This window comes from Panthera pardus, unplaced genomic scaffold, assembly GCF_024362965.1.
Source record: "Panthera pardus isolate Hobbes unplaced genomic scaffold, ASM2436296v1 HiC_scaffold_154, whole genome shotgun sequence".
Taxonomy (NCBI): Eukaryota; Metazoa; Chordata; class Mammalia; order Carnivora; family Felidae; genus Panthera; species Panthera pardus.
This window is the reverse complement of record NW_026526715.1, coordinates 1-55,557: the sequence shown is the minus strand read 5'-3', so window position 1 is coordinate 55,557 and position 55,557 is coordinate 1. Positions and strand designations below refer to the sequence as shown.

Here is a 55,557-nt window from a genome sequence, read left to right as displayed (position 1 = left end):
AAGGGCATTATAGCATAATCAAGGGGCCTATCCACCAAGAAGGCCTAGCAATTCTAAACATTTATGCACCAAATGTGGCAACACACAAATACATAAATTAATTGATTACAAGCATAAAGACACTCATCATAATAATACCAAAACAGGAGGAGACTTCAATACTGCAATCAGAGGAATGGACAAATCATCTAATCAAAAAATCAATGAGGAAACAATGGCTTTGAATGACACACTGGACCAGATGGACTTCAGAACATTTCATCCTAAAGAACAGAATATACATTCTTCTCCAGTGCACTTGGAACGTTCTCCAGGATAGAGCATATACTGGGACAAAAATCAACCCTAAGTAAGTACAAAAAGATCGAGATCATGCCATGCATATTTTCAGACCACAATGCTATGAAACTCTAAATCAGCCACAAGAAAAAAATTTGGAAAGGTAACAAATACTTGGAGACTGAAGAACATCCTACTAAAGAATGAATGGGCTAACCCAGCGGTTAAAGAGGCAATTAAAAAGTATATGGAAGTCAATGAAAATGATAATACCACAACCCAAAACCTCTGGGATGCAGCAAAGGCTGTCATCAGGAGAAAGTATACAGCAATCCAGGCCTCCCTAAAGAAAGAAGAAAGATCTCAGAGACACAACCTAACCTTACGCCTTAAGGAGCTGGAAAAAGAACAGCAAATAAAACCCAAAACCAGCAGAAGACAGGAAATAATAAAGATCAGAGCAGAAATCAATGCTATCGAAACCAAAAAAAAAACAAACAAAAAAAAGAAACAAAACAAAACAGAAAAAAAAAACACCCAGTAGAACAGATCAATGAAACCAGAAGCTATTTCTATGACATAATTAACAAAATTGATAAACAACTAGAGTGATTGATCAAGAAGAAAAAGAAAAGGACCCAAATAAATAAAATCAAGAATGAAAGAAGAGTGATCACAACAAACACAGCAGAAATAAAAACCATAATAAGCGAACATTACGAGCAATTATATGCCAATAAAAGGGGCAATCTGGAAGAAGTGGACATATTCCTAGAAACATATACACTGCCAAAACTGAAACAGGAAGAAATAGAAAATTTGAACACACCCATTACCAGTAAGGAAATTGAGTCAGTAATAAAAAACCTGTCAAAACCAAGAGTCCAGGGCCAGAGGGCTTTCCGGGGGAATTCAACCAAACATTTAACGAAGAGTGAACACCTATTCTCTTGAAGCTGTTCCAAAACACAGAAATGGAAGGAAAACTTCCAAACTCTTCCTATGAAGTCAGCATTACCTTGATTCCAACACCAGAGACCCTACTAAAAAGGAGAACTATAGACCAATTTCCCTGATGAACATGGACGCAAAATTCCTCACCGAGATATTAGCCAACCATACATTAAAAATTCATTAAATACATTAAAAGAATACATTGAAAAGTATGAACATGGATGCAAAAATCCTCAACAAGCTAGTAGGCAACTGGATTCAACAATACATTAAAAAAAAGTATTCACCACAACCAAGTGGGATTTATACCTGGGATGCAGAGCTGGTTCAATATCCACAAAACAAATAATGTGAATCATCACATCAATAAAAGAAAGGACAAGAACCACACGATCCTCTCAAGAGACTAAGAAAAAACATCTGACAAAATACAGCATCCTTTCTTGATAAAAACCCTCAAGAAAGTAGGGATAGAAGGAGCATACCTCGAGATCGAAAAAATCCATGGATAAATGACCCAGCGCTAATATCATCCTCAATGGGGAAAAACTGAGAGCTTTCCCCCTAAGGTCAGGAACAAGACAGGGATGCCCACTCTCACCACTGTTACTCAACATAGTAGTGGAAGTCTTAGCCTCTGCCATCAGACAACACAAAGAAATAAAAGGCTTCCAAATCAGCCAGGAGGAGGTCAAAAATTCACTCTTCACAGACGACATGATACTCTATATGGAAAACCCAAAAGATTCCACCAAAAACCTGCTAGAATTGATTCATAAATTCAGCAAAGTTGCAGGATATAAAGTCAACGTACAGAAATCGGTTCCATTCCTATCCACCAAGCATGAAGCGACAGGAAGAGGCATGACGGAATCGATCCCATTGACAGTTGCGCAAAAACCCATAAAATACCTACGAATAAATCTAACCAAAGAGGTAGAAAATCTATACACTGAAAACAATAGAAAGCTTATGAAAGAAATTGAAAAGACACACACACACACACACACACACACACAAACACACACACACACACACAAATGGAAAAGATTCCATGCTCCATAGGAAGAACAAATATTGTTAAAATGTCAATACTACCCAAAGCAATCTATATAATCAATGCAATCTTTATCAAAATAACACCAGCATTCTTCACAGAGCTAGAACAAACAATCCTAAAATTTGTATGGAACCAGAAAATACCCCAAATGGCCAAAGCAATCTTGAAAAAGAAAACCAAAGCGGGAGGCCTCACAATCCCAGACTTCAGGCTACACTACAAAGCTCTAATCATCAAGACAGTATGGTACTGGCACAAGAACAGACACTCAGATCAATGGCACAGAAAAGAGAACCCAGAAATGGACCCACAAATGAACGGCCAACTAATCTTTGACAAAGCAGCAAAGAATATCCAATGGAATAAAGAGCGTCTCTTCAGCAAGTGGTGCTGGGAAGACGGGACAGCGACACGCAGCAGAATGAACCTGGACCATTTTGTTACCCCATACACAAAAATAAACTCAAAATGGATGAAAGACCTCAATGGAAGAAAGGAAGCCATCAAAATCCTCGAGGAGAAAGCAGGAAAAAACCTCTTTGATCTTGCCCGCAGCAACTTCTAACTCAATGCATCTCCAGAGGCAAGGGAAACAAAAGCAAAAATGAACCACGGGCACCTCATCAAAATAAAAAGCTTCTGCAAAGCGAAGGATACCATCAGCAAAACTAAAAGGCAACCCACAGAATGTGAGAAGATATCTGCAAATGACATATCAGATACAGGGTTAGTATCCAAAATCTACAAAGACCTTATCAAACTCAACACCCAAAAATCAAATAATCCACTGAAGAAATGGGCAAAAGACATGAGTAGACACTTCTCCAAAGAAGACATCCAGACGGCCAACCAACACATGAAAAAATGCTCAACATCACTCATCATCAGGGAAATACAAATCAAAACCACAATGAGATACCACCTTACACCTGTCAGTATAGTCACGTTACCAACTCAGGCAAAAACTGATGTTGGTGAGGTAGCAGAGAAAGAGAATCACTTTTGCATTGTTGGTAGGAATGCAAGCTGGTGCAGCCACTCTGGAAAACAGTATGGAGGTTCCTCAAAAGACTAAAAATAGAACTACTGTATGACCCAGCAATTGCACTGCTAAGCATTTATCCAAGGGATACGGTGTGCTGTTTCGAAGGGACACATGCACCCCCATGTTTATAGCCGCACTGTAAGCAACAGCCAAAGTATGGAAAGAGCCCAAATGCCCATCGATGGATGGATGGATAAAGAAGATGTGGTATATACATACAACGGGGTATGACTCGGCCATCAGAAAGAATGAAATCTTGCCATTTGCAACTATGTGGCTAGAACTGGAGGGTATTATGCTAAGTGAAATTAGTCAGAGAAAGACAAAAATCATATGCCTTCACTCCTATGGGGGCTGTTAAGACATAAAACAGATGAACATAAGGAAAGGGGAACAAAAATAATATAAAAACAAGGAGCGGGAGTAAACATAAGGGATTCATAAATAAGGAGAACAAACTGAGGGTTATGGGGGGGGGCTTGGGGAGGGGGGATGGGCTAAATAGGTAAGGGGAACTAAGGAATCTACTCCTGAAATCATTGTTGCACTATACACTAACGAATTTGGATGAAAATTTAAAAAATGAAAAGGAAAGAGAACCAAAAATACTGTTAACATGTTAAATATAGATATATTTAAAATATGTATACATATATTTACAATATATATTTATTTATATATATTGTAAATATATGTATGTATATATTTGTATATATGTAACATATATGTATGTGTGTGTGTGTGTGTGTGTATACACACATACATACACGTATATATATATATATATATATATATATATATATATATATATATATATATATATAAGTAACCAGGACTTTTCACAGAGCTAGAGCAAATATTCCTAAAATGTGTACAGTACCAAAGAAGACCCCAAACAGTCACAGATCCGGAATAAGAAAAGAAAAGAAAAGAAAAGAAAAGGTGGAGGCATCACAACTAGACTTCAACTTGTATTACAAACCTTTCGTCATCAAAACAGTTAAGGTCCGGGCACAAACACACACACAGATAAATGAAACACAATAGAAAACCGAGAAACAGACCCACAACCATAGTATGGTTAACTAATTTTTGACAAAGCAGGAAAGATACCCAAAGGAAAAAGTCCCTTTATCACATGGTGTTGGCAAATGGGAAAGCAAGATGCAGAAGAATGAGAGTGTACCACTTTCTTACACTGTACACAAATATAATTTCAAATGGGTAAAAGAGCTAAATGTGAAACATGAAACCATAAAAATTCTAGAGGAGAACATAGGCAGCCACCTCTTTGACCTCAGCTGTAGCAACTTGTTTCTAGGCACATTTCTGGAGGCAAGGGAGACAAAAGCAATACGGAACCACCGGGACTTCATCAAGATAGAAAACTGCATAGTGTAGGAAACAATCAACAAAACTAAAACGCAGCCTACAGAATGGGAGGATATTTGCAAATGACACATCAGATAAAGGGTTATCTATAAAGAACTTATCGAGCTCAACATCCAAAAAGAATATAATCTATTAAGAAATGGGTAGAGGACAAGAAGACTAAGTGTCTTCTTTGGAAGAAGATATCTGGTTATCTTTTTTGGATAAAGATGGCTAACCGACACATGAAAAGATGCTCAATGGCACTCATCACAAGGGAAATACAAATCAAACCCCAAAATGAGACACCTTCTAACACCTGTCAGAATGGCTAAGATGAACAATTCGGGAAACGGATACTGTTGATGATGTGGACAAAGGGGAACCCTCTTGCACTGAAGGTGGATATGCAACCTGGTGCAGCCACTCTGGAAGCAATATGGAAGCTCTTCAAAAAATTAAAATTAGGGACACCTGTGTAGCTCAGCTGGTACATCTGGCTTCAGCTCAGGCCATGATCTCACTGCTCATGGGTTCAATCCCCACACTGGGTTCTGTGATGACAGCTCAGAGCTTGGAGCCTGCCTGGGATTCTGTGTCTCCCTCTTTCCCTGCCCCTCCCCCACTCACTTTCTGTCTTTCTCTCAAAAATAAACAAACACTAAAAAAATTAAAAATAGAACTATACCACCATCTAACAATGCAAAGGATACAAAAATTCTGATTCAAAGGGGTACATGCACCACAATTTTATAGCAGTAGCATCACCAGTACCCAAACAATGGAAATAGCTCTTGAGCTATGTCCATGAATGAAGAATATAGAAGATGTGGGATATATATACAATGAAATACTACTCCGTGATAAAAAATAATTAAGTCTTGTCATTTGCAAGTGACATGGATGGAGGTAGATCATACTATGTTAAATGAAAGACAGAAATATTAAAACCACATAATTGCATTCATATATGAAATTTAAGAAAGAAAACAGATGACCCTACCGAAGTGGAAGAAAGAAAACAAAAGGAGGGGAAAAACAATGAAAGACTCTTAAAAATAGTACAGACTGCAATTTGATGGAGGGAGGTGGTGGGGGGAATGGGTTAGATGGGTGATGGGTATTGAGAAGGACACTTGTGTGATGAGCACCGTGTTGATGAGCTCATGGTGTGATGAGCACCATGTTGTGGTGAATCACTGAATTCTATTCCTGAAACCAATAATGCACTGTATGTTAACTACCTGGAATTTAAATAATAATTTGGGAAAAAAAGAAGTAATAATCTGAAAAAAAAAAAAGAATAACTAAAAAAAGAGCAATCCCCCAAAACAAAACTGAAAGGAATAAAACCTACTTAGCAAAGAATTTAAAATAAGTGCGATGAGCATTGTCAATGAGTTAAAAATGTAAAAACTAAACAAAAACAAAAAAAAAGGAATGCATGAAGAAAAGAAGACCATCACCGCAGAGATAGAAAAGCTAAAAATGAACTAAGAATAAACTCCCATTTCAAACATTCAGTAACTGAATTGAAAAATTCCTGGGTGGCTCATTGGTTAAGCATCTGACTGTGCTCACGTCAGGATCTCGCAGTCTGTTAAGTTCAAGCCCTGCATCAGTCTCTGTGCTGACAGCTCACAGCCTGGACCTTACAAATTGAACAGCATTAAGAGAAACAATCTGCTCATCAATGCAATGGAGTTCCAGAAGAAGAAGAGACGCAGAGAGGGTGCAAAGCATAAAGAAGCAATGGCCGAGGACTTCCCAAACTTTCGGAGACATCTGAATATCCAGTTAATGAAGCTGATATGCAACCCCATAATTTTAATCCAAAATGATGTCAACCAATTAATTATATAGTATACTAATATAAATAACATCAACAGTTTTATGTATGTGATAATGGAATCTAAAGTCAAAGAAAGGAAATAATTTTAAATAAAAGAAAAATATAAAAATATACATCTACATGTATACTTACATATATATAATAAATAACTGTAAGTAAAATAAAAATATAAAAATATAAAAATATGTATTTACATGTATACCAACATGTATATAATAATTAAAGTTTAAGCCAATTTCCATATATTGCAAAATTTGTCAACAAAATCCTGGCAAATTGAATTCACCAACACATTTAAGGGATCAGTCACCATGACCAGTGAGATTTATCCTTGGAATGTGAAGACAGTTCCAAATAAGGAAACAATAAATGTGACAGACAAATGGAATGACAAATTAAAATCATGTGTGATCGTTTCAGCAGATGCGGAGAAAGCATCTGACGTATTAAGTACAGTTTATCGTGGTAAGAACCCTCAACAAATTGAGTGTAGAAAGAATATGCCTCAATCTCATTAAGGCCATCTAGAAGAAATCAGAGCTCACATTCAACTTTAAAATTCCTCCAAGTTTCTTTCTCTGTGTTCAGGAGCAAGAAAATGGTGCCCACACTCAGCACTCTTTCAATACAGTACTGGAAGACCTAGCCAGAGCAATTACTTAAGAGACATTTTAGAAAGGCATCAAAATAGGAAGAAGGAAGCAAAACTGTCATTTTAAGTATATGATGTGATCTTACATACAGAAAATCCCAAACACTTCAGCAAAAAACTGTTCTAGGGAGGAGCATTAAAGATGGCAGAGTAGGAGGACCCTATAGGAGGACTCATAACTCACTTCATCCCACATTTACAACTAGATGCCATCCACATCCAAGTCGATAAAGCAGACAGTGACCTGAAGACTGGACAACAAACTCCACAGCTAACTACAGACACAAAACTGCATCTGAAAGCACAGGAAGGTCAGAAAGATGGAAGGAGGCTGCCTGCAGGTAAGATGGTGCTGCATGTGCAGAGGGTAGAGAAATAGGCCTTCACACCAGGGAGCTGACATGGGGAGGACTTACCCCATAACATTTGGCTTTAAACACCAGACAGGCTGAATTCTGTCAACTTATACAAGTGGGACTTAGAGCCTGGACCTATAGAGGTCAGATGACTCAGCAGCACTGGGTGAACTGAGAGGATGAGTGATAGCTGGTCAATGCCCTTAAGGACAATGCCCTTGGAGAGATAACATAAAATGGCAGTTTATACAATACTAGGGAAGCAGAAAGATCTGTTGATAGTGATTTTGGAACATGCTGGGGAATACTGAAGACAAAGGACCTGGTAGGTCCCATTTTTCTTCCATGCTCTCCAGCACAGGCACAGAGACAGGAGGCAGGGATCCACAGATACTTGTCACCTAATCCGCTAGCATTGTCATTCCAGGAGTTTACTAAAGCCAAGTTGCGAGAACCCAAATGTTAAAAAATAATAACATAACTGAATACACTGATAACAAGACAACAATAGTAAGAGACTTTAGCAGCCCACATCAATGGACAGATCATCTAAGCAGATAATTAACAAAGAAACAATGGCTTTGAATGACACGCTGGACCAGATGGACTTAACATGTATATTTTTAGAACATTTCAATCTAAAACAGCACAATGCACATTCTTTTCAAGTGCCCGTGAAACACTCCCCAGAATAAATTGCATATTAGGACACAAATCAAGTCTCAATAAACACAAAAAGGTTAAATGATTCTATGCAACTTTTCATGAAACTTAAAGTCAACCACAAAACAAAAATCCAGGAAGACCACAAATACATGGAGATTAAAGGGCCCTCTACTAAACAATGAATTAGTCAGCCATGAAATCAAAGGAGACATTTTAAAAAATACATGGGAACAAATGAAAATGAAAACATGACAGTTCAAAACCTCTGGGATGTAGAAAAGGCAGTCCCAAGAGGGAATTATATTATACAACAGATCTACCTCAAGAAGAAATAAAAAGCTCAAATACACAAATTAACCTTACAACTAAAGGGACGAGGGGGGGAAATGTAAAGCCTGAAGCCAGCTAAAATAATAAACATGAGACAATTAAAGTATTCAGAAATGAAAAAAAAACGTACATCAGATCAATTAAATGAGTTGTTGGTTCTCTGAAAAAACTAGCAAGTCTTTAGCCAGACTTTACCAAAGAGAGAAAGCAAGAACTCCCACAAAGAAAATAAAAAAAATTACAAACGAGAAACAAGAAACACCACCACAGAAATCACACGCAATTATGAAAGAACTATTATGAAAAACTAAAGGCCAACAAATTGTACAACCTAGATAATATGGATAAATTCCTACAGACATAAACTACCCACACTTCTATAGTAAGAAAAGTTGAACAGTAAGACATAGAAAACTTGCAAGGAAACTGAATCAGCAATAAAAGATCTCCCAACAAATAAAAGTGCAGGACCAAATGGCTTCACTGGCAAATTCTAGCAAAAACTGAGTGAAGAGTACAAACCTATTCCCAAACTATGCCAAAAAACATAGAAGAAAGGAAAACTTCCAAATCCATTCTATGAAGCCAGTATTTTCCTGAAAACATAACCAGATAAAGACGCCACTGAAAAAGAGAACTATAGACCAATATCCCTTACGGACACAGATGCAAAAATCTTCATTAAAATACTAGGTAACCAAATACAACAACACATTTAAAAAAATCATTTACCACAGTCAAGGGGGATTTATTCCTGGCACTGCAAGGGTGATTCAATATTTGCAAAACAATGTGCTACATCACATCAATAAGAGAATGGATAAGAACCATATGACTGACTCCTTTCAAAAACTACAGCATTCACTAGTGATAAAAACCCTCAACAAAGTAGATTTAGAGGAGACATACCCCAACATAATAAAGACCAATATGAAAAACCCACAGCTGCTATCTATCTCAACTGGGAAAATATCACAGCTTTTCCCATAACTTCAGGAACAGGACAAGGATATCTACTCTATCCATTTTTATTCAGCATAGTACTGAAAGTTCTAGTGAGACCAATCAAATAAAAAAAAAAGAAATAAAGTTATTCCATAAGTAAGTAATAAGTAAAACTTTCACCATTTACAGATAACGTGATACACTATATGAAAAAAAAAAAAAACACCCCAAAATGCTCCAGACCTGATTTACAAATACAGTAACGCTGCAGGATACAAAATCAACACACAGAAATCAGTTGCTTTTCAAAACACCAATAATGAAAGCAACACAGAGGGAAATTAAGAAATAACTCCCATTACAATTACATCCAAAGTCGTAAGATACCCAGGAATAAACCGAACCAAGGGGGTGAAAGACCTGTACCCTGAAAAAACTGTAAAACACTGTTGAAAGAAACTAAAACTGACACAAAGAAATGACACATTACATGCCCACGGACTGGAAAACTAATACTGTTAAAATGTCTATACCACCACAGTAATCTATACTTAATGCAATTCTTATCAAAATACCAACAGCATTATTCACAGGGCTACACTAAACAATCCCAAAATATGTATGGAACCACATAAGACCACAAACAGTAAAAGCAGTCTTGAAAAAGAAAAGCAAAGCTGGAAGAACTGAAATTCCTGATTTACAGTCATATTACCAAGGTGTGGCAATAAAGACTGTACGGTGATGGCACAAAAACATACACTAAGATCAAGGGAACAGAAAACTCATAGATGAAGCCACAACTATAAGGTCAACTAATCTTTGACAAGGCAGGAAATACTACCCAATGGGGAAAAAATACCTGTCTCTTCAATAACTAGTGTTGTCAAAAATGAAATTAGACCACTTTCTTACACCATCCATAAAAATAAATTCAAAATGGATGAAAGGTCTGAACATGAGACTGGAAGCCATGGAAATCCAAGAAGATAACACAGACTGTAGCCTCTCTGACCTTCGCCATAGCAACTTCTAACTAAATATATCTCTGAGACAAGAGAAACAAAAGGAAAAAGAAACTATCTGGACTTCATGAAGACAAAAGGCTCTGCACAGCAAAGGGAATAATCAACAAAATGAAAAGGCAATTTATGGATTAGAAGAAGATACTTGCAAATGACATATCTGCTCAAGGGTTAATTTTCAAAATCTGTGAAGAATTTATAAAACGCAAAACCAAAATTAACAAACCAATTAAAAAATCAGAAAACATGAAAAGACATTTTCCCAAAGCAGACATATAAATGGCCAACAGACAGAAGTAAAGATGCTCAACATCACTCATCATCAGAGCAATAAAAATCAAAACCACAATGAGATACCACCTCACATCTGTCACAATGGCTAAAATCAACAATACAAGATACAGCAGGTATTGGCAAGGATGTGGAGAAAGGGAAACCCTCTCCCATTGTTGGTGGTAATACAAACTTGGGCAGCCACTACAGAGACCAAAATAGAGGTTCCCCGAAAAAATTAAAAACAGAACTACCCTATGATCCAACAATCGCAGTACTGGGTATTGACCCAAAGGAAGCAAAAGTACTGATAGAAGGGATACATGCACTCCTATCTTTGCAGCAGCACTGTCAACAGTAGTCAAGTTATACAGAGAGCCCAAATGTCCATTCACTGATGAATCAATAAAGGCACAATGGTATATAAATACAATGGTATAATACTCGCTCATGAAAAAGAATCACTCATTTCAGACATAAAGACACCTGCAGACTGAAAATGAAGGAATGGAGGAAAGTTTCTCATGGAAATGGATATCAAAAGAAAGTTGGAGCAGCAATACTTATGTCAGAAAAACTAGGTATTTTTTTAAATGTTTTCATGTTTATTTGTTTTTGAGAGAGAGACAGAGAGAGAGAGAGAGAGAGAGAGAGAGAGAGAGAGAACAAGCAAGGGAGGGGCAGAGAGAGGGAGACAGAAGATCCAAAACAGGTTCTGCATGAGATCATGACCTGAGCTGAAATCAAGAGTCGGACGCACAACCAACTGAGCCACCCAGGTGCCCCTGAAAAACTAGATTTTAAACCACAGATTGTTAACAAGCAATGAAAACACAGTATCATATAGACGGGCCTATTCAACAATACGATCTAACAACTGTCAATGTTTATGCCCTAAACTGGCTCCCCCAAATATATACTCCACCTAACAGCAAACATACAGGAACTCACTGACAAAAATACAATAGTACCAAGGGACTTTAACATCCCACTTTTACAGCAATGGAAAGATCATCTATCCAGAAAATCAACAAGGAAACAATGGTTTTAAATGACACACTGAACCAGAGGAACTTAACAGATATATTCACAACATTTCATCCTAAAACAGCAGAACACACGTTCCTTTTGAGTGCATATGGAACATTCTCCAGAAAAGATTCCATACTGGGTCACAAGTCAGGTCTCAACACATACAAAAAGAATGACATCATATAATGCATATTTTCTGACCATAATGCTATGACACATGAAGCCAAACATAAGAAAATATTTGGAGAGACAACAAATACATGGAGGCTAAAGAACATCCTACTAAAGAATGAATGGATTAAATAGGCAAAGTAAGGAATAAAAAAATACATGGAAGCAAATGAAAATGAAACTAGGGCAGTTTAGAACGTTAAAAGGAGCAAAAGCAGTCCTAACAGAACAATACTGCAATGCAGGCCTATGTCAAACAGCAAAAAAAGTCTCAAATATAAAACCTAAGTTTACACCTAAAGGAGCAAGAAAAGGAACAGCAAATAAAGGTTGAAGAATGAAGGAAATAACAAAGATTAAAGCAGAAATAACTTATATGCAAATGAAAAAAAAAAACCAATAAAAACAGTAGAACAAACCGATCAATGAAACCAGGATCTGGTTCTTCTAAAAAACAATATTGATAAACCCCTAGCCAGACTTATCAAAAAGAAAAGAGAGGGGCGCCTGGGTGGCTCAGTCGGTTAAGTGTCCGACTTCAGCTCAGGTCACGATCTCGCGGTCCGTGAGTTCGAGCCCCGCGTCGGGCTCTGGGCTGATGGCTCGGAGCCTGGAGCCTGCTTCCGATTCTGTGTCTCCCTCTCTCTCTGCCCCTTCCCCGTTCATGCTCTGTCTCTCTCTGTCTCAAAAATAAATAAACGTTAAAAAAAAAAAAGTTAAAAAAAAAAAAAAGAAAAGAGAAAGGACACAAATAAATGAAATAATCAGTGAGAGAGGAGAGATCACAAATAACACGGAAATGAAATTATAAAAAAGAGTATTATGAAAAATTAAATTCCAACCAGTTGGACAATCTGGAAGAAATGGATACAGTCCTAGAAACATAAAAACTATCAAAACTGAAACATAAATGAAAAAAAAAACAAAAACTGAAGAGACCAATAGCCAGTGAAGAAACTGAGTAATAAAAAATCTTCCAAAACATAAAAGTCCAGAGGCACATGGCTTTGTAAGGGAATTTTACCAAACACAGAAAGAGGAGTTAGTAACTATTTTGCTCAAACTATTAAAAAAAATAGAAATGGAAGAAAACTCCTAAACTCATTGTATGAAGCCAGTGTTACCTTACTCAAAAACCAGATAAAAACTCCACTAAAAAGAGACCTATAGGCCAGTGTCCTGATGAATATAATGCAAAAAACCTCAATAACATACTAGCAAATGGAGTATCACAATATATTTAAAAAACCATTCAACTTGATCAAGGAGGATTTATTCGTGGGCTGCAACGGTAAGCTCATTATTCACAAATCAATCAATGTGATACACCACATTAATAAAAGAAAGTAAGAGAAGTATATGAGCTTCCCAGAAATGCATAAAAAGCATTTGACAAAATACAATACCCATTCATGTTAAAAACCCTCAACAAAGTAGGGATACATGGAACATGCCTCAATATAATAAAGGTCATACCAGAAAGACCCACAGCTAGTATCATCTCAATGGGGAAAAACTGAGAGCTTTTCCTCTATAATCAGGAACGAGGCATGTCCACTGTCACCATATTTATTTAACATAGTACTGGAAGCCCTAGCGTCAGCAGTCAGACAATTCACAGAAACAAAATGAATCCAAATTGGCAAGGAAGAAGTCAAACACTCACTATTTGCACATGACATGATTCCCTACGTAGGAAAACGCAAAGACTCTATCTACCAAAACAATTGTTAGAACTGATAAATGAATTCAGCAGTGTCATAGGACACAAAATCAAAGTACAGAAATCTGTTGCGTTTCTATACACGAATAACGAAGCTGCAAAAAGAGAGACAAAGGAATTGATCCCATTTATAACTGCACCACATACCTAGGAGTAAAGGTAACCAAAAACATAAAAGATCTGTACTCTGAAAACTATACAGCTCTGATATAAGAAATTGAAAAAGACACAAACGTACGGAAAGGCATACCATGCTCATGGATTAGAAGAACAAACATTGTTATAATGTGTATACTACCCAAAGCAATATACATATTTAATGCAATCCCAATCAAAATACCACCAGCATTTTTCAGAGCCTAAACAAACAATACCAAAATTTATATGTAATCACAAAGATCCCTAAAGCCAAAGAAATCCTGACAAAGAAAAGCAAAGCTGTAGGCATCACAATTCTGGCTTCAAACTGTATTGCAAAGCCTGTAGTAATCAAGACAGCATGGTGCTGGCAACAAAACAAAACAAAACAAAACAACAACAACAAAAAAACCCCGACACATGTATTAATGAAACACCACAGAAAACCCAGAAATATACCCCACAAGTACATGGTCAACTGTCTTTGACACAGCAGGAAATACTATCCAATGGGGAAAAAACAATCTCTTCCACAAATAGTGTTGTTAAAACTGGACAGCATCAAGTAAATGAATGAGACTGGACTACTTTATTACACCATGCACAAAAATAAGTTCAAAATGGATGAAAGATCTACATGAGACATGAAACCATCAAAATCCTAGAGAAAAAAAAACACAAGCAGCAAACCCTTTGACCTCAGCCATAGCAACTTCTTACTAGATATGTCTCCAGAAATAAAGGAAACAAAAGCAAAATAAATTATTGGACCTTCATACAGAAAAAAAAACATTCTGAACAGTGAAGGGAATAATCAGCATTTCCAATGGGAAATCAGAATTTCCCATTTCCATTCTATGGAACGGGAAAAATGTTAGCAAAAATACATGCATGCTAAACAGTGAGTATTCAAAATACATAAAGAACTTATACAACCCAACACCAGAAAAACAGCTCAGTTAAAAAACAGGTAAAAGACAGGAATCTACATTTTTCCAAAGATGACATCCTTATGTCTAACATACACAGGAAAAGATGCTCAACATCACTCATCATCAGGTAAATACAAAGCAAGACCACAATGAGATACCACCTCACACCAGTCATAATAGCTAAAACTAACAACTAAAAAAAAAAACAAAACCCAGCAGGTATCGGTGAGGATGCAGAGAAAAGGGAACCCTCTCGCACTGCTCATGGGAATGCAAACTTGTGCAGTCTATCTGGAGACTAGTGTGGAAGTTCTCAAAAACTTCAAAACTGAACTGCCTTGATCCAGCAAGTGTACTAATAGGTTTTACCCAAAGGATACAAAACTACTGATTTGAATGGATACCTGAACCCTTATATTTATAGCATCACTATCAACAATAGCCAAATTATGGAAAGCATCCAAATGTCCACTGACAGATAAATGGATAAAGATCTCTCTCTCTCTCTCTCTCTCTCTCTCTCTCTCTCTCTCTCTCTCTCCACCCCCCTCACGTGTGTGTGTGGGGGGGGGGTGGTCTGCAATCAAAATGAATGAAATTTTGCCATTTCCAGCAACATGTATGGAGCTAGAGTGGATTATGAAGTCAGAGAATGACAAATACTGTATAATTTCACTAGTGTGTGGAATTTAAGAAACACAACAGATAAACATAGAAGACGAAAAAAAAGACGGATGGCAAATCAGACTCTTCACTATAGAGAACACAATGATGGTTACCGGAAGGGGAGGTGGGTGCGAGATGGCTTAAATGGGTAATGGGGATTAAAAAGGACACTTATTTTGATGAGCCGTGGGTGTTGTATGGAAATTATGACTCACTAAATTGTACACCTGAAACTATTATTACACTGTATTTGAACTAACTGAAATTTAAATAAAAACCTGAAAAAAATACAAAGAAAAAAACAAAGAAATTAGTACTTCTACAACTTATTTCAAATTGTTTAAATAATCCTGCTTCCAGGGTACAAAACAGTTATCACAGACAAGGTCTCCAAGGTCACGCAAAATCTTACACCTATTAACTTTTCAGTGTAGCCTTTATGACAGCTCTTGTGTGTTCTTCTCTGATTATTCTGATTCCCCAGCGTTTCAAATTGCTAAACTCTTTCTAGCACGGACTAACTTCTGCTATCATCGTCAACATTTCTGTATCTCCACATTGTATTTCAATCATGCTTCCTTAAAGAAACTGTCCTCAATTTTCTGACTAGGTTAAATTGCCTTTTTATACATCTTCATGCTTCTCTTACTTTTTACTTATGTTTGTGAGATGATCCCACCTTATCCAGAGTTTAGCCAATATCCTAAATTTATAAATACAAATCTTAAAATAACCTGCCTGTGGGAACACATAAGGATGATGACAGAGCTGCCAAATGAGTGCATACACTTTTGGATAACCACATTAAATTAGTAGTTTGTAAAATGATGTGTAGAACAAGCTCTTACCAAATGAGAGGTAAACACTGAAATGAAATCATAGTTCTCCACCCAGATTCATGAAGCACAAAAGCCCCCCCCCTCAAAAAATATGACTGAAACAAACAATATACCTGTCAAGACACACACCTTGTTTAAGTTTGCACAGCATTGACTTTTCTGCATCAACTGAAGCACTCTTATCAAGTAAGAGACGTTTTGCTAAATCTTTTTTGTAGAAGGCTTCAAAAACATCTTTCTCTGTGACATTTAAGGAAAAACACCTTAATGCCAAAGATGGAAAATGCAAAATGGCAGAAAATTAAATGAGACACTATATTCAATACATCTGAAAATAGCAAGTGAAACAGATGGTTACGTATTATCTGAATGCACTTATATAAAGTATCTCGGAACACTTAAGTTCATATAGAGAGCAGTCAAATTTTTGGTTTCCAGAAGCTGAAGGCAAGAAGGAAATGACAAATGACTGCTTAATGTGTATGGAGTTTATACTGAAATTTTTGAGATTAAGTAATTGTGATGGCTGCACAATCATGTGAACGTACTTATTGCCACTGAATTGTTAGCTTTTTAAAGTTATCAGTTTTACCACCAGAAAACATTATTTGAATTCAATTTAGGTTGGGATTTGCACTTAGTGCTTTATACTTCCCCAATGTTACCATTTTTTAAAACTTTTAAATAGACATTTAAACCAAATTACTCACCATGAATAAACCTAAATAAAATTACCACTTTAGCTAATAATTCTTCAAGTTCTTCATCCGTAGCTTCTTTGTTACCTGTACGGAGCTTTGAATCCACATACTTTGCTAAAATGTAAAAAAATAATTTTCTAAGTAATGCTATATTTTCAAATATGTATATGAACAAAAACCATTTGTTCAAGCAAATACTTTCCCCCAGAGTGAGGTGCATTAATTTTCATGAAACAAAAAATGAATAAATGAGTTAACGGACAGATGAGTGGCAGAAAAAGATAAATTACTTCCTGTAAGTTCTACACTGATATTTTTATATTTCTATAACCTCAATGATCAAATATTACAATATAGTCATTTCCTCACTACCATGCCCCTAATCTATTTTTAAAAACAAAATATTGCGAGATATTGCATGAAACTGAGATTATATTAATCCCAAAGTCTTAAGGACTTATTAAATGTTGATTGTACTCATCTAAATAATTTATTGTTCTTGAAAAATCAAATTGATAATGTGTTTCAGGTTTCTTGAACAATCAAATTGATACTGTGTTTCAAGTTTTTATGTCAGCAAAAAGATATCCCTTATAATATAAAATCATTAGGTGTCATGAGAGTAAGGAAAGCTTTCATTTATTTTAAAATGAGTCTTATCTACTGATAAGAGAAACTGATAATTTTATAGGACGCTAAAGACACATGAGCTTCCAAAGGGCTGGGTTACTATTAAACAAAGGAACAAAGTCTTGTGAACGCTAAAGTTGAGAGAAATAGTTTATTACAAACATTGGTAGTCAATCTGGCAACATTATGACAAATCAGGAGGTCAAACTGAACTCTTGTTACATAATTTAAAACAACAAAATAAAAAATAAAATACATATTGCGTAAAATTGAAAACCATACCTAGAAGCTCAGCTGGTTTGTTAGGTCTTTTATTAATAAACGTTTCAAAAGCATCTTTCATAGCAACAATAATTTTCTCATTTTTCAGAAAAGACGCTTCAATAATAAAATCTATCTTATCTTTAAAATCCAGAAGCTCTTGCACCATTGTCTTATCTTTCGTAGGGTTAATAACTATGCTGCTACCAAATTTCTGGAAAATAAAAGTAAGTCAGGTTATTGTATTTACACAGCAAGTAAAACACCTTTAATAGAAAATTTTACATCATTTACAAGGAAATCTCAGAAATGCAAATATTCAGTAAATTTCAAAAGAAAAATTCATTTCTAGATAAAGACAAGATAATCTGGAAACGAAGCCAACATAAATACATGTAAATCAAAAGTTCATCTGAGTGGAGAATTATTTAGAAACATATCAGAAATGCAAGTCTATGGTGCCTAATAAATCAAAAAGGAGGGTGAGTGTATAGAGTAACAGGGACATATAGCAGAAGAAAAGTATCTGAAAATACACAAAACAAAAACCAAAAAAAAAAAAAAAAAGAGGTAGAAAGGGAAGTGAAAGGGATCACCAAAAATGGATTGCATTAAAAGAATCATAAAGCTATCAAAACTTGTCAGTATCAAATTTTCCAAATTCTGGAATAAAATCAGGAACTTAAAACTAGGGAAAACACTTAATGAAGAAAGAAACTATGAAATAACACAACTTCTTGACATCTCACCTTCAACATCTAAATGTTCTTAGAGGCAGTTAAGAGAAGCAATTCAATGGATCCTCAATAGTAATAAACCCCATTATACGTGTGAAAGTCAAGAGGCAACAGGATAACCTCTTTAAAGTGCTGGGCGGAAAAACTGTCACCAAAAATTCTATATCTAGAAAAAACATTCTTTAATAGTGAAGAAAAATTAGGAAATAAGAAGATAAACAAATGCTGAGATAGTTCTTTGCTAGTAGACCTGCCCTCTAAGAAAAACTAACGGGATTTCTTAGTGTTGAAATAAAAGAACAACAGGTAATAGTTTGAAGACATATTAAAAATGAACAAAAACATTTGTAAATGTATTAGCACACATAAATATAAAGGCCAGTTTCTTCTAAGTATAGATTATAATTCCTTGTTACTATATATGATTTAGGAGACAAATGTATTAAGCAACGAACGTAAACCTATTTTCATAAACATGGATGTGTAGAGATTCAATGTGAGACAAAAGCATAAACATGAAGGAATGGAACTGTATACAGCAGAGTTTTTGCATACTACTGAACCTAAGTCATTATTATTTCAAACTATATATTTTTTTAGAGATTTTGATTATTTTTAATTTTTTTAACGTTTATTTATTTTTGAGACAGAGAGAGACAGAGCATGAACAGGGGAGGGGCAGAGAGAGAGGGAGACACAGAATCTGAAACAGGCTCCAGGCTCTGAGCTGTCAGCACAGAGCCCGATGCGGGGCTCGAACTCACGGACCGCGAGATCGTGACCTGAGCCGAAGTCGGCCGCTTAACCGACTGAGCCACCCAGGCGCCCCAATTTCAAACTATATTTAATAAAAAAGATTCTCCTTACAATCCCCAAATCAATCAATAACAAAAGAATTTTAAAACACACAGACAATTAAATCAGAGATGAATCTAAGGAGTGCACTAGAAAAAGTCAGCAGTAAAATCAGGCTGTAATGAAAGAACTTTTATATACACATAAGACACATAAAAAGCAAACATTATAATGGCAGAAGGCCTTTCTTGTCAATAATTAAGTGTACATGGAATAAACTCCCCAGTTGAAAGGTAGATACTGGCGAAACAAATTTTGAAAACCTAATCTACTACTTGGACTCCCTTTTGATCCAAAGACACAAATAATATTCAAAGAAAAAGGAAGGAACAAGTCGTAATATCACACAAGTCGTAATAAAAGAGAGCTGCAGTGGCTATACCCCTATTAGACAAACTTGCCTTTGTTACAGTAGAAAAAGAAAAATATTATATTTTAAAAAGGGTCAGTTTAGAGGTGCTTGGCTGGCTTAGTCTGTAGAATACCTGACTCTTGACCTCAGGCTTTTAGTTCAAGCCCCACAATGAGTATAGAGATTACTTTTAAAAAAGAGTCAATTTGTCAAGAAATAGAACAATTTCTAAGATAGAGCTTTAAACCTTCTGAAGCAAAAATTCACACAAACGGGGGAGGAAGTTGTACAATAGTGGGATACTTTACTGGCCCGCTTTAATAAACTGATATAACAAGTGGACAAACATAAAGAAAAAATAGACAACAAAACAACATTTAAACTAGACCTAACAGATATATTAATAATCCACAGAACATCAGAATGTACATTTTTCTTAAATTCACCCAGAACACTCTCAGGATTTTAGGCCACACAACTATCTGCAATAAAATGTAAAAGATTAAAATCACACAAAATATATTATCTCACCACAATGGGACAAAACCAGAAATGATTTTCAGAAAGAAAAAGTGGAAAACTGCAATTATGTGCAAATTAAACACATTCTTTAACAGCCAAACAAGTCACGTAGGAAATTAGAAAACAGACACAAATGAAAATTACAACACCATATACCAAAATTTATAAAACGATGCAAGAGAGAGAAATTTACATCCATATATGCTTACATGAGAAAGACCTCAAATCAAATAGCTAGCTTTACGGTTCAAGGAACCAGAAAAAGGAGAGAAAACTAAACAAAACTAGCATGGGAAGTAGAGAAGAAACAAATCAAAAGATAAAATCAAGAAAATGAAAGGAAATGAAAACTGAAATGAAAAGTCAGGATCATAAAACCGAATGCTTCACAGCAAATATAAACAAAACTGATAAATGATAATGAAATCAGCAACACTCTGGAATAGGTGGTCCTGGACCCCGGTCTCTCCACATAAAAACATGGATTAACAAGCAACAGTCTAGTCTATTCTATAGAAAATTTTGAGAAGAAAACTTGGCAACACAAGAACACACTTTTGAAAACCCTAGAACCTCCTGGGTGAGTCTGAAGTGCTCCTTTCTAGAAGCACAAAAACTGGGAAAAGCTGCATCAAACAGTAATGTCAGCAATTTCACACTGACTATACATACATACTGTCCTCCCCCAGGCCGGAATAGTACCACACTGAGAGATGTACTCTGGACCTAGTTTTTCCAGTGGTAAAAAGATAGTTTAAGGCTGACACTTAGCTTTGCCAGTATTCATGGGTGGCCCCAGGAAGAAAACTACTGTGTATCATTCCCTAGGGAACACTGACAGACCACCTATGGTAAAGGCTGGACCATGTGTAAGCTAGTCACAAAGAAGGACACAGAGCTCACAATAATCAAAGGTCAGATTATGGCAGAGGCATTGCATCCCAGACAGCACCCACACAAGCAAATGCAACTGAGTAAGGAGTACAGCTGAGGTCACCAACCAGTGATTTGGTTTGGCTTGGAGCTGGGTCTGTGACCCTTCTGGGCAGAAAACCAGGCAAGCTGCCCACTGAACCACAGACTATAACTTGAAGCCCCAGTCATCCCGGAAACTTGACCATGTGGCACAGACTTTGACTCCGCCCAATCACAAAGCTAGCCACCAACCTAAATCTAACTATCTTATCTGGGAGACTGGTCAGCCACTCTGCTGAAAAACAACACACAGTGGCTCTGGTCTAATACTCCTCTCACCTAATGCAGTGCACAGTCTGAAACACCACTTCAGCCAGGTAAAAGAGCTGGTGGTCCCACTCAACCAGTGGCAAAGGTAGAGAGCCCAGCGAATGGTCTTGCCTGACAATGGATTCCCACTTGGTGGCCTCTCCTGATCATGAAGCCCAGCATACAACGCTACGTAGCCGCACAGTAAATCCAATCCTGGCAAAGGAGCACATCCTGTCTTTCGCCTAACCACAGAGGCATCTCAGCAGCCCTCGGAATAGTCAATGGATGTGCCCTGATGCAAGTCCAGCCTGTCCTCAGTGTTGGTGGTAACCCTGCCTGAGCAGAGACACCAGAAGTAGCCCTAATCACCCATCGATGTTCTACGCTGGCCTGTTCAGAAACCTCATATAGATGGACTGGTAAAAATCTTCCCACCAAAGTACACTTGTTAACCTTGTATGAGCTCATCACTTTCAAATACGCAGGTCTCACACACGACAATAAAAGAACAAGGAACAAGGGGCATGTGACAACACCACAGGAAGTTTTTAATGAAGTTGAATGAAAACAGGAAAAATTACATAAATGGGAGAATCAACACAAATAGAGAAATGATTTTAAAACCAAACTAGAACACCTAGAGCTAAGGAATGCAATTACTGCTTTGAAAAATTCAGCAGAGAGTTTAAACAACACATTCAATCAAGCATAAGAAACAATCTGTGAGAGTCCTGGGAAGATGGTGGAGTAGGAGGATCCCCAGCTCACCTCATCCCAAAGACACACCAAGAAAACAGCCACATCAGTGGAACTAATCTGAAAATTACACAAAGACTGGCATAAATATTTTCCAGTTTATCACAGATGAGGCCAAAGCAGAAAACATAGGAGAATGAAGACTTTATTAGGACCAAACCTCTGGTGAGACTAACCAAAAAATGGAAGAACACCATAAGCATGGAGAAGGAAGAAGAGCAGGCACATACTAGGCACCCACAGCACAGGAGACCTGCACTAGAAGATAACTCACTATAACTTGTAGCTTTGAAAGCCACTGGATCTCAACTTTTAGCTACTATGTACATGGGCTTAACTCCAGGTATTTTTAAAAATCAGTCGTCTCAGTTACAGGAGAACCAGAAAGTAGCAATAAATTGAGTCTGCTGTGCCTTTGTGACTCAGCTGGTTGGGCATCTGACTCTTGATTTTGGCTTAGGTCATGATCTCTGAGGTCATGAGACTGAGTCCTGTGTCAGGCTCAGCACTAACTGTGGAGCCTGCTTAAATTCTCTCTCTTCCTCTGCTTCTCACCTCACTCATGCTCTCTTTTTCTCTAAGAAAGAAAGAAACTGAGTCTCTATCTTGAAGAGCAAGTATAAACAATAACCTGGATAAGATATAGCACAGAAGCAGGACTTCTGAAAGAGCCTGAGGTATATGTGAAGGAGATTTAGTTACTAACCTCAGAATACGTCCTGGGAGTGGAGCAGAAATTTTAGGATGCTATGCCAGGAACGTAAGTGTTAACAGATGCCATTTCTTTCCCATTCCCCGGTCGAGATACACAGACATTTATAGGAACTAGTGTGAACACTCTGCACCTATCTTTCTATCAGAAAGAGTTCCCCTGCCTCCGAGGGAAAGAGTTCCCCTGCCATCTGGTTCCCCTGCTTCCAAGTTCCACTGTAGATCCACTCCATCCAACCTTCCTCACGTAGCAGGCATTCCTCCAAAGCAGCTCCTACACCAACACACCCTGTCTCATCCATGCAATGCAGCTAGATGAGCATCAAAGATGAGCATCAAACCATTTTGAACACCTACGACATTGATCTGAGGATTAATGCAATAGTCTGCATAATTTGAGACAGAGGACTTAGCAGGTACATTGTATGGAGAGATTAACCAGCGGAGAGATGCCACAGAGTCTCCTATGTGGAAGGAAGGGAGAAAAGAGAAAAGGGGACAGCGTAGCATATCAGGATCATGCAAGAAAACCACCCCCCCCCCCCGCCCGAAAGTAGCTGAAGAGAAAAAAATGAGTGAAAAAACTCAGAGAGGACTGGACCAATATTCTGTTTCCCAAAACCACTGATGGAGAGAAATGAGAGGGTTTCAATACCACAGGATTCTATAAACAGTGGAGCACAGTGTCTGAGGTTTGAAGCTTAATACCTGGCAGTGCTCTGGTGAGAAAGTACCTGGCAGTGCTCTGGTGAGAACGTCCACGAGTAGACAGAGGGGTCTGATGGGTCCACGTGCCACACGGGGAAAAGTGGCACCCCTGCTTGGAGGACATTTGGTAGAAGCCATACAGCCTCCCCATAAGCAAAAGTCCCAGCAGACCCTGGAGAGCAGCCACATTTGCTGGTATTGGAACAAAGATACCAGAGTGCGGTGAAAACGGGCACCAGCTGTATGTTGTGAATATGCCATTAACTCTAAATATCCACTGCTGCACAATCACATGAGTGTCTTGTCATTGAGCCAGGGTACTGGCCATTGCTCAAAGGGAACTGCCCCAGAGAATCAGTACAAACAGACCCCAGAGCCACCAGGGTCTCTGAACTGTGGGGTTTTCAACACAGCCCCATCTGAGATAGAAGTCTGGAAGGAGACACCACCTGGCAGGCAGGTATCTTGGACCCAGAGTAGAGGTGGGGAGTGGACAAAAGCACCAGACAGAGGAAGGATGCTTGACTGTGGGATGTGAGAGCGTGAAGTTTGCCGTCCAGAGACTAGGCAACTGAATAAAGCCATTTTTCTCCTCTAGAGCATGTGAAAACTCACACACAGATCAAGCCCAGTAGGCTAAGCAGTGCCATCAAGTGGAGAACAGAGCTGTTATACCAAGCCCTGCTAACTGCTCTCCATATACATCCTCAAGAAGACCAGCACAAATTCCTTCTACCTTCTTACTAGACTACGGACTATAGTGTTCTGCACCAGGGAAACTAGATGTAACTTCATTCAGGTTTCTTGCTGTTTGCTGTTTCATTTATTTGTTGATTTTCTTTCCTTCTGTTTTTGTTTGTGTTATTTTTCTATTTCTATATCAGAAACAAGTTATTTTTTATTTTTAAAATTTTTATTCTACTCTATTATTTAATTTTTTTTTTAGTTTTTAATTTTTTAACTTTTTCCCTTTCTTTTTTTACTCTATCCTATTAAGCTTTTCTCAACAAGAAGACCAAAACACACCTAGGATCTAGATTCCTTTATTTATTTCGTGTTTAAATTTTTAATTTAAATTTTTTATTTTATTAAATTTTTTCTTCCTCTAAAATGACAAGACGCAGGAATTCACCCCCAAAAAAGAACAGGAAAAAAATGGTGGCAGGGATTTAATCAATACACGTATAAGTAAAATGTCTGAACTAGATTTTAAAATCATGATAATATGAATACGAGCTGAGTCGAAAAAAAAAAAAAAACAAAAACAAACGCATAGAACACAGGACAATCCCTTAATGCAGAAATAAAAGAACTAAAACCTAGGCAGCCCAAAACTAAAAATTCGCTAACCAAGATGCAATCTCAAATGAATGCCGTGACAGCCGAGAATGGATGAAGCAAAACAGCATACAGAAGATAAAATTATGGAAAATAATTAAGCAGGGAAAAAAGGTAAACAAAACCAAAAGATCGCTACAAAGACTTGGAGAAACCAATAACTTATTAAGAAAGGAATGACATCTGAATCATAGGAGTCCCAGAAGATGAAGAGACAGGAAAATGGGCAGAAGGTTTATAGGAGCAAATTGTATCTGAACACTTCCCTAATCTGGAGGACAGACATAAAAATCCAAGAAGCACCAAGAACTCCCATTACATTCAAGGAAAACTGACCATTACAAATGCATATCATAGTCAAAATCACAAAATATAAGACAACAATTTGAAAGCAGCAAGGGGAAAAGTGTTTAACCTACATGGGAAGACATATCAGGTTCCCAGCAGGTATGTCACAGAAACATGGAAGACGAGAAACAAGTAAAAGGATACATTAAATGTGCTGAATACCAGATATTCTTTATACAGCAAAACTGTCATTCAGAATAGGAGAGATACAGAGTTTCCCATAAAAACAAAAACTTAAATGAGTTTGTGAACCACTAAATCAGCCCTGCAAGAAATTTTAAGGGGGACTCTGAATGGAGAAAAAACAAATCAAAACAAAATAAAAAGACCAAATCAACAAAGACTACAAAGGAACAGAGATCATCACAAAAATAACACTTCTATGAGTAACACAATGACACTAAATTGATACCTTTCAATAATTATTCTAGATGTAAATGGACCAAAATGCTCCAATAAAAACACGTATGCTATCAGAATGGATAAAAAAACAAGACCCATCTGTATACTGCCTACAAGAGACTCATTTTGCTCCTGAAGACACCTACACACTGAAAGAAGGGGACTGGAGAACCACGTATCAAGCTAATGGTCATTAAAAGAAAGCTGGAGTAGGCGTACTTACGTCAAACTAGATCTTAAAACAAAAACTATAAAAAGAGATGAAGTGAATTATAATTAAGGTACCATTCATCAAGAAGACCTAACAATTGTAAATATTTATGCCACCAGTGTGACAGCACCCAAATATGTAAATTTTAATTACAAATATAAGAAACTCGTTGAGAAAAGCACCGTAATTGGAGGGGATTTTAACACTCAACCTACATCAATGGACAGATGATCCAAGCAGAAAATGAAGGAAACAATGGCTTTGAATAACACACTGGGCTAGATGGACTTAACAGATACATTCAGAATATTTCATCCTAAAGGAGCAAAGTACACATTCTTTTCAAGTGCACATGGAACATTCTGTAGAACAGATTACATAATGGGTTACAAATCAGCCTTCATGAGATACAAAAAAAAAAAAATACCGAGTTAAGACCATGCATATTTTTCAGATCCCAACAGTATGAAACACAAAATCCACCACAAGGAAAATTTGGTGCAACCACAAAACTTGGAGATTAAAGAACATCCTAAAGAATCAATGGCTTAGGGGAGGAGGGGACAACATGGTGGAGAAGTAGGCAGATCCATACTTCCTGCGACTCTCAAACAAAGAAGTGCACAAGCCGAGGGACTTTGAACACCAAAGCCTGGAGGAAAAGAGGCTGAATCTACCAGGAAGAAAATTTGAAAGTTGGAGAAAAACATGTGGGTGACTGTGAACTGAGGGAGATAAAAAAAAAAAGCCCACGTGGGCATGGAGGGGAGGGACCCCCTTCTGCGGAGAGACAAAGGGAAAGGAAAGAGCAGCTAGGGAAGTGTAGGACCATATCCAGACAGGAGAAAGACCTCAGACTGAGATGGAGAGGGATCTGATCTCTAAATGTGGGGTTTTCTTCGGACTGGGTCTGGCTCCCTGTTCCCGGACAGGGGGAGGAGGGCAGCCAAGGCCTGGGTGTGGTGGTTAATCAGGGGCTCAGTCCCCAGCTGGGACCAAGTGGTTCCCTCCCTGGAGGGCTGAGCGATAGTACAAAGCCTGCCTGCAGCTGCCACCCCCAGGCTCAGTGGCTAGGCTGAGGACACAGTCTGCAGTAGGAAAAGGCGGCTGTCTCCCTGGAGTGCTGTGGTAAAGACAAAGCCTGCCTGTGTCTGCCTGAGTCTGCAAGGGCGGTGGCTCAGTCCGCAGTAGGAAAAAGCAGTCCTCCCTGAAGCGTGGCGGCACAAACCCAGCTGGAGCCACATATTGGAGCACACTGAGAGGCGCTTCCCCAGTGCCAGAGCGCAGGGAAGCAGGACTTTGAATCCTAGCCAAGCACAGGGTCGGGGGAATTAGTGGAGCAAGAAGGACCGCCCCATCTATGCCAGCGGCACAGTAAGGAGGACTCAAACAAAGTCCACTGAGTCTGGTCCCTGGAGAAGAGACTGGGGGATTGCCATTCCCCCCCCCCCCGCCCTGCCACCACCACCATCAAGGCAGGGCCTCAAGGATCACCCCTGGGGCCCACAGTGGAGGGAGCTGGGTCCCGATTATACCAAACCACACTCCTCAGCACTGGGTAACCACCAGAGCGGCACAGACCCTGTGGAAAACTCCCCCCGACAAGCACTTCAACACTGCCTGGATTAACTCTAGATCAATTCTGGGTATTTAAGATATATTCTCCCCCCACCTCCATTTCTCCTCCTTATCTCTTCCCTCCCCTAGGCTGGTTACTCTGTTTATTGGTTTGTCTAAACAGACATATTTAATCCATTGTCTTGATACATGTTCTACACCTCCTTCTTTACATTCCTTTCTCTCTCTCTGGAATAATCAAGCCATATAGTTTCTCTGTCTGGGTAACTATCTTCGTTTCGTTTCCCTGCCTCCTCCTTTATTTTCCTTTCTCTCTATGGATTAAGCGTTTTAGTCTCTCTGCCTAGTCAACGTTTAGTTTTTCTTCTTCCCACACTCCTATCATTTCTCTTCTTGTATGTGCTCTTCCATCATCAACGCCTCCACCCTCTAATTTAATTCTAGTGGGTCATTTTCAGTTTGTTTTTTCAGTCTTTAGTTTTTTGTTCTTATTTGTTTCTTTGTGCTGTTTGTTTGTTTCTTCTGTGCTTGAGTGGTTTTGTCTGCTGTTTGTCTGTTTTCCTTTATAGGTTACTCCAAGGAACAAATCAAAGCACGCCTGGTGTAGGGTTTAAAATATCACTATCAGTAGGGTAATAAAATAACCAAAGTCACAACAACACAGAGCGAGTAACAATCTCCAGAAAACACCTCCTGAAGGGCCAGACCCTGGACAGTGTATGACCCTCCTTTAACATAGCAGTGCTCGCAGGTGCAGAGCACACAACAAGCTTTTAAAATGCATAAGGGACAGTAAAATACCCAAAATGAGGAAACAGAAGAACTCTCCTAAAAAGATATTCCTGGAGGTAGAGACGGCTAATGAATTGATCAAAACCGACTTAAGCAACATAACTGAACAAGAATTTAGAATAACAGTCATAAATATTGCTAGCTTGAAAAGAGCAGAGAAGACAGCAGAGAATCTATTGTTACAGAGATCAAGGGACTAAAATATAGTCATGAGGAATTAAAAATGCTCTAAATGAAGTGTAAAACACAAGGGAGGCAGCCACAGAGCAGACTGAAGACAGAGGGGAGAAAAGGGGAAGTAGAAGATAAAATTATGGAAAAGGAGAAAGTTGAGAAAAAGAGAGAGAGAAAAAATCCAGGATTATGAGGGGAGAATTAGAGAACTAAGTGATGCAATCAAATGGAACAATATCCATATCATAGGAATTCCAGAAGAAGAAGAAGAGAGAGAAAGGGGCTGAAGGTGTCCCTTGAACAAATCATAGCTGAGGCTTCCTTGATCGGGGGAAGGAAACAGGCATTGAAATCCAAGAGGCACAGAGAACCCACTTCAGACATAACTTAAATTGATCTTCTGCGCAACATATCACAGTAAAACTGGCAAAATACAAGGATAAAGAGAAAATTCTGAAAGCAGCTAGGAATGAACATGCTCTAACATATAAAGAGAGACCGATAAAACTCGTGACTGATCTGCCTACTGAAACTTGGCAGGCCAGAAAGGAATGGCAGGAAATCTTCAATGTGATGAACAGAAAAAAATATGCAGCCAAGAATCTTTATCCAGAAAGTCTGTCACTCAGAATAGAAGGAGATATAAAGGTTTTCCCAAACAAACAAACAAAAAATGAAGGAATGCATCACCACTGAACCAGCCCTACAAGAGATCCTAAGGGGGAGTCGGTAAGTGAAATGTGGCAAGGACCACAAAGGACCAGAGACACCACCACAAGCATGAAACCTACCAGTAACACAATGACTCTAAACCCGTATCTTTCAAAAATAACACTGAATGTATGGAAAAACACAGGGTATCAGAATGGATAAAAAAAAAACAAAAACCAACAAGACCCATCTATTTGCTATCTACAAGAGACTCATTTTAGGCCTGAGGACACCTTCAGATTGAAGTGACATTGAAAGATGGAGAACTATCATGCTACTGGAAGTCAAAAGAAAGCATGAGTAGCCATACTTATATCAGAAAAACTAGACATTAAATTGAAACCTGCAAGAAGAGATGAAGAAGGGCATTATATAATAATTACAGGGGCTATACATAAGGAAGACCTAACAATTGTAAATGTCTATGCACCAAATTCTGGAGCCCCCAAGTACCTAAAACAATGAATCACAAACATAAGCAAGCTTATTGATAAGAATGTGATAATGGCAGGGGGATTTTAATACCCCACATACAACAATGGATTGATCATCTACACAGGATCAGAAAGAAAAAAGGGCCCTGAATGATACATTGAATCAGATGGACTTGACAGATATATTTAGAACTCTGCATTCCAAAGCAACAGAATATACTTTTTTCTCGAGTGCACATGGAACTTTCTCCAAGATACATCACATACTGGGTCACAACACAGTCCTTAGTAAGTATAAAGATCATACCATGCACACTTTCAGATCATAATGCTAGGAAACTTGAAATCAACCATAAGAAAAAGTCTGGAAAACCTGCAAAAGCATGGAGGTTAAAGAACACCCTACTAAAGAATGAATGGGTCAACCAGGCAATTAGAGAAGGAACTGAAAAATATACGGAAACAAATGAAAATGAAAATACAACAATCAAAATGCTTTGGGGGGCGCCTGGGTGGCGCAGTCGGTTAAGCGTCCGACTTCAGCCAGGTCACGATCTCGCGGTCTGTGAGTTCGAGCCCCGCGTCAGGCTCTGGGCTGATGGCTCAGAACCTGGAGCCTGTTTCCGATTCTGTGTCTCCCTCTCTCTCTGCCCCTCCCCCGTTCATGCTCTGTCTCTCTCTGTCCCAAAAATAAATAAAAGATGTTGAAAAAAAAAAAATTAAAATGCTTTGGGATGCAGTGAAGGCAGTCCTGAGAGGAAAATACATTGCAATCCAGGCCTCTCGCAAGAAACAGGAAAAATCCCAAATACAAAATCTAACAGCATACCTCAAGAAACAAGAAGCAGAACAGCAAAGGCACTCCAAACCCCGCAGAAGAGGAGACATAATAAATATCAGAGCAGAAATAAACAATACAGAATCTAAAAAAACTGTAGAGCAGATCAGTGCAAACAAGAGTTGGTTTTTTTTGGAAAAATAAACAAAATTGATAAACCTCTAGCCAGGCTTCTCAAAAAGAAAAGGGAGACGACCCAAATAGATAAAAATTTCATTCATTCCATGAAAGAAAATGGAATTATTACAAGCAGTCCCTCAGAAACACATGAAGTTATCAGGGAATACTATGAAAAATGTTATGCCAACAAACTGGATACCCTGGAAGAAATGGACATATTCCTAAGCACCCACACACTTCCAAAACTGAAACAGGAAGAAATAGAAAACTTGAACAGACCCGTAACCAGCAAAGAAATTGAATCAGTTATCAAAAATCTCCCAACAAATAAGAGTCCAGGACCAGATGGCCTCCCAGGGGAATTCTACAAGACATTTAAAGAGAGATAATACATACCCTTCTCAAGCTGTTCAAAAAAATAGAAAGGGAAGGAAAACTTCCAGACTCATTCCATGAAGCCAGCATTACTTTGATTCCCAAATGAGACAGAGATCCAGCAAAAACAAAACAAAACAAAACAAAACAAAACAAAACAAAACAAAACTACAGGCTAATACCCCTGATGAATACGGATGCACAAATTCTCAACGAGATACTAGCAAATCAAATTCTACCGTATATAAAAATAATTATTCACCATGATCAAGTGGAATTCATTTCTGGGCTGCAGGGCTGGTTGACATTCGCATATCAATCAATGGGATACATCACATTAACAAAAGAAAAGAAAAGAACCATATGATCCTGCCAATCGATGCAGAAAAAGCATTTGACAAAATTCAGCATCCTTTCTAAATAAAAACCCTCGGAAATGTCAGGATAGAAGGAACATACTTAAACATCATAAAAGCCATTTATGAAAAGCCAACAGCTAATATCATCCTCAATGGGGAAACACTGAGAGGTTTCCCCCTGAGATCAGTAACAGGACAGGGATGTTCACTCTCACCGCTGTTATTTAACGTAGTGTTGGAAGTTGTAGCATCAGCAATCACACAACAAAAGGAAGCCAAAGGCAACAAAAGTGGCAAAGTTAAAGTCAAGCTTTCACTTTTGCAGATGACATAATACTCTACAAGGAAAACCCAAGAGACTCCACCAAAGGCTGCTAGAATGGATACATGAATTCAGCAAAGTCGCAGGATACAAAATCGATGTACAGACATCACGTGCATTTTTATACACCAATAATTAACCAACATAAAGAGAAATAAAGAAACTGAACCCATTCACAATTGCACCCAGAATCATAAAATACCTAGGAATAAACCTAACCAAAGATGTAAAAGACGTGTATGCTGAAAACTATTGAAAGCTGATGAAGGAAACTGAAGAAGATACAAAGAAATGGAAACCATTCCGAGCTCATGGATTCGCAGAATAAATACTGTTGGAATGTCGATACTACCCAAAGCAATACTACCCAAAGCAATCTACGCATTCAATGCAATCCCAATCCCAATCTAAATTCTTCTCAAAGCTAGAATAAGGAATCCTAAAATCTGTATGGAACCATAAAAGACCCCGAACAGCCAAAGTAATATTGAAGAAGAAGACTGAAGTGGGAGGCATCACAATCCCAGACTTTAGCCTCTACAAAGCTGTCATCAACAAGACAGTATGGTATTGGCACAAAAACAGACACATAGACCAAGGAAATAGAATAGAAATCCCAGAACTGGACCTACAAATGCATGCTCAACTAATCTTTGACAAAGCAGGAAAGAATATCCAATGAAAAACAGACGGTCTCTTTAACAAATCGTGCTGGGAGAACTGGACAGAAACATGCAGAAGAATTAAACTAGACCATTTTCTTACACCATTCACAAAAATAAACTCAAAATGGGTGGAGGACCTGACTGTGAGACAGAAAACCATCAAAACCTTAGAGGAGAAAGCAGGAAAAAAACCTCTCTGACCTCAGCTGCAACAATTTCTTACTCAATGCATCTCAAAAGGAAGGGAATTAAAAGCAAAAATGAACTATTGGGACCTCGTGTAGACAAAGAGCTTCTGCACTTCAAAGGAAACAATCAACAAAAATAGAAGGCAACCAACGGAATGGGAAAAGATATTTATAATGACGTATGGGACAAAGGGCTAGTACCCAAAATCTATAATGAACTCACCAGACTCCATACCTGGAAAACAAATAATCCAGTGAAGAAATGAGCAGAAGACATGAATAGACACTTTTCTAAAGAAGACATCCATATGGCCAACAGGCACATGAAAAGATGCTCTATGTCACTCCTCATCAGGGAAATACAAATCAAAACCAGGCTCAGATACCACCTCTCTCCAGTCAGAGTGGCTAAAATGAGCAAATCAGGAGACTACAGATGCTGGAGAGGATGTGGAGAAATGGGACTCTCTTGCACTGTCGGTGGGAATGCAAACTGGTGTAGCTGCTGTGGAAAACAGTGTGGAGGTTCCTCAAAAAATGAAAACTAGAACTACCCTATGACCCAACAAAAGCACTGCTAGGAATTTACCCAAGCGTTACAGGAGTAATGATGCATAAGGGCACTTGGACCCCAATGTTTACAGCAGCACCTTCAACAACAGCTGCATTATGGAAAGAGCCTAAGTGTCCGTCAACTGACAAATGGATAAAGAAGATGTGGTTTACATATACAATGGGATACTACTTGGCAATGAGAAAGAATGAAATCTGGCCATTTGTGGCAAGGTGGATGGAGCTGGAGAGTATTATGCTAAGTGAAATAAAGTCAGGCAGAGAAAGACAAATACCATTATGTTTCACTCATATGTGGATCCTGAGAAACTTAACAGAAGACCATGGGTGATGAGAAGGGGCAAAAAAAGTTACAGGGAGGGAAGTAGGTAAACCATGAGACTCTTAAATACTGAGAACAATCTGAGGGTTGATTGGGGGTGGGGGAGAGGGGAAAGTGGGTCATGGGCATTGATGAGGGCACCTGTTGGGATGAGCACTGGTATTGTACAGATATCAATTTAAAAATACATTGTATACATATGTATAAATAATGTACATACATACATATGTATGTATATGTATATAAATACAATTATATACGTATGTATAAATAAATATAAATGTGTAAAAATATATATTTATTTTTTATATAAACATATAAATACAAATACATAAGATATAAAGAGAATTCATAAATTATATTTTTATAAAAAGAATTCAAGTTATATATATAACTTGAGAGAGAGGCAGAGAATCAAAGGGTTAACCTAGAAATTAACGACCAAATTAAAAAGCAAATTAAAAAGTATATGGAAGCCTAAGTATATGAAAACACAACAGTTCAAAATTCTGGGATGCAGGAAGCACATAGCAATTCAAACATTCCTAAAGAAGGAAGAAACATCTCAAAAACACCTTATACCTAAAGGAGTTGGGTAAAAGAAATAATGCTCAAAATCCAGCAGAGGAAGAGACATAATAAAGATTAGAGCAGAAATCCATGGTACTGAAATAACAAAAAAAGTACAACAGATCAACAAAACCAGGATCTGGTTCTTTGAAAGAATTAACACAATTGATAAAGCCCAGAAAGAAAACAGAAAGGACCCAAATACATAAAGTCACAAATAAAAGAGGAGAGATCAAAATCACAAATGAAAGAGGAGGTATCACAACCAACACCACAGACACACAAATAATAATTAGTGACTATTATAAGAAATTATATGCCAACAAACTGGGCAATGTGGAAAAAAATGGACAAATTCCAATAAAGACACAAACTAACAACACTGAAAGAGCAATAGAAAATTTGAACAAAATCACAGCCAGTAAAGACACTGAGTAAGTAATAAAATATTTCCCAAAAAACCAAAAGTCCAAAGACACATGGCTTCTCAAGGGCATTCTACCAACATTTCAAGAAGAGTTAATAAGGAAAACGTCCATATTCATTCTATGAATCCAGCATCACCTAGATTTTAAAACCCTAAAAAACAAAAAAACACTAAAAAGGAAAACTACAGACCAATTTCCCTGACGAACACGGATGCAAAAACTCTCAACGAGACACTAGAAAAACAAATGCAATAATATATTAAAAGAATCATTCACCATGATCAAGTGGAATTTATTCCTGGACTGCAAGACTGGCTCACTATCTGCAATTATCTCAATGTGATACACTCCATCAAAAAGAGAAAGGATAAGAACTATATGATCCTCTCAACAGATGCAGAAAAAGCGTTTGACAAAATACAACATCTTTTCTTAATGAAAACTCAAAAGTAGAGATAGAATTAACATTCCTCAACAATATAAAGGCCATAAACAAAATATCCACACCTATTATCATCCTCAATGGGGAAGAACTTAGGGTATTCCCCCTATAGTCAGGAACATGACAGGGATGTCCGCTCTCACCACTGTTGTTCAATATAGTGTTGGAAGTGCATGCCTCAGCAATCAGACAACAAAAAAGAATAGACGGCATACAAACTGGCAAGAACGAAGTCAAAATTCACTTTCACAGATTACATGATACCCTATGTGGAACTCTTGAAAATCTCCACCAAAAACTGTTAAAACTGACTGGAATAAGCATAGATGCCAGATATAAGTCAATGCAAAGAAACTGGCTGTATTTCTATACACCAATAATAAAGCAGAAGAGAAATCAAGGAATCAGTCCCGTGTACAATTGCTCCAAAAACCATAAAATACCTAGGAATAAACCAAACCAAATAGGTAAAATATCCAATATGATGAAACGTATAGGAAGTTTATGAAAAGAAATACAAAACACAAAGAAATGGAAAAATATTCCATGCTCCTGAACTGAGAAAACAAATATTGTTAAAATGTCGATTCTACCCAAAGCAATCCACACAGTCAATTCAATCCCTATCAAACTAACCCCAGAAACATTCAGAGAGCTAGAACAGACAATTCTAAAATGTTTACAGGACCAGAAAAGACCCCAAATAATCAAAGTAATGTTAAAATAAAAAAGAAAACCAAAACTAGAGGTATCACAACTCTGGACTTCCAGGTATACTGCCAAGCTGTAATCATCAATACAGTATGGTACTGCACAAACACAGACACATGGATCAATGGATTAGGAAAGAAAACCCATAAGCGGACCCATAAATGTATGGCTAACTAGTCTTTTACAAACATGAAATTGTATCCAGTGGAAAAAAGACAGTCTTTTCAGCAAATGGTGTTGGGAAAACTGGACAGCAGCAACATTCAGAAGAATGAACCTGGACCTCTCTCTTACAACATACATGAAAATGAACTCAAGTGGATGAAAGACCCAAATGTAAGACAGGAAGCCATCAAATCCTAGAAGGAAACACAGGCAACAACCATTTTGACCTTGGCTGCACCAACTTCTTAGATATTGTTGCAGAGGCAAGGGAAACAAAAACAAAACTGAACTACTGGACCTCACGAAGATAAAAATCTTCTCCACAGCAAAGGAAACAATCAACAAAACTGTAAGGAACACAGTGGAATGGAAGAAGGTATTTGCAAAGGACATAAAGGGTAATATCTAAAATGTATAAACAACATCAAACTCAACACCAAAAAAACAAATAATCCAGTGAAGAAATGGGCAAAAGACATGACAAAAGACACTTTCCCAAAGAGGCCATCCAGATGGCCCCTCTGTTTCGGAGGGGTTTGTTCTGGGAGTTTTCTGGTCAATGTCTGGGATATTTAGGATTATTTGATAATTATTTAGTTGTGTTCCTGTGTTGATGGGAGCCTGAAATAAGTAAGTAAGTAAGTAAGTAAGTAAGTAAGTAAATAAATAAATAAATATTTAAATATATATAAATATAAATATAAATAATAAATTAAATAAATAACTTAAAAATGAATAAGTAACTTAAAAGAAGAAAATCCTGCCATTTGCAAAAAACGGATGAACCTGGAAGATATATGCTAAGTTAAATAAGCCAGAGACATAAAGAAAAATACTTTACGGTATCATGTATATGTGGAACCTAACTAAAAAATAGAGCTCAAAGAAATATAGAGTAGAACGGTGATTTCCAGAAGTTGGAGTTGGAGGAAATGTAGAGATGTTGGTCAAAGAGTAAACAATTTCACAACAACAAATTAGATAACCTAGATGGACAGGGACCCATCTTGAGAAGCACAAAATCTACCAATGTGGAAAAAAGAAATAAGCTAAATAGACCTAAAGTAAGAGATTAGTCAAGTTAAAAAAAAAAAAACTGTAATCAAAGGAAAGCACAGGATGCAGATGCCTTTTTCCTCCAAATACAACAAAGACATAAAAAAAAAATGAATTCCAGTACATCTTCAACCTTTTCAACAAATGGAAGAAAATGGAAAACAGCACCATGCCAATAAAATATGTTACACCTCCGTGGAAAACAGTCTAATGATTATTCAATTACAATGTAACATAGCAATTCCACTTTTTAGAATATGACAGAACAATTCCATTTCCAGGTATGCACTGAAAACACCATTTATTCAAACAATATCAAGGGATATTTGTATATCTCATGTAAATACAAAAGTTCCTAAGAACCTATTCCCAATCTTGGAGGGAGACAGAAGCAGAGCAGGAGGACCTCAGGCTCCCATCAACACAGGAACACAACTAGATAGTTATCAAGTAATCCTAAATATCCCAGACATTGACCTGAAAACTCACAGAACAAACTCCACAACTAGAGGGAGAGAAGAGGCCACACTGAGTAAGGAGGAAAGTGCAGAGATGTGGTTTAGGGTAGAAATGGAAAGAGGGTGCTACAGAGGTCCTGGTCCCAGAGAAGAATGAGAGAATGGAGCTACAGAGGAAGACTCCCAAAACCACTGTGTGGGAAAATGAGGGTCTGAATTTTCTGAGTTCTTGCAACCAATGGGGCTCAAATATTAAAGGTGGGAGCAGCTGGCTGAGATGGGGCCCAGGGGTACTGCACTGCTCCTGGAGAAAATACAGGCAAACAACTTGCAGGTAGATGGCATGGAAACAATGATTAGAAGGTCACCTGAGGCATGGGGAGGGAGGGGCGCGGGCATTATTCAGTCACTCTTATTGGAGTTTATCCCTGAGGGGCAGCATTCAGCATTCACACAGATACCTCTCTAGGAACAAAGGATCTGGCTAGCCTCATTTCCTTTCCCCAGTCCTCACCATAAACCCAGAACCAACTGGAACCTACCATGACTGCCTAACTTGCTACACCAAGTTGCACACCCCTACACTATGACAAGACCACCTTTCTCAGTCAAGCATGCCTCAGTCCCAGTGTGGCATGCCAGGTCCTCCCACAGAAAATCAGCATAAACCCCTGCCCACACCACATCTCCCAACCAGAGAGTCCTGCAAGGCTTCAGTTCTGGTAAAAGTGGCGTCGGCCCTCATGTCACAAGCATACCAGAGCACACACCACATTCTTTCCAAAGACCAAAAGCAGCCTCTGGAGATATGTCAGAAAGACAGAGGAGTACTACACAATGGCAAAGTACTCACAGCACAGTGGAGTACCTCCCTCCCTAAAGTGGCAGGCCCTGGGTACCACATGACCTCTTCTTCATAAAGCCACGACTCTCAGGATAGGGAGCCATAAGTGTGTTTTATAACACAGAGAAGGAGGCAGAAATGAAGACAAAATGTGAACATGGAAGAATTTATTCCAAATGAAAGAACAAGATAAGGCAAGTAGAGCTCTAAGTGAAACAGATATAAATGACATACTTGATGGAGAATTTAGAACATCTGTAAGGAAACAAGCTGGGATTCAAAACAACAGAAGACCTCAGGGACATCCTTACCACAGAGATAAAAGTGTTAAAAATGAATCCATCAAAAATGAAAGATGCAACAGATGAGATTAAAAACCCACTTCATATAATGAACAGTGCACTGGAATGAGGAAACAAACACAAAAAAGTGAAAACCTGAGCAGGTCAATAACCAAAAAGAAACTGAATCCGTCATCAAAAACTTTCCAAATAAACTAAGTCTAGGGACAGACGGTTTCACAGATGAATTATACTAAACATTTAAAACAGTTAATACCAAGGGATACAGGAGTGCTGGATGCATAGGGGCACTTTTACCCCAATGTTTATACTAGCACTTTCAACAATAGCCAAATTATGGAAAGAGCACAAATGTCTATCAACTGACGAATGGATAAAGAAGTTGTGTTTGTATACACAATGGAATACTACGTGGCAATGAGAAAGAAAGAAATGTGGCCTTTTGTAGCATTGTGGATGGAAGTGGAGAGTGTTATGCTAAGTGAAATAAGTCATACAGAGAAAGACAGATACCATATGTTTTCACTCTTATGTGGATCCTGAGAAAGTTAACAAAAGACCACGGGGGAGGGGACGAAATAAAAAAGAGGTTAGAGAGGGAGGGAGCCAAAACATGAGAGGCTCTTAAAAACTGCGAACACACTGAGGGTTGATGGGGGATGGGAGGGAGGGGTGGTGGGAGGGAGGGAAGGGTGGGTGATGGGTATTGAGTATGAGTCCTGGGTGTTGTATGGAAACCAATTTGACAACAAATTTCATATTAAAAACATAAAAAAATAAAAGAGTTAATACCCATTCTTCTCAAACTATTCCAAAACAAAGAAAAGGAAGGATATCTTCCAAACTCATACTATGAGACCAGCTTTATCTTGATTCCAAATAAGAGGAAGACTACACTGAGAAAGAGAACTACAGGCCACATCCCTGATGGACATGGATGCAAAACTTCGCAATAAAATACTAGCAAATATAATCCAACAATTTATTAAAATAATCATTCACCAGATTATTCCTGGGTTTCAAGGTTGGCTCAATATTCACAAATCTACATGACACTCCACATTAATAAAGAAAAGGATAAGAACCATATAATCATCTCAACAGATACAGAAAAGCATTTGCCAAAACAAAAAACAAAAAAAAAAACCATCCACTCATGATAAAAATCCTTAATAAAGAATATTTACAGGGAATATACTTCAACATAAAAAAAGGACAATTATGAAAACACATAGCTAGAATCATCCTCAATGAAGAAAAACTGATAGTTTTCCCTTTACAAGAAAGGGATGTCCACTCTCCACTAATGTCATTCAGCACGGTAGTAAAAGTCATACCCTCAGCAATCAAAACGAAAGAAAAAGCAGAAAAGAAAGAGAAAGAAAAAGAAGGAAAGAAATAAAGAAAAGGAAGGAAGGGAGGGAGGGAGGGAGGGAGGGAAAGAAAGAGAGAGAGAGAGAGACAGAGAGAAAGAGAGAGAAAAAGAGAGAAAGAAAGAGAGAAAGAGAAAAAACTGGTGAAGGCACTCTAGGAAACAGTATGCAGATTCTCAAAAAGGTAAAAATAGACTATATAATCCGGCAACTGCACTGCTGGGTACTTACCCAAACAATACAAAAACACTAATTCAAAGTGATGCATGCACCCCAATGTTTACAGCATTTATTATTACTATTATTATTATTATTATTATTATTATTATTTATAACAGGCAAAATATGGAAACTGTCCATATGTTCACCAACTTTGAGTAAAAAAGTAGTTATATATGTAGGGAAGCATGGGTAGCTCAGTCGGTTACACATCTGACTTTGTCTCAGGTCATGATTTCGCAATTTGTGAGTTCAAGCCCTGCATCAGGCTCTGTGCTGACAGCTCAGAGGCTGGAGCCTGCTTCAGATTCTGTCTCCCCCTCTCTCTGCCCCTCCCCAACTTGTGTTCTCTCTCTCAAAAATAAACATTAAAAAATTAAAAGAATTTAATTTAATTTAATTTTTTAAAAAATTTAAATTTTAATTTTAAATTTTAAATTTAAAAAGAACTTAAAAAATTAAAAGAATGTAGTGATCTACATACAAAACGGAATATAAGCCATAAAAAAGAATAAAATCTTGCCATTTGTAATGACATGTTTGGAGCTAGAAGCAACATAAGTTAGTCAGAGAAAGGGAAATACCATATGATTTCAACCACGTGTAGAACTTAACAAACTAAACAAATGAGCAAAGGCAGAAATGAAAGAGAAACAGACTGGAAATAGATTTCTAACTCTAGAGAATAGAAGAGAGGTGGTAAGGGAGGTAGTTATGGCTTAAATAGGTGATGGGCATTAGATAGGTACTTGTGATGAGCACATGTATTGTACAGAAGGACTGAATCTCTATACTGTACACCTGACACTAATATTATAGTGTATGCTAACTAACTGGAAGTTATATAAAACTTTAAATTAAGAACAATTCCCAATACCTGTCCCCCCCCCCATAGTAAAGGTGGGAATCAAAAGGTGGAAACAATCCAAGTGTGCATCCAGTTACAAACTGATGAACGAAATGCAGTACAGATATACAGTGGAATATTATTTTGACACCAAAAATGATAAAGACTCCTATAACATTGATGACAGATCATCCTGTGTAAAGGAATGCAGAAACAAAAACCCACGTATCATACGATTTAATTGCTAGGCAATAACCAAAACAGAAAAATCAGTATTCACAGAAAGTTGATTAGTAATTGCCAAAGCCTCCAGGGAGAAGGTAAGTAAAGTGACTGCTCAATGTGTACTAGGATTCTGTAAAAAGTCATGAACATATTCCAGAGCTAAATAGGGAGGATGCTTGTGGAAACCAGCAACACTTACGCAGCTGCTCCTTTCATTTCCCCTCTTGGCCTCTGCCATCTATTAAGCTACTTTCTGTCCGTCTCTACGTCTATTGTTTGTATCTAAGAATTAACTAAATTTCACCCAATTTCCTATCTCTAAATGGTTAAAATAATAAATTTCATGTTAGTCTACCACTTACAAAACATTAGTTAATTACTCACTGAAAAACATTGAACTTACGAGGACACTCGGCTGGCGAGGACTCTCTCCCCGCTGTTTCTCTGAGACAATTTATGCTTACAGACTTTTTCAATAACAAATTCTTGTTATTAAACAGAAGAGTAGAAATTTAAGGTGGTAAAAGAAATGTGAGGCACTAAAAGAAAATGTTACACCAGTAAATAATGTCCCCACTCTTCCCCTTCAAAATGCAAGTATTATTTGGGGGAGCAAGACTTTACATATACAGAGAAATAAGAGTTTCAAGAAGGCTTAGAGCATAGATTCTTCATCAATTTCAAGTTAAACATTTCTTAAAGATAGAAAGTTCTAAATTAAAAACAATACATTATTAAAGGGGGAAAAATTAGCCGTAAATAATCTAAATTACTTAATGCAGCATCTTCTTTAAATAAATACCTTGATATACTCAATCCAATGCTGGAGAAGAACTTGAAAGCCACATTCTATCTTACTGAATACTTGGTAGACTAAAGACAAATCCTCAATTCTATTTTCATCAAGAAGAAAGCTTAAGCCTGAATATTAGAAACATGAAAGCAAAATTAGCAATACAAATACCCACCTCAGATATACGTTAAATGATACATTAATTTGAGATTGTTACATTCAAGACATTTACTCTGGATTAAAAATGCTACAGTCCTAAACTTTGCAAGTAAGTGTCGTATCAGTAAGTGTTTATTAAGAAATAATTAGATGGATGGCAGAAAAAAGAGTGTAATTTATTCCTCTGGACTATTTGTTTTTCCACTGTCATAAATGCTGTCTTGTAAACCACTGTGTATTTCGTATTATTGCCGCAAAACATACATCACATAAATTTATAGTAAATAAGTTTGTAATATAGATATTACTGTGCATGAATTAGAAAATTACAGATTTTAAATAGAACTTTAATTAGACACATTAAATATCTGATTAAGTGCCAGATACTGATTTTTACATAAGAACAGGAAGGTATACAATATACCCAAATACATGGACAAATATAATCATTCTATAAATAAATAAACAAGCATAAAAACCCCAGAATGCAAAAGACATATAGCAATATATTTGCTTCTAAAAAGCCACGTGTTCAGCATCAGAATACATCACTATCGACACGTTGCTTTTCTCTATTCGACATTACCTGAAGAACCCTCACCGTCCAAAGAAACTTTCTGCCAACTCTATCCTAGAAATATATATACCATACTGAACATATAAAATAAAGAAACTAAGGTTAATAAAATATCATAATTTGCTAGTATCTGCCAATTTATAAATTAATAACTTTTCAGCATTCCTCAACTTTGGAGATCTAAAAACTATGCTATTTTAGTTCACCTCTCACTTCCCAGTAACTGTGTTGATAAATTCCTACCTTTTTAATCAATCCATACTACCAGTTTACCATTTATTATTATGGTTTATGTGAAGTATAAATCGTTTTCTGTTCAAATTTAAATTCGTTATAAAAACAGAAAATGAAAAAAGCTATAACAGATGACATATTCGGTTGTAGATTTTTTACTGGCATTTCTAAGCATTAAAACTGTCACGGTAAACTGAAAACTGTCAATCATTAAAAAGTTGTTCTAAACTGCACAGGGGCAATGACTGCACATTGTCATTAATATACTAAAAACCAATCAAATATGTGTGTTAAAACAGACTGATTTTATGACATGTAAATTATATATCAATGTTTTAAAGACAAGTAGGACTTTGGTAGTGAAATATTTCTTAAATCCAAAGATAGGACTTGAATAGAAAAATATCTTAGTTTTCCACATTTGGGGCCTCATTATTTACAAATCTCTATTTTCAATTTACATTATAAAATATTATTGTTGAGATGAACACTGAACCATCCTACACACCTACAAAACTGATTGGAGGATTAACACAACACTCTGCACAACCTGAACCACAGAATTCATCAGGAATTCACCCCAAAAGAAAGAGCACAAAGAAACGACAGCCAGGGATTTAACCAACACAGATACAAGCAAGACGTCTGAACCAGAATTTAGAATCACGATAATATGAATACTGGCTGGAGTCCAAAATAGACTACAGTCCCTTTGTGCAGAGATAAAAGAAGTAAAAAAATACCCAGAGTTAAATTAAAAATGCTATAACTGAGCTGTGATCACGGATGGATGCACGGGCAGCAAGCATGGATGAGGCAGAAAAGAGAATCAGCGATATAGACGACAAATTTACAGAGAATAAAAAAGCAGAGAAAAAGAGGGAGATTAAGGCAAAAAAGCACGATTTAAGAATTCGAGAAATCAGTGACTCATTAAAAAGTAACGACATCAGAATCATAGGGGTCCCAGAGGAGGAACAGAGAGAAATAGGGGTAGAAGGGTTAAGTGAGCAAATCACAGCAGAAAACTTTGCTAACCTGGGGAAAGACCCAGACATCAAAATCCAGGAAGCACAGAGGACCCTCATTAGATTCAATAAAAACTGACCCTCAACAAGGCATATCATAGTCAAATTCACAAAACAGTCAGGCAAGGAGAGACTCATCAAAGCAGCAAGGGAAAAAAGTCCCTAAACTGTAAGGGAAGACAGAACAGGTTTGCAGCAGACCTATCCACAGAAACTTGGCAGGCCAGAAAGGAGCGGCAGCAGGATATTTTAATGTGCTGAATCAGAAAAATAGACAGCCAAGAATTCTTTATCCAGCAAGATGGTCATTCAAAATAAAAGGAAAGATAAAGATTCCCAGACAAACAAAAATTAAAGGAGTTTGTGTCCACTAAACCAGCCCTGCAAAAAATTTTAAGGGGGACTCTCCGAGGGGAGAAAAGATGAAAAAAAAATGTATGTATACACACACACATACATATATACATACACACACACGTATATGTATACATATATACAAATATATATACACACGCACACACACATATATATGCACACACACACACATGCATACATACATACGTACGTACATACATACATACCAAAATCAAGAAAGAAAGAACCAGAGAAGATCACCAGAAACTCCAATTCTACAAGCTTTATAATGGCAATAAATTAGTATCTGTCAGTACTCACTCTAAATGTCAATGTACTCAATGCTCCCATCAAAAGACATACGGTAACAGAATGGGTAAGAAAACAATTACCATCTATATGCTGTTTACAAGAGACACACTTGAGACCTAAAGACACCTTTAGATTGAAAAGGGGATGGGGAACCATCTATCGTGCTAATGGTCAAGAAAAGAAAGCCAGAATAGCCACACTTCTATCAGGCAATCTAGACTTTAAAATAAATAATGTATCGAGAGATGCAGAAAAGGCATTATGTCATAACCAAGGGGTCTACCCACCAGGAAGACCTAACAATTGTAAACATTGATGCGCCAAATGAGGCAGCACCCAAATATTTAATTCAATTAATCACAAACATAAAGAAACTCATTGATAGTAATACCGTTATAGTAGGAGACTTCAACACCCCAATCACAGCAATGGACAGATCGTCTAATCAAAATATCAAGGAGGACACAATGGCTTTGAATGACACACTGGACCAGATGGACTTCACAGATATATTCAGAACATTTCATCCTACAGCAATAGAATATACATTCTTCACAGGTGCACATGGAACGTTCTCCAGAATTGACCATATACTGGGACACAAATCAGCCCTAAGTAAGTACAAAAGTATAGAGATCACACCGTGCATATTTTCAGACCACAACACTATGAAACTCAAAATCAACCACAAGAAAAAAAACATTGGAAAGGTAACAAATACTTGGAGACTGAAGAACATCCTACTAAAGAATGAATGCGCTAACCCAGCAGTTAAGAAGGAAATTAAAAAGCATATCGAAGTCAATGAAAATGATAATACCACATCCCAAAACCTCTGAGATGCAACAAAGGAGGTCATAAGAGGAAAGTACACAGCAATCCAGGCCTTCCTAAAGAAGGAAGAAAGATCGCAGAGACACAACCTAACCTTACGCCTTATGGAGCTGGAAAAAGAACAGCAAATAAAACCTAAAACCAGCAGAAGACAGGAAATAATAAAGATTAGAGCAGAAATTAATGTTATCGAAAACAACCAACCAACCAACCAACCAACCAACCAAACAGTAGAACAGAACAATGAAACCAGAAGCTTCTTCTTTGAAAGAATTAACAAAATTGATAAACTAGAGTGATTGATCAAGAAGAAAAAGAAAAGGACCCAAATAAATAAAATCAAGAATGAAAGAAGAGTGATCACAACAAACACAGCAGAAATAAAAACCATAATAAGCGAACATTACGAGCAATTATATGCCAATAAAAGGGGCAATCTGGAAGAAGTGGACATATTCCTAGAAACATGTACACTACCAAAACTGAAACAGGAAGAAATAGAAAATTTGAACACACCCATTACCAGTAAGGAAATCGAATTAGTAATCAAAAATCTGCCAAAACACAAGAGTCCAGAGCCAGATGGCTTTCCAGGGGAATTCTACCCAACATTTAAGGAAGACTGAACACCTATTCTCTTGAAGCTGTTCCAAAACATAGAAATGGAAGGAAAACTTCCAAACTCTTTCTATGAAGTCAGCATTACCTTGATTCCAAAACCAGAGACCCTACTAAAAAGGAGAACTATAGACCAATTTCCCTGATGAACATGGATGTCAAAATCCTCAACAAGGTATTAACCAACAATACATGAAAAAATACATTAAATACACTAAAACAATACATTAAAAAAATTATGAACATGGATGCAAAATCCTCAACAAGATAGTAGGCAACTGGATTCAACAATACATTAAGAAAGTTATTTACCATGACCAAGTGGGATTTATACCAGGGATTACAGGGCTGGTTCAATATCCACAACACAACATGATTCACCATATCAATAAAAGAAAGGATAAGAATAATACGATCCTCTCAATAAATGCAGAGAAAGCATTTGACAAAATACAGCATCCTTTCTTGATAAAAACCCTCAAGAAAGTAGGGATAGAAGGAGCATACCTCGAAATCATAAAAGCCATATATGAACGACCCAATGCTAATATCATCCTCAATGGGGAAAAATTGAGAGAATGGGGAAAAAATTCCTGACCCTAAGGTCAGGAACAAGACAGGGATGTCCTTTCTCACCACTGTTACTCGACATAGTATTGGAAGTCTTAGCCTCTGCCATCAGACAACACAAAGAAATAAAAGGCTTCCAAATCAGCCAGGAGGAGGTCAAACATTCACTCTTCACAGATGACATGATACTCTACATGGAACACCCAAAAGATTCCACCAAAAACTACAAGAATTAATTCATGAATTCAACAAAGTTGCAGGATATAAACTCAACGCACAGAAATCAACTGCATTCCTATACACCAACAGTGAAGCGACAGAAATACAAATCAAGGAATTGATCCCCTCTTCAGTTGCACCAAAAACCCATAAAATACCTAGAAATACATCTAACCAAAGAGGTAGAAAATCTATACACTGAAAACAATAGAAAGCTTATGAGACAAATTGCAGAAGACACAAAAAAAAAAAATGGAAAAAGATTCCATGCTCCATAGGAAGAACAAATATTGTTAAAATGTCAATACTACCTAAAGCAATCTACATATTCAATGCAATCTCTATCAAAATAACACCAGCGTTCTTCACGGAGCTAGAACAAACAATCCTAAAATTTGTATGGAACCAGAAAATACCCTGAATGGCCAAAGCAATCTTGAAAAAGAAAACCAAAGCAGGAGGCCTCACAATCCCAGACTTCAGGCTATACTAAAAGCTCTAATCATCAAGACAGTATGGCACTGGCACAAGAACAGACACTCAGATCAACAGAACAGAAGAGAGAACCCAGACATGGACCCACAGACGTATCACCAACTCCAGGATATTAGTTCCAGTCTTTTGAACTCATTATCTAGGGCAGCTTTGTCCTGTGGCTGTGTGGAGTGTGAAATGAAAGGCTGCTCTAGTAATGGCAAATACTTTAGGTATGGTATCTATCAAACTTAATTCTCACAGAAACATTGCTAAACTTTCAACTTTGCAGTTTGCAGACTGCTGGTGGACAAGTTATGGTGGAGAACTGATTTACTGTTGGTGCAAGTAGGTATATTTCTTCTAACTTTGAGGCTAACAGCATAGAAGTGTGCCCAGAAGGTGAAGATTTCCTGCACAAAGACACTGATGAAAGAAATCTATCAATGTAGTTCACAGCCAAATGCAGGGTCTCATTCTGTGCTTTGTACTATTCTCCTATTTAAACCAGTCCACAAGCACAGAAAACTGTTTATTAGGTCTTACAGATTTCTCCATGTAACCCACTTGAGGCCTGCATTTAAAAAAAAATGTTAACACTGAATTCATTTTTGAGATACAGAGAGACAGAGCACAGGTGCAGGAGGGGCAGAGAGACAGGGAGACACAGAATCCGAAGTAGGCTCCAGGCTCTGCTCTGTCAGGACAGAGACCTAAGCGGGTCTCGAACTAATGAACTGCAAGATTATGACCTGAGCCCAAAGTGGACACTTAACGCTTCACTGACAGAGCCACCCAGGTGCCCCTTTAGGTTTACATTTAATCTCCATTTCCCTAAGGTATGTGTCAATATCCTCATGATAATCCAGGACTTCTTTAACATTCATTGGGTTTCCATCTTCTAGTACAATTGATATGTCCGTAATGCGTGGTGACTCAAAACTACTATCCATTGGATAATCAAGAGATACCAGTGGTTCTCTTGGTCTAGGTAAAGTAAAAGCTAAATTGAAAGCCAGCACATTTTCATGATTTTTTTTTTTTTTTTTTTTTAGATTCATCTGGCCTTTTTCAGTCTAGTCTTGTGTTTTATCCGCCTGGTAAATGGAGGATGCTTACTGTTTGCTTCCCAGGGAGGTACAGCAGCATGTTCATCATGCATAGGAAGATCCTTAAGAGGCGCAATCTGTTGTGTCTTGGGCCTTTGCTGTGACACCGCAAAGCATGGTTCCTGGCCTTCAGTACAGCCACGCCTTCCCAAGTTTATTGAGCAGGCACCACCTTCTCTTGGTTGATGTTCTTCTGGCCCTCTTGGATTGCCATGTGCTACAGTTATCAGCAGCCCCTCTGGTTCTAGGCCTGGGCATGGAGCTGCCCAACATCACAGCTTCTGGGATCTTGGTGGGATAAGTCCGTGGCGCAAAGCAGTGTGTACTCTTTCCCAGGCCAAGAAACACTCCAGCCACATCCAGCTGCCCCATCTCTAGGCAGCTTGCCCGCTAAGGATAACGCAGTACCAAGGAGGTTGCAAAAGGCATATGCAAGCAGTGTGCAGGGATAAAGATGCTTCCAAGACGCAGCAAGCAGCCCACTGGAGTGGCAGCTGGCTGTTCCTGCAGTTCAGGTAGTTAATACACCAAATAACTCAATAAGGCATTTTCAGAGACACTTGCCATATCTTCTGCACTGTAACTACATCTATACTGAAAATAGTTAACAAGTTAAAATGCAAGCATCAAAATATTTAGAGTGCACTGTTTAGCTCATACAGGATTCCTATTCCTAAAAGGTTCCGCAGGTGGATGGTACTGATGGCTCCAAATATTGTGAATGAAATTACTGCCACTGAAATGTATGCTTAAAAGTAGTTAAAACGGTGAAGTTTAAGTTATGTATATTTATCAAAAGAGGAAACTTACAATCGGAAGTAATGGTATTTCACTGTTGGCTTATAAATGTATACTTCCTATATCTCTCAGACATAATTTTAGATTAATAAAACAAGGCTGCATCTTGTAGACTTTCTGGTTTGGAAAACAATTTTCTTCAGAATGTTGAAAGATTGTGCTCATTTCAGCAGCACATATCCTAGAATCTTGAAAGACTTTTATCTTTTAATTTTTGCCATTATTGTGGCCTCTGTGTAGATGAACTCATGGGATGGGTGTTTTGTTTTGTTTTGTTGTTTTGTTTTGTTTTGTTTTGTTTTCTCTGGATCCAACCATTTCTCTGAACCTTCACTTTGCAGTAAATTGTACCCTAAATATCTTCAGTCAGTATTTAGTGAATACTGAAGGTAGGGGAAGATATGGGACTTCATTTTAGCTAGAAAAAGTTACTAAAAATGCATTTATTTAATATAAATGTGAGGATCTACATAAGACTGCACATAATTACAAATGCTTCAACTGAAAGCCTGAGATACAATGGACCTATAACATTTCTAAGGAGAAATTTAATTTTAAATAAGGAAATCCTATAAATAAGCCAAGATTTGTAAGAATATTTGTATTAAGATGATCCAGAAATCACCCCTAGTTCATAACTTCTCGGGGATACCTAATGTTCTAATGGGTGATTTGTCTTCTGAAATGTCTGCCTAACATCCATGTTAGAATCAGTCTTCGTTCCCTGACCATCAGCTTAATTATTGCGAGGACTGCAAGCCCAGAAGAGATGTAGGTATGAAAGGATACAGATAATGTACACGATGGTTAACCCATAAATAGGCATCCGTGAAGTTTACTACTATCTGGAATCCTAATAAACAAGAATTTTTCTTTCCACTAATAAGCAAGAGTTCACAAATTTTCTCCAATCCAATATATGTCCATCTGTCCATTCAGCAGTGAAAAAACTAAAACATTTCCTCATTCTTACTGAGAATCCTCTCCTTAATTCAGGTGTTTCACAAACTATGTGGAAAGCCTTGTAGATATGCACATTTTTCTGTTACCACAGAAACAATAATCTATTTAGTAAGTCAAACAAACAAACAAACAAAACCCACTGGTTTTCAAGGACAAACACCTGTTACACCTGTAGAAACCCATCCCAAAGATGTTTCCTAGAAGAGTGAAAATGTCCGTAAGTCATATGGGGGGCTTACAGTATCACTCTATTCTAAGACCAAGATTAGAAACACAATTATTTTAATTTTATCTAATTCCATTCTATTATTGTGCAGTAAAGGATATCTCTTGCTTAAAGAAAAGTCTGGCCTTTATACAGCTTCTGGAAGGTAATCAGTAAACTCTCTGAATACCACGCAGGATAAAATTTTATTTACTGGGGGGCAATGGGCCATGCTACACAGTTCATGGTAAAATGTGACTCATGGTGGGGGGTTTGGGCCAGGAAATACCAGCCTGATCTCTGAAGGGACTGGACACTAAGATCAGTCATGCTGAAAGTCAACCATGTGATGTGAGTTTCCCTACTTGGCAACACTATATGCATGCTTTCAATCACAATTTCTAGGAGAGTTAAGCTCTGTCCGTACAACCCTAGTGGGAGAAGACCACTGAAAGTTCATGCCTGGACTTTGTTCTATGATCCTCTTCTCTTTGATGATTTCAACTTACATGTTTCATCATTATCTTTTCTGAATTCTTGGGAGTACTTTTTAGCAAATTGCTGAACTTGAGGGTGGTCCTGGACACCTCACCCAGCTGCATTCATATTCCAAAAATAAAAAAAAAATAAGATGATAGAGAAATTTTAAATTATGAGTTCTTCTGACTCTATTTCATTTTAATTTCAAATATCTGAAATACCTTTCTGATGATATGAATTTCCTTCTAATAGAAAAATTCACAGTACTGGTGCTCTCCCCACTCTATATTTCTGTTGTCAAATAAATAGTTAGGGGTGCCTGGTTGGGTCAGTCAGCTGAACATCCAACTCTGGGTTTCAGTGGCTCAGGTCATGATCCCAGGTTCATGAGACTGAGCCTGTGTCAGGTTCAACAACAAGTGTAGAGCCTTCTTAGGATTCTCTCTCTCTCCCTTTGGCCCTCTCATCAGGGTCACTCTCTCTTCAAGTGAAATGAAATGAGATTAAATGATATGGAATGAAATGAGATGGAAAGAGATGAAATAAGATAAATTAAAATATAGTTAAATTTTATGTATTTAATTTATTTACAAGGCACTTCAAGTGATAAGGAAAAATAATAACCAAATGTATACTGTGGACAGGAATAAAACTTAAAATTATAGAATACTCTGGATTAACATACGAAAAAGTCCTTTCCCAAGAATAAAATTACCTTAATTAATATGACATTCTCCCTTCTTCAACCATAAAATCAAGGCTCCATCTGTCTAAAAAGTTACTACAATATTCTCCTACATGCTCTTTGTGCTCAAGAAGATTTTAATCATATCTAGAATATAATCCAATTTTTCAAAAGGCCAATGTGATCAACTACACTTACTCTCTCCAGTTTAAACTAACATTCACTATTCCCTAAAGCCTTGTTAAGTATACTTCAGCAACACCAGGATTCCCTGTTTATGATCATGCCTAAATCTTTTCCTCGTGGGAGGTCACTAGACACAGACTCTCCTTTCAATAATGTACTTCTTTTCAACGTTAGGTTTTAGTTTACATGCACTCATTTAATAAGGTTTTCTAAAAAATTATGTCCTGTATTGAATCCATTTATTTTGCACCAAGAAGCAAAAGCTCATCACAAATTTGTTGAACAAATGTTGCCTTTACGTGAAGAAAAGGGAAAATACCAGAAGCAAAACATGTGCTCAACAGCCCTAACCTACAATCTAAAATTTTAAAACACCAGAAAAAAAGGTAACAATACAGACTATTTTTAAAACATCAGCCAAAAATAAAGCTTGAGCACATTACTATCTCAAGGTATATGTGTAACTCTCATTTAGTATTCTTATAAAAAAACCCTGAATATACTACATGACACAAACTGCTTTGGCAAATGAGAGAATGAGAAAACAATTGTATCTGGTTTTATCAATCATTTTAAAGGAAGACTTACACACAGAATGCATTAATAATTAAAATCATTTAAAAATGTAAAAAAATAAAATTATTTTCTTTAATAATGCCTTCTCAAAACATACATATTCTCATTTACCTTTCTGAAGAACTGCTGATAAGTGTTCACCTAGAAGCTGCTTTTCTAGCATAGTGATCAGTTGTTCCCTGTTTAAAAAAACGAGTTTAGAATCACTGCAAGATTCTCCTAATGGAGAGTTAAAACGGTTTTCCAAAACCCTGCTGCATATATTATTGTCATCTGTCCTGATTTCTGTTTTACATTGTTATGCATGTATGAGTGCCATAAGATTTGTAGTCTGGTCTTCAGGAGACTGAATTTCATTGCATGAACTTCTGATTTCAGAGTTATAATTATCATTACATAACTACAGAAAATTATGTGATAATAATAAACATCTAGTTTACATAAAAATTACTATTTTACCTCTAATTAAACAAGACCAACAACAAATTTTCTAAAGTTTCCCACTCATCCAAAAAACTAAAAAATAAACTTACGAAGAAATTTTTATTTGTCAGGCTTTCCCATCTTTTTGATACAAATGAAGAAAGGAGAAAGGCAGGAACTAAGCAAAAAAGGTGAAGAACTATATTATTTAATCCTATCATACGACAACTTAAAAGTTTTTTAACATTTATTTTTGAGATACAGTGAGAGAGAGAAAGCATGCACACGATCAGGGTAGGGGCAGAGAAAGAGGGAGACACAGAATCCAAAGCAGGCTCCATGCTCTGAGTTATCAGCACAGACATGAACTGAGGCAAGGTGAAGTCAGATGCTTAACTGACTAAGCCACCCAGGTGTCCCTGATAATTTCTGATCTAAGTAAAGCAAAATCAAAGTGTATATAAATATGGTATATAGAAATTACATATACAAATACAAAATATGTAATTCTTACTGTGTGTTAAGGCATAGGTAGGTTCTAACTCTGTCTACTTCTCCTTCTAGGAGCTTCTTGATGTGGTAAAGACACCCAGGAATCTGAAAATAAAATTTTTACCTTCCTATTTTAAGAATCATGGGACTTAAAGAACGAAAGTTACAAAGTTTTTGTAGCAAGCAAACAAAAACATTCTTCTTTTAAATCAATTTAGTGTCATAACCTTGAAAGGCACAGCTATATGGTCATTTTGTTTCTATCAAGTCAGAATGTCAAGAATTATTAAACTGGTTACAGCTTGTAACTGGAATCCATGCTTTGAAAATTTAATATAACCAAACAAAAATATAAAATACATGAAGCAAAGGGCTGTTATAAATGAAGAGAAACACTGAAAATTCAACAAAAGCTGATGACTTGACTACATACAGATCTATGATGCACAGTACATACAGAATGTACATGATATATAAAAGGACATATATTATATCCAAAATAATGGATAGAGTACTCAGACAGAAACCAGCAAGTTAACATAATACTTTAACAACACTAAACACGAAAAAGTATTTATAGAACACTCCACTCAACAACAGAATACACTTCTGCTCAAAGTGCACACAGAATATTCTGCAAGACAGACCTCATCAAGTCACACACAAAACAAGCAAATAAATTTTAAATGAATGAAATTATAAAAACTGTGCTCATTCATCAAAATGGAGTGAAACATGGGAAAATAAGAAAATTTGAGAAAGTCACAAATATGTGGAAATTAGACAACACATTTCTCAATAATCAAGGTGTCAATGAAGAAATCAAAGAGAAACTACAAAGTACCTTAAAATAGGTGAAAACGGGGCTAGAACATACCTAAACTTAATATGGCAGCTAACACATTATTTAGAAGAAAATTTATGGTTATAAATAATTACATCAGAAAAACAAAGACCTCAAAACAAAATAAACTTTAAAAAAAAAACCTACTTTCTATCTAAAGACACTGGAAAAAGACAAAGTAAAATGAAAGCAAATGAAGAAACAATATTTAGCATAGAATTTAATGAGAGAGAAATGAAAAAAAAAAAAAAAAACAATAGAAAAAAAATTAACCATACCAAGAGTTGCTTCTTTGAAAAGATCAACAAAGTAGACAAATCTTTAGCATAACTGACCAAAAAAGAAAAAAAAGAATAAAAAATTGTCAGGAAGAAAGGTTTGTCAAAATTTATAGGAATTATAAAGAAACATGGTTCTTTACATATTAATAATCTTTTCTATGGATATTGAAAGAATTTATAATTATCATCTTGATCTCAAATACCTCTTTTTTTTGCACTAGCTTCCTTCCCTCTGCTGCATAGAACCTGCTTGTTTCTTCTAAGAATTTACTCTCAAAAGATTCTTGGTAAATCTAATAATGGAATATATAAAAGAAACTTAGTTAAAAGTTATCTTTAAGATATCACATTAGAAATCAGTTTCAATTTAATGAAAGTTAAGGAATTACTTACCCGCAAATCAGAAAGCATAGTTACAAGCCTTTGAATAAGACATCGATCAACCATTTCGCCATTTCTTTCTTTCGCAATCAACACAAGAATTCCATCTATGGTCCTGCTACGAACATTCTGATCACAAATTATATATGATTTAAATAATTCAAGGCCCATATCCCTAAAACAAACAAAAAATCTGCCTAAATTTTGGCTTATATTTTCCCCATCAGTTACACTTCTGTGTATATAATGCATTTCCCAGTCAAAACAAAATATAACTTGATGTTAAATTCACTGTATCTACAGTTGGATAAATATTTCTATTTTGTTTTTTGATGGTCTGAAATCACTAAATAAGATTTCAGTGTAAATAAGGCACAGTGGATGACATGTATAATTCAGTAATTTCTTAAAAATTAAGCAAAATTTAGGACGCTAAAGCTTCTAAACTGGCCTTAGATTTTTAGCCTTCATAATAAGCACAATGGTATGAATAATATCGACATTAATATCAACGTAGTGACCTTCTAGTGTTTTATAACGAAGTATTTCAAATGGGATTCAGTGTCCTAGATTAGATTCTAGAACTAGTATGTTTCCTAATTAAGACATGTTTTTAAATTGAGGTAAATTATAAAGTAACACTTAAAACTGTGTTACCATGTACTCAAATATCATTTTAAAAAAGTCAAAGTTTTAGGATACAAAGAAATACACATTTTGAAAATGATTTTTCTCTTATTGTGTTTTCTCTCAGAAGATAAAGGAGATGATTATAAATCACATGTAACAGTGTTTTAAGTAAT

The 55,557-nt window shown here is 37.1% G+C and overlaps 1 protein-coding gene and 1 pseudogene across 1 annotated transcript; both read right to left on the bottom strand.

The window, feature by feature from the left end:
- Positions 1-16,438: 16,438 nt before the first annotated feature.
- On the bottom strand, positions 16,439-55,334 carry LOC128777206 (cullin-4B-like; the record flags this gene model as incomplete). Its single annotated transcript, XM_053902912.1, has 8 exons — positions 54,767-55,334; positions 54,577-54,666; positions 53,271-53,353; positions 52,445-52,512; positions 41,962-42,080; positions 17,923-18,115; positions 17,020-17,124; positions 16,439-16,549 (listed from the first exon to the last, which is right to left on the bottom strand). Coding segments are annotated over exons 1-8 (1,009 nt in total), but the record flags the coding sequence as incomplete, so codon positions are not given.
- On the bottom strand, positions 47,980-48,953 carry LOC128777207 (cyclin-A2-like; annotated as a pseudogene).
- Positions 55,335-55,557: the final 223 nt, after the last annotated feature.